Below are 72,089 nucleotides of genomic sequence, written 5' to 3'. Positions count from 1 at the left end.
CTCTTCCTCTATTATTTTTTCCTGATCTAAAGTGAGGGGAATTACTTTGGGAAGTGACTTTTGAATTGGAGTTTGGGTGAAATCTATAGAAAATCCGACCACGGTATTTAAAACCCAAGGGTCTTGAGTGGTAAGTTTCCAGTTGTGGTAAAATAATTTTAGTCTGCCTCCCATCTTTGGTTTTGATGAAAGGGGGGAAGGATAAGGGAGAGAAGTACTCACTTTGAGTGTTGGTGTCAGTAGAAGGTCCTCTCGCTCTGAATCCTCTCAAATGGAAGCCTTTTCGTCTTGGGGGGTAGAACTCAGATTGATTTGAGGGTTGGTATCCTCTTCCACCATAACCTCTAGATCTGGACTAGGGCCTTCGGTTGAAGCGGCCAGAAGATTGGCCCCTTCTTCCGGCCCTTCCAAAAAGGTTGTTAGAATTGAAGACCTTTTCCATGTTCTAATGGGCTTTGTCCAAAGCAGTAAATGTAGAAACATATTTACTGAGACTTTTAATCAAATCTTCCCCGAAAAGTAAGCCCTTTGGATTAAGAGAGGTTCTTTTGTCAGCCAAGTCACTTAGTTTTGGGCTAATCTTGGTCAAGACTACTCTTCTCCTCTCTGAGTTAAGGCCTGCATTAGCATCGCCTAATAAGACAAGAGCCCTTTGACCTAATTGAACGGGTGTCGAGAGGGGAGTCATTAAGGTAGCTCTCTTCGGCGGCATCAATAATTTTAGTTAAAGGGCCTAGAATATCTAAGACCTTGTCTTGGCAGATTTTAAGGGATCTTTCTAACCATTTTCAAGGGTCTCTGCCAAGTTTAAAAAGGTAAGTAATAAGTTCGGGGTCGAGATTTGGGGTTTGGCAAACTCTACCTTCGATTGAAGGTCTGGAGCATTCGGCTCTTAAGAGGTTGCGAGTCTCCCTCTCCAAAGGGTTCCATTTAGTAATACATTTTCATACATGATCGTGGGAGGTCCACTCCGAACTCCTTGGGTGTTTAATATTAAAAGGAGAGAACATCTCCTCCCCCAGGGGGTCCATGATACTATCTTTAGATGAAGATGGAAGATTGTTATTAAAGAGAAGGGAGTCAATATCTTGATCATCCTCCTCGAGGTCAAGGATATATTCATCCGGGAATTCTGAGACATTATCAACATGAAGGTTGTCATCATGTATAAATTCTAGATCATTTACATCATCATGAGCACTTTGATAGTTTGTGCCGCGAGGGACACCTATGTATTTTGTGCCACTAAGGACACCATTCAATCTTGTGCCGCTAGGGACACCTGAAGTATTCGAGGTGCGAGGACCTCCTGTAAATCTCGAGGTGCTAGGACCTCCTGTGCTCTCTGGGGTAAATTCAATATTTTTACATTTCTTAGATTTTTGACCCCTTGTTTGAGTGAGACCGTTCTCGTCTGTTAGGTCAGGCTCGGGGATGTCATCTTCTTCAGAAGGGAATGATCTTTTTGAAGACATGCCCTGGGAGAGTGTTGAGAACATACATGATCTCATTTCCTTATGAATAAGGTTTTTAATAGCCTCGTTATTAAAGTCAGATTCAGCTGCGCTAGCCTGATCTGAATCTGAGTCAGACATAGTGAATAAATATATATATATATATATATTTTTATCCTCTTTTTATGTATCATTAATTATTTCTTTTATTCTTTTTTTTATAGATCAGATATAACTCCCTTTTAAAAAAATGTTTTAAATGCTAAATATTATGCGGACCTGGGGTCGGTAAAGTAGTGCTCCTGCGAAGGAGGAAGAGTCATGTACCTGGATGCAGAACCTAATGCCCGCTGCGGGAAACATCCTTTACAACGCAACTTTTACCACACAGTGCCTTTACGACGCAACTTTTACAACGCAAACCATTACAACGCATTGCGCTGGGGGCGCTCTAGGATAGGGAATAGGTTTAATTTACTGTCCAACACCTTCCCTACTATCCACGGGGACTGGAGTTGGAATAGTAAATTAAACTATTCACTATCCGCGCCCCAAAGCACTATGCGTTGTAAAGGCATGCGTTGTAAAAACCGCGTTGTAAAAGCATGCGATGTAAAAGTATGCGTTGTGATGTCATACATCCGCCCGCTGTGCCTATGAGGTCAAAGTAGTTGATCTATGGTGCACCTGTGAGTATCACGGTAAGTAATTCCGAGGCCACCCCCACGTTGTACCGCTCTGTCTACCCTCTGAATGAGATATCCAGGGGGGTGGGCGTTCACAATATCCGGGTTGCACCAGTCCTTTGGCCATGTTTCGGTCACGAAAAGACAATCCAGATTATCATTAACTAGTAGGTCATGGATATGCAGAGCGTTCTTACACATCGACCTTGCATTTATAAGGCCACCGCGTATGGCGCTACTTCTAGCCTCCTCTTTAACTACAGGTCTCTGTGTAGGTTTAAAGGTTTTTTTGCATTTCTTACAACTGATATGTCCCTCTCATTTGGCCACATCTAAATACTGGTGACATGTAGGTAACTCATTGTTCATGGATGGTAGAAATTCCCTAGTAAGAGGCAATTTTGGCAGTGGAGAGACAGCGTTTCTGGCCCTAGGCCCGTAATGAGATGGGAGTGTGAGTGAGAGAGCAATACACATACTTTCTATGCATAAATATGTGCTATATAACAATCTCTGCAAAAACATGTTTAAAGTTTGTTGTCTATTTTGGGGTTTTAGCAATTGAATAAAAGTTGATTTCAAATGAGGCCAGTCGACCCCAGCTGAGTAACTTCCCCCTTCCCTCTCTGAAGGAGTTTGGCGATTTAGCCCTTACGATTTCATCTGGTTCGCCTCTGGATCCTCTTCCTCCAAAACTTTGGAAGGTGTTTCATGAGGATCTCTTCCAGCCTTTGCACGCTATCTGCTGCCAGTCGTTTGAGACGGGTGTTGTACCGAGTTGCTGGAAGAAGGCTGTGGTATCTCCGCTGCTAAAAAAACCTACGCTCGACCCTGCGTGCCTCTCTAACTACCGGCCAATTTCCCTGCTTCCTTTCCCGGTTAAAATAATGGAAAAATTGGTCACCCGCACTCTGTCCGGCTTTTTAGAAGGGAACATCTGGTTGGATGAGATGCAATTCGGCTTTCGCCCAGCGCACGGGACGGAATCCACGTTGGTCACCGTGTTAGACAATCTGCGGGCGCGAGTCGACAGTGGTCGGGCAGCATTCTTGGTGCTGCTCGACATGTCGGCCGCGTTCGACACGGTCAGTCATCCCACCTTGATCTCTAGGCTGGAAGAATGCGGGGTCAAAGACAGGGCCAGGGACTGGTTAATCTCCTACTTGGACTGCCGTCAGCAACGGGTCTCGTTACCCCCCTTCAGTTCAGAGGAGCGGAGAGTGGGACAAGGAGTACCTCAGGGCTCAGCCATCAGCCCTATACTCTTTAATGTCTACCTCCGCCCTCTAGTCCTGCTCATTAAATCATTCGGTATCTCCGTATTTAATTATGCGGATGATACCCAGCTGGTTTTTTCCCTGGAGGGACAGGATGCAGTCACACTGGAGACCTTCCATCGGTGCATGCAGGCTACTGCGGATTGGCTCCGTCTGAACTCATTACAGTTCAACGGAGCCAAGACAGAGGTCCTGTACTGCTCCACTGATCGAGCCCCCCGAGATCTCCCAGCTGACTTTTGGCCTCCATCCTTTTTAGAGACAGTGTCAGCCGCACAATCGGCACGCAATCTGGGCGTTATTTTTGGGCCTAACCTGCAGCTCGATCTACATGTAAATAAGACCACCTCCACATGTATGATGCTGATCCGTATGCTGCGTAAGGTTCTACCCCTTCTCCCCGAGCAAGCCAGACCAGAAGTAGTGCGTTGTACCATCCTAAGTCGACTTGACTATTGTAACGCACTGCTTCTGGAGGCCCCGGTAACACTTCTGGGCAAGCTGCAAAGGGTGCAAAACATTGCTGCCAAACTCGCCCTCTCTCGCCCCTACCATAGCTCTTCTACGGCAGCGCTGCGAGAACTTCACTGGCTGCCGGTTCATCTGCGGGTGCGCTACAAAGCAGCGTGTATAGTGTTCAGGGCTATCCATGGCCTGGGCCCAATTCCTTTGCGGCAAATGTTTGCCTGGTATTGTCCATCTCGAGCTTTGCGCTCCTCGTCCTCCAGGCTATTGGTAGTTCCGCGCTTCCAGAGAGTGAGGATGGGCGGCCGTTCGTTCAGAGTGGCGGCGGCCAAACTCTGGAACTCTCTGCCAATATCCTTGAGAAGCCTTGAAGATCTCTTAGCTTTCAGAAAGGCTTTGAAAACTTACCTTTTTCCCAGGATAGGTTGAGCTACTGTTTTCACTGGATTATGGGTCAAAAGCGCCAGGATGCCCTTGGTGGTGACAGGCTGCGCTATATAAGTATACCACAATACAATACCAAAAGGTTTTGAAATCACTGAAAAACCACCACTGAAATCCAGAAACATAATCACTGAAAACAGGACACCCTATTTATCACTCTTGAGCTAACCAGAACAAACCAACTGTCTATGAGGACCACATTGACATAACTAAAATGCAACTTTAGATACCCCTCCTGCATCTGAAAATTCTAAATTAAAGAGGGCACCCCCAGTTCAGAATACCATTTTCAATTTTTCAGTCTCTCTAAGCCTCCTTGTTTGCCCACGCCTCCTGCACTGCCCCCTACAGGCCTCTGGTGGTAGCTCAATCATAGAAGAATCTGAAAATTTAAAGGAGATCCAGAATGTAATGAATATATTCTGCCGCTTCTAAAGATTTGTGCTTGAGCATCTCTGGCTGTCTCTCTTTTGACAATCCCTTGCAACAGTAGAGCGATGGAGGTCGTTTAGAGATAACAACGCTCAGGACTGCCTTTGCTACTCCTAGTCTCAGGGCACATGCAGGGAGCTGCAAGAAGAAAACAGATCAGGCCACCAGAGCCTTGTTTATTTTTAGCTCTATTTCAAACAGCACCACAGCTACAGAGAAACTGGCAAAAGCTAAGGGCTGGATAGGTGTGCAACATTGTGATGTCATCAGGGGATCAGTGGGTGACTAATGTCAGTTCTGCAACTCCTGGCATTTTGGTGAATTGAAGTCCATGCCTCTAGTAGGATGAGACTGGTGCTGCTCTGTGCACTATTGCTGCTGTAGCAGACACTATGGGGCTCCCATGTACTTTCAGGTTCCATGGCGCAGTGCAGTGAGGCCAAACCTTGCAAGGCACGGTACCTGCTACATAGAAGGTGGCGGCTACACAGCCACCTTCTAGCCAGGTTGGATTAACATTTTATCCCACCCACTCAAAGGCAAAGGTTTGTCAACTAACTTCACCCTAGGTGGGAAGGATTCAGAAGACCCCCGTCTTTCACCGGGAAGGATCATTAGATAGTCTAACATTGGTGCTGACCAACCACTTGCTCGGATGTCCTTACGCGTCTTAGTATCCACTGTCTTCTCCCATACTTAACACCAATATCTCACTTCTCTTACTTTTTACTTGCGTGATACCAGGCACACTTGATGCTCCGCGCTTCAGGAGCCTGAATACAGCATTTTGATGGAAATGTATGTATATAGTCATCAATTGACAACTCTTAATATGAAACACGTTCACTTTACAAAGTAGATAAAAACTTCATCTGACACCAATAACACCCCATGAACACACCTATCACAGTACCTTCTTTTTTTGTTTCCAGAGGTCGGCGCAGGGCAGCCGCTGACCGCGTTTTTTTTGCGCCAAACCAATTTCAACATTTCATTTCATTTGTCTGATATTCGCAGCACATTCACTGCTTAATTATAATCCCATTCTTCTAGAGAACATTTTAGGTTAAAATAATGACACAAAGGCCCTTTCATTTCCATGGCAGCTTACAGGATAATTGTCTGGGTAATGACAATGTGAAAGGATGTTGTTGAGCAATAATCAACAGAATGGCGGGCGAGGCTGGGAAGGAGGCGGCCATTTTGTGAGCGCGCGCCTTTGAACCGCACAATAGGCATGAAGTCAGAACACAAACACAATTAGGCACGACGCTGAGCTTGGAACTGATTGTGGGCGAGTGATGTCTGAGGGAAGATTATGCCTGGAGCACTGGGAAACAATGGTGGTAATGTTAATACGGCGAAATACAGCGGCTTTGATCGGAGCTAGGCCCTGGAGAACGCTGGAGCGTACACAGGCCGCGATAAGAGCCAGGCACTTTCTGTCCAACAAAGACCCCTCACCAGAGAGTGCTTTGTGCTCTTTGTTAGACATCTTGGCAGTGGAAGATCCTTTGGGCAGCTTAAGCAGATCCCTGCCTGGAGGACACTCCTCTTGTCCCAACGTCAGCTGTTTGTCGGCTCTCGGGGTAGCGGTATTCTGTCGCAATGGCGATCTGGTCACCAATGTCCAGGCTTCCTGGCCCAGGAGGTCAGGCTCCAGAGTGCGGGAAAATACATACCCCAATGACATTGCTTTCTAATAGTAGGCTTTTGAATAGTGTCACATCTGCCCTGAAGCTTATTGGCGCTAGAGACAACTTCTTGGGTGCTGCTACCATAGTCTGGGACTCACTACCCTCTCCCTCCGTTCACAACTGTCTTTTGAACGTTTCAGACGCTCTTTGAAAACCTTTTTGTTTGCATTCTTACTTGGCACTCCAACACAAATCGCAGTATATGTATCAGGTAATTAGCGCCAAGAAACATTGATACATTGCTATACATTGTAATTTGAGTTATGCCTGCTATAGGTCTCTGTACTTTATTTTATTTTATGTTTATTTTTCTTTGCTCTTTAGGTTTGACTTCCTTTTCTGTATTCATGAAAATTTCATAAATAAATAAATACATTTGCACCAAGAAACTCAAGGTGTAAGATCGCTATGCAAATTCCGTTAGCACAACTTAACACAAACGCAGGAGGACTGTTAGTAGTTGCAAAAGGGGATATTACCTGGTCATCAGAAACTTCATAAATTTCTTCTGAGAGGATTCAAACCATAAGGGTATTGAAAGTATTCGAAAGCCGAGCAGCTGTAGTGGAGGAAGCTCTGGCATTTCATGCCTACAGCCATGAGTTTTCAGGTATCTGCAAGTGCATTCTGGGAATTGTAGGGCTCTTCTCTCGGATCTGGGATACTCACTGGGTATTGGGCAATACTCATGTCAATAATGTCGATGTCGGGTGTTCCTTTCACTCCAGAATCCCAAGGTACAATGGCTCCGCTCAAAGACTTCAAAAGTGAAAAGTTCATCTTTTGGAAATTGACTCTCAAGGGCTGATAAGGTTGAGCAAGCAAAGAGACCTAAAGAAGAAACAGTGGGCTATGAACTCATATAAGGTGTAGTCACATTATATAAAGTGAGGTAGATGAAGATGTCTAACTACTTCTAGTCTTCATAGGAGAAAAAATAGCTTTATTTGCAAAGGGGAGTAGTAGAAATGTAAAACGAAAGCATGGGCCCAGCAAGTCTAGTATCCTAAGCCTATGGTCAATGCGGCAAACACAAATTATCCTAGAAGTCCAGGGTATCTCTGGTGGCATAGTCTAAGCTGATGTCAAACACAGCAACCATTCACTTACCCGGCTTCACTGATCCCAAATGCACCTTCTGCCTTGTCCCCAAGCAGCCGGGTGACTGCAGCCACGGTGCAACTCCTGACTTCTGTTTCCCAGTGGCAGCTGTGGGCTCCCTTTGTCTTCCCTGCCCTGCTGAAGCTTGTGCTCCTCTTCACTCACTGATCATGTTTAGGTCTCCCCTCCAGACACCTTCATGTGTCTGTTGTCGAAGAACTACTGTCTACAATACATAAAGTGGGCTTTCAGTCAGTCCAATGCTCTTGACTGGATGGCTTTCTTCTCTAATTAGCTGGTGTTTTCCTCAATATTCTTGTATTTTTCATGGCCCTCGAGCACTGACTAGTATCCTTTAACTGATGAGATAAGGGAACTAGTTCCAGGTCTCGACCAAGTCTGTTGTGAGCCATATTTTTATCTTATAGAGCAGTGTTTCCCAAACTGTGGTCCGTGGACCCCCAGGGGTCCATGACACATTCCCAGGGTAACACAGGCAGCAGTTTTAAAAGCACTGCAAAGTTCCTTCTATAATTAGCAGTTTTCAAGCACCAATAAACGTGTCAAATTAATACCAGTGATTAGTGTACCTACTGGAGAGAGATGAGAGTTCTGTCCAGTCACAGCTTTGAGTTATCTAATGTAGCACAGAGGGTTAATATACCTACTGCAAAAAAAGTGTACCATGCATTATAAAAAACTGTATTTTATGTGCACAGGTGAGTGGGTTACTGCTTTTGTCGCAGAGATTATTTTGTTACTCTTAAGCTCATAAGAGACAATGATAATATAGCACAGTGACCTATAAACTGTCATCAAAAAGCTGCTTGCAAACTGCAAGGTACAAGTTAGTATTTTATGTTTTTTTCCAGTCTTTCATTATCCTGATGCTGATAAAAGGGTTTATTTGGGTGGAAATACAATTTTATTGTTAAAATCAATGCTAACCAATGTGTTATGTTCTGAATCCCAAGTGTGTACTTCTCCATACCAAGCACTCATTAAAAATGCCTACCTGTATGAATGGCATGTGAATCCTATACCTTGTAGTCCCCCTTTGCCTTATGTAACATTTTGTTTATACTGATTTACACGTATGATTCATTGGGCCGGATGTAGGTAAATCTGATTTACCTACTCTTAAATACCGAATTTTACCGATTCGGTATTTAAGAGTAGGTAAATTAGAAGGGGTCAGATTTAGGTCATTCAAATTTCTGAATTACCGAATCTGTAAAAATCGGTATTTACCGATTCGGTGATTACCGAATCGGTAATGCCCATTGATTCCTATGGGCATTGAAGCCCATAGGAATCAATGGGCATTACCGATTTGGTATTTACCGAATCGGTAAATACCGAATCCTGCAAGGGTGCAGGGGGTGTCACTTTGACACCCTCTAGCACCCCAAAAAAAGGCATGTGCGCCATGTGGCACACAGACATGCCCTAAGGGCATGTCTGTGTGCCACATGGCGCAGGTGTGCATGCACACATATGCATGCACACCTGGATTCGGTATTTTACCCCCCAATTGGATTGGGTGGTAAAATACCGATTCTTAAAGCCCTGTGGCACTCTGACATGTGCCAGCTACATCTGCATTTACAGAATCGGTATTTTACCGAGTCTGTATTTACCGAATCGGTAATTTTACTGAATCGGTAAATACAGAATCAGTAAAATACCGATTCTGTAAATGCATGCCCTACATCTGAAAACCCTAATACCGGTCGGAAACGGCCAAAATCGGCCGTTTCCGACCGGTATTAGGGCTCCTACATCTGGCCCATTGTCTCTATATGTGTGTGATGTAAAGTGTTCTGAAATCCTTCAATGGTAAGAGAGATGCTATAAAACAAATGAAATACCTGTGACAACCGGAGCTATGGAGGGATCAGAGGCACTGTTGGAGGGTGATAGTAAGGGAACCATTGAAGAACCCCAACCAAGATTGTCGTATCCTGGTGCATAGTAAGGACTTCATTTACTAATTGTTAAAAGCGAATACAATTCAATCTATAATTATAAATGTGTTTTAGACTGCACCATTGTTTCCTAAATTTCTTAGGGGGAGAGCCTCCCAAAGCCCCCTTTGTAGTATTCAGGCTCACTCACTGCACTTGTTGTGCACTGTATGGGGACTGGTCTGAAAACATTTGCCGGGGCTGCTTTGGGTTTCCAGTCGGGCCCTGGCAGGATCCTCATACTGCGAAATAAAACCAACCATTTAAAGGTTAGTCACAGAAATGCAGTACCAACCTTCTCATTAAAATGTTTTGTTTTTTGCAAATTCCTTCAATTTAAAATACTACCGGGGATATTTACAACAGAAGTGTTGGAGTATGTCGTTAGCCTCCTTGGCTAAACGACATGCTCCGCCACTTCAGAAACACAGGACTGCACCATATTTGCAAGTATATGGTACAGCCCTGCGTTTCCTCCTCTGCTGGTGCTACACTTAGCAGTGTAGCGGCAACGCAGGCACCCTTGCACCATCGTGCAAGGGTGTCTGCGTGCAAGGGAAGATTACTTATGTACAGGAAGTTCCCCCTTGGCATAGACAATGGGAATCAACTACTCTTTAACAAGTAGACAGTCCAGTGCAAGCTAACGTGTTTCCAACTGCTCTCGAAGGAGGAGGTTAATAAGCTCCTCCTAGCCACAAAATCTGGTTCTCCCAATGACCCCTGCCGCCCTGCCATTATGCACTTGGCCTCAGGGAAGATCAGTGACCATCTAACCCCCCTTATTAATCAAGTTCTGGAATCAGGGCTATACCCTTCTGCTTGGAAAAAGGCATGTATCAGGCGAATCCTTAATAAGCCGGCTCTGGACCCCACTGAACCCAAGAACTATCACCCAATCTCAGGTCTGCTGGTAGCAACTAAAATCCTGGAGAAGTCGGTCAACAAGGCGTTGACCAACTATCTGGATGTTAATTGCTTGTTGAACGCTACGCAGCATGGTTTCAGGGTTTCAGGTTGTGTCACTCCACCGAGTCGGCTCTGATTATCACCACGGAGGAGATTTTGAGGGTAATGGATGGGGGGCAGAGATGTTCTCATTCTCCTAGACCTATCGGCAGCATTTGACACCGTGAACCACGCGGTGTTAGTGCAGCGGCTGAGGGATGTGGGAATTGAGGACTCAGCCCAGCCCTCCTCTTCTCCTTCCTAGAGGCAAGAGAGCAGAGTCTTCACTGGGAGGGTTTGCAATCCGGCAGTTTTCATCTTCCCTGCAGAGTTCCGCAGGGTTCTGCCCTGTCTCAGACGTTATTGAATATATATGTCACTCTGCCGGCCAGACCCGTTAGGAAACATGGATTCACATTGGTCTCCTACGCTGACGATTCTCAGCACTGTGATATCTATGTCAGACCAGCCTGAGACCACAGCTGTTTGTTTTCATGCTTGCCTGACTGATATTATGGGTTGGATGAGCCATAGCTTCCTGAAAATAAACACAGAAAGGGCAGAGGCGGTACAATTTGGCAAGGGTCAACCCCTGTGGAACCACTCCTGGTGGCCAGCAGAGGCGGGGGAATCTCCCTGCCCCAGCACTAAGGTCAGGAACCTCGGAGTGGTCTTTGACGACCAACTTAATTTCACAGTCTAGGTTAACAGTTTAAACTTCCTCCTGTTTCTTCCTACTAAAGACTCTCCGGAAGATTTTCCCTTTCATCCCTCAAGTACTACAGAGAACAGCGGTTGTGGCTCTTTTTCTATCTAAACGGGACTATTGCAATTCCCTTTTTAAGGGCATTGACAAAGCACAGATATGGAAACTACAGCCTCTACAGAACGCTGTGGCACGACTTTTGCTAAATATACCCAGAGGCCACTCCACATCGGCCGGGATAAGTTTACTTTAATGGCTTCCTATCCAGCAGCGTGTGGAATTTAAGGCCCTCTGTCTGGTGTACAAGGCACTCTACGGAGGTGGCTCGGTTGACATCCAGAAAATGTTCCTACGCTACACCCCCACCAGAACTCTAAGATCCGCATATCTGGGCCTCATCTGTACTCCTAAAATGCGGAGAGCTAGATGGGGAGGCAGGACCCTATTATACTGTGCAGCTAGGTGGTGGAACAAAAAGCCGGCCACGTTGAGACTTCAACCCAATCGGCAGATTTTCAGAAAAGTACTGAAAACCAGGTTGTTCACCTCCACTTAGACAACTGGTAGCATCGGCCCAGCCCCCTCTCATATGCACCAGTGCCAAGACGCCACGGCAATCGAGCGCTTTATAAGCATTTATCCTATCCTATCCTATCCTATCCTTCCTACACATAAACAATCTTGAAATGCAGTTTTGTCACTTTTATGCTTGCTGTAGCACACATGGAAGTTACAACATGCCATTTTTTAAAAAGATTGTTTATGTGCAGGTAGGAACACCTTCCTGAACATAAACAATCCATGGCGTTTTGCTTTTACCATGTGTGATGCACAAGGCAGCACACATGGAGAAAGCAAAAACGAAGACAAATAAAGCATTTGTCCTTGTTTAGCCAAGTTAAGACCTGGTTGTCTTAATTTTGGCACTGCCTCCTATTTACGCTGCCCTTGTACATAGGGGGCAGCATCAAAATCAATGGGTGTTGCGGTGGAACGCCCACCGCAAACACCCACTGCCCACCCCTTTCACGTTAAGCATAGCAAGAAAGACGCCCTATTTACAAAGCAGTGTTAAGCCACATTAAGTGGCTTAACACTGCCTTGTAAATAACTCAAAGCCCGTATCGAAATGGGATCATGAAAAAAAGTGATGTTCCCATGGCGATAGGGGCTTGTAAATATGCCCCTCAAATCCTTAGTAATTTGAGTATTTGTTTTGTGTGCACATGTGTGTTTAATTTTTTTTTAATTACTATTTAAATGTTTGAAATTTAAATCATACAAATTGCTTGGGTGTCCTGGCTTCCAATGGTGACTCAACGGGGGTCCTCAGGAGTCAAAAGTTTGGGAACTACTGTGATAGTGGGTTTCGAGCCCACCCATATTACTTACCATTGGTTGTTTTCATTGTCACTCCCAAATGGTTCTTATTCGTTACTTGTTTCTTTTTCTTTACTTGTGTGAGCTTTCCTTCCTCTTCTTGTGTTTGTCCCTCCCTTGGAGCACGGACACTTTACTATGTCTTTCCACTGCTCCCTTTATCAGACAATAACTTTTTCTTTAAGCACTCTACGACAGTGCATGTGTATCCCTTGTGTGCTTCTTCCCCATGCCGTGCTCTTTGTTCTTCCTGCTCACCAGTATGCTTCTCCCCAACTTCAGCCTCATTCCCTTCTTGCTTTTGTGCTTTCTCCTTGCCAGAACCACATTGCTCTCTTTTGCCTCTTTGCTGTACCCCGTGTCCCTAAATTGCTTTCCCCACTCATGCCCCCTGTGTTGCTTCCATCTTCTTTGTCCAATTATTTTCCCTTTTAGTTTCTGATCCAACTTGGATTGGTAAGTAAAACGAAAAAAAGGCAGTTATGTAATTTTGTATGAGTAGGCAAAATATTGGGCTAAGATTTATTTTGAGATTTATATAGCGCTCGAATGCCCAGGGGCGTCTAGGCGCTGCAACGAAGGAATCTGCCAGTAATGAAAGAAGGAGAGGGATTTAGTTTGAAAAGAGGCAAGTTTTCAGCGCTTTTCTGAAGGAAAGCAGAGTTGGACAGTTTTTAATGGCTAGAGGGAGCATTTTCCACAATTTTGCGGTGTTCAGGATAAAACTGCTTCCTGCCCAGCGAACTCTCCTAAATATGGGTATCCGGAGAAGTTTATTGTGAGCTGAGCGTAGTGTTCTACAAGGATGGTACCATGAAAAATGCTGTTTCAGGTATACAGGTTCTGTTCCATGTATTGCTTTATACGCCAAGCATAAAGATTTAAACTCTGTTCTTCTCTTTACCGAAAGTCAGTGAAGAGTTTTTAGGCCTTGAGAAACGACTAGTACTTAGGAATGTTCAGTAGCAGCCTGACGGCAGCCTTTTGCACCAGCTGAAGTTTCAACAAGTGCTGTTTCTGAATGCCCTAATAAAGGGCATTTCCATAGTCAGTCTGGACAATGCTATGCTTGTCACTAGTGTTTTTTTACTGCATCTGGGGAAATAAATCGTCTCACTTTTGGGATTAGCTTCAGTGTTAGATGAACCTGAGAGGCGACTTTCTTAATTTGATGATGAAAGTTGAGTCTGTCGTCAAAGATGATGCCCAGGTTCTTAACCTTGTGCAGTGAAGTAGGAAGGGTTCCCATGCCCACAGGCCACCAATTTTGTGACCAAAGGATGTATTGGATCCCATCAACAGAACCTCTGTTTTACTTCCATTGAGCTATAGGCAGTTTGAGCTCATCCAGTGGTCTACGTGAGACATGCATTGATTAAAGCGAGCAGGGGTATCCTCCAGATTGTTTGAGATGGACATCACAATATGGGTATCACCTGCTTAGGAGACCAATGAGAAGCCAAAGTGCCTGGTGACATCGGCTATTACATATAGATTGAACAAAGTAGGACTCAATGATGAGCCCTGGGGTAACCCACATGGAAGTGTAAACTGTTCTGAGCAAGAGTCCCCAATCTGAACATATTTTAGCCTGTTATTTAGGTAGGATTTAATCAGGTTGAAAGGCTGAATTCTTGACTCCCACTTATTGGAGCCTTTTGATAAGAATGTCGTGGTTCACGGTGTAAAAGATCGCCGATAGATCCAATAGGATCAAGGTGGCCCTTGCACCTGAATTCAGCTTGGTACAAAGCTTCTCAGCTGCCACTACCAGGGCAGTCTCCGTACCATTTCCTTGACAGACATGGGTAAACTTGAAGGAGGGGTAAAATGTACTAGTCACACGCCACACAGTGCAACAGTAGGGAAACTGATTACACAGGAATAAAATGCACTACTCCCACTCCCGTCAGTGCAAAAGCAGGGTAATTGTTGGTTGGATTGGGGAGGGGTAAAATGTACTATTCCCACTCCAGTTAGTGCAACAGGAGAGAAAGTGTTGGACAGCGGAGGGGTAAAATGTACTATTCCCACTCTAGTCAGTGCAACAATAGGGAAAATATTGGATTGCCAAGGGGTAAAATGTACTATTCACACTCCAGTAAGTGCAACAGTAAGGAAAGTGTTGGATTGCGGATGGGTAAAATGTACTATTCCGCTCCAGTCATTAGAAACAGACTACCTAACTTGGACAAAATAAAATAATTTCAAAAACATACTAAATAACAAAAATGATAAATATGTAAATATAAAAAAATATATAATACAATTAAGTAAACAAAATATGTATTACAATATTTATTACATATCAAAAATAACTACAATTATTACTATAATTAAAATAATAAAATATACTCTCAAAACAACATTAATAAATGCAATGGGGCTGATTATGATGTTGGTTGAATTGCAACCGATGGCCTGCCCGACTGCCACATTACAATGCAGCAGTCAGAGGCAGGGGTTAGAGGGACCGACCACTGCCTATCCGATGGGCTCAATGAGCTTGTCATGGCAGTGGGTGGAAAGTAATACCCTAAAATGGGGCAGAGCCTGCTCAGGCCCTGCAGTAGGATTTACAATGCACGTTTCAGGCAGCCTTTTAATGGTTTCCGGCCGCCATTGAAAGGCTGTCAGAAATGGACTTTGGGGGCCCCTTTTCCCTCCGTGGCCGCTAAGACACTTTGGGGGAGCACCTGTGGTGCCCAAGCAAACATCAATACCCTACATGCCAGGCACCAGATGGTGCCTGGCTCACGGAGCATAGATGTTTGTGAACACCCATATTCCTCATGCGGGTTGTGCGCCAGCCCTTTTCCGCCCAAATATTACTTGCATCATTTTCATAATTAATTGCCAATTAAGCAATTATTCATAATTACCTATAAAACATGAATTATATTTAATTAACTTACCACCCGTTACTCCTACAAATGGCATACCTCACACATAATATATAACGTGAAGAATATCTTATTTATATATTTTACATAACTATTTATCATTTCAACAATTATAAATTAACACTATTCATTAATTATTAAATTTACTTTCCTGCACACCTTTTACCAATACAAAAACAACAGGCACCCAAACAAAACCATCCAAAAATGATTGTATTACACAAATTACATAATTAATTATCAATTAAATCATTAATAGTGATTAATAATTAATTATTAATTAATTATTATTCAATTACATCCCACCCTATAATACAACAAAACACAAAACCCGCACCTGAAACGTAATTACAAAAATTATTATACAATTAAGATACTTAAGTATCAATTAAATAGTTAATAGTAAAATAAAAATATTAATTCATTATAATTAATTTATTTCCCACCCTATACCCCTACAAAACACACAACCTGCACCTCAAAGTTAATAATAAAAATAATTATACAATTAACATAAATAATTATTAATGTAATCAAATATATCAATTAAAACTGAATTATTCATCATTTATAATTCATTTTCTTCCCAACCGGTACCCCTGTAATCACCACAACCTGTTATGCAACAAAAAAAAATTATATAGAAATATATAAAGTTACATTTCAAAACCATCAATTTTTTTAACTATATTAAAAAACAGTAACAACAATTAGACAAACATTCTCTAACATACACAATTAAAATACAAATCAAAATGTATAAAAATAATGAAAAAACCACCTGCCACTAGCATCAAACTAAGCAATTGCGATTCCATAATAGCGATTATTAAGGAATATCTATTAAGGAATCTCATTTGCCTATGCATGTAGGTTTCACTAAAAAAATAGCGATTCCTACACATTTCCTAATAGCGAATCGCAAATTGCTATTCACTATTAGGGAATGCTTTCCCATTCATTCCTTTAGTACTAGAGGCCCATAGGAATGAATGGGAAACCATTTGCGATTACCAAATGGGAAATCGCAAATTGAGAATGCGATTTCAGGGTGCCAGAAGGCCAAAAAGCCATCCTGATGCACCCCCAAAATTGGCATGTCTGCACATGTGGCGCACACACATCCCCTCGGGGCACTTAGAAAAATGCTATTTTGTGTATTTTTTAAAGAGAATTGCAAATTACCACTAACTCGAAATTGCGATTCCTTAAAGCAAAGTCGCATTCTGAGAATGCTTCTTGCACTGCATGTAGGGAATCGCACATTGCTATTCCCTAACTGCATTCGCAAAATAGGTAATCGTAAATTTTGCGATTACCTATTTTGCTCCTCTACATCTCGGTCCTAATTCCTCTCCTCTTCCCATCACATTCCATCTCCTTAGATGATGTAATCTCCTCACTTTGTTTCTTCTCGCACCTTTATACACAAACATCTGTTTCTCATTTTCATGCTTTGTTCCTCTCCAATGGTCTCACATTTTGAACTGCCTCACTGCATTCTGTCAATGGTTGGCCCTCTACTCCCTTATGCAGAAATGTTACACTAAATACTATATATTCTGTGCTTAATTTGAGCCAGTGGTTGTCGGCGGGGACCACCAGCAGTCATTTTAGGGGACCAGCTTTTATTTTTTGCATCAAGCATTAACAAGAGCAGGAGAAGGAAAACCACACAAAATGGAAAGAGAAAGACTAAAAAAGTCACAAAGTGAGGAAGCATAAAACCTGCAGGAGTGAAATAAAGGGCCAGGGTGTGTCTAGTAGTGGATCATTAAAGAGGCATGAGGTGGATTTAGTAGCAGCCTTGTTATTCACGTGCGACCTTTAATTGCACTGGCCACAGACTTCTGAGCTGAGCCCTGGACACCCGCACTCATTCTTTTACAAGTTAAGCAATTTATATATTTCAAGCATTTGCAAGCGAGGGAAAAGCAGGAAATCAAACAATTGACTCCTCCCCGTTTTCTGCAGAGACCCTTCCACTAAGGTGGCCAGATTTTAAGAAACAAAAACCGGGACAGGCCAGGCATAAAATTAGGACTAAAACCTTTAACCTTACATATATGTCTGGCGTACCCCAACTTTTGTGTAAGCCTGTTAAAAAAGATATATATATATATAAATGGAGGCCCAGTAGAAGGCGGAAGCTGAAACGCGTCGGCCTGGGATCTAAATATTGATATGCAGAATCTTGCAGAATTTGACCACAAATGAAATGAAGCAAATCAAATAAAGGGTGATAATAATAGCTACAAAGACCAGTGTCTGAGGTGCCTGTGTTCCGTAGTATGGTGAGTCACGGAAGGTGACGGCATCTGTTGTGAATATATATATATATATATATATATATATCCTCTACCCTGAGACCCATGGCCTCCTCTGTCCTCTGTCTCCCATCTGCTGCTGTGCTGCAGCATGCATGTAACCATCAACCTGCCCTGCCTGAAACAGATAAATTATTGAACAATAGCATACCTTTAATTCATCTTTGCATGATAACTTGACCTTGTTACCAAAAGCCAGGACATGAATTTTAAATTATAGAAAGCGTCAGTGGGACCGTTCTCTGAAAACCGGGGCTGTCCGTGGAAATCCGGGACGTCTGGTCACCCTATCTCCCATGCTTTTGAGGGGACTGCAGGTCCCCTCAAACTCTTTCAATGCCAGGGTGTAGACTATGCCTGCAGAGACAGCGAAAATGCCCTTCCTGCTATGCTGTCATGTCGTTGCCCTGCCTTTGAAGGAGCGGCGGGGGATCCTTCACAAAGACAGGAATGCAGGCTGTCACACCCCCTTCCAGTGTAAAGGATGCGGGGGCGGGGGGGAGTGGGGTTGATGTACTGTGTGAAACCTCCTTGGTGGTGCAGGGTTAGTGTTTCATGAACGCCTATTTGCCAGCGTCGGATTGGTAACGTGGGCACTCGGGCAATGCCCGAGGGGCTGGTATCCGAATTCCTGCTGCGGGCTGCTTTTTTGAGCAGCATTGGGGGCCTATTTGGCCAGTTCCTGCTTTGTTTGATGCCGCCAGCGGCCCAGTGGGTGCCTGAGTGGCTTTTCTGGAGATGGATGATGGTCCATTACCTCCCTTTTATCAATAGCAGAGGTGTCACTCCCTTTCTCTCTCTCGGCCGGCCCATTAATATATGCATGCTGAGCGGGGGCAGAGCGCCTGAGCAAAAGTGACCTCACTTGTTTTCAGGTGTGTTTCACCAGTGTAAACTAATCCGTGCATTTTTCTTTAAACCCCCGCCTTCTTTATAAAATTTCACTGAAGCAGTGGCTTGCGGAAAGGCAATATGCAAATATGGGCCACTTTCCTTTTGCGTGCCTGGGCTGATTTTTAATCCCAATCCAACCCTGCTTTTAGCCTGTGTGCCTTCATCGTTATGAGGGCACAGGGGCAGTATCCCTGCTTGTATGTTGCCACACATGGCAGAAAATGTACACCCACACAATGGGCCTCATTCATAAAAAGTGTTGCATCGCTGCGTGATAACAGCGAGGCAACACTATTCAGTGCACCCTCCTTGCGACACCATGGATATGCTGTATTTATTAAATACTATATAACACAAAAGGGTATGGGTCATAAGCAGTAAGGCTGAGCACTCAATAACCAACAACCAAAAAGGGTAAACAACCTTTACAACACAACTTTTACATCGCAGAGCCTTTACAACGCAACCATTACAACGCAAACTATTACAACGCATTGCTCTGGGGGGGGGCGCTCTAGGATAGGGAATAGGTTAATTTACTATCCAATAACCTTCCCTAGTGTCCACGGGGACTGGAGTTGGAATAGTAAATTAAACTATTCACTATCCAGCACCCCAAAGCACTATGCGTTGTAATGGACTGCGTTTTAATACTTGCGTTGTAAAGGCATGCGTGTAAAAGCATGCGTTGTAATGTCATACATCCACCAAAAAGAATGCCAATACTGCTGCTTATTTGCAATTATTTATATCATAAGACGCGTGGACATACCAATCAGACCATCTTTGAGCTCATTAGTAGCTTTTATTTGAATATCCCAAATTTTTAAGATTTGTCATTTGCAAAAACATTTTCCTACATATAATAAACACTTCACAAACCGCTATATGTATGAAGGGACCGATTAGCGAATCAGAAATAGCGAAAATTACCGAAACGCTAAATCTGTATCGCTAATCGGGATGTATCAACGCATTAGCAAATATTTAGCGATTCGGCCACAATCGCTAAATATTTGCACAATATGAATCAGCGATTCCCTAAACGGCCAAACTCGCAAAATAGCGCGACCCCGCCCCGAAAAGCGCTAATTAGTGCGACCGCGTCGCTAATTTGCGCGACCGCGCCCCTAAATACGCAAAAATAGCGCGACCGCGTCGCTAAATTGCGCGACCGCGTCGCTAAATTGCGCGACCGCGCCCCTAAATACGCTAATTAGCGCGACCGCGCCGTGAAATAGCGCGACCGCACCCCTAAATACGCTAATTAGCGCGACCGCGCCGCTAAATAGCGCGACCGCGCCCAGCATAGCGCTAAATTGAGAGGTACCCCCGGGAAAAATCGCAATTTAGCACAAATCTGGAAACATCCAATTGCAATCCTGATGCTATATGATGACATCACAACCAGGAAGAGAGTGATTTCCCATGGGGCATCTGGAGTGAGACAGAGAGAGTGAGAGTGTTGTGTGGAACTCTTGAGCCATGGCAGAAAGTGGAAGCCAGGATGTCCCAGCAAGCCAGCAGGAGCAGCAAGCAGGGGAAGCAGCCAGGAAGAGGAAGCTCAAGTTCTCAGAGGCTGAACTAGAGACCCTAATCACCGAAATGGTGCCACACCATGACTCATTATTTGGGGCCACTTCCCACAAGGTGCCAGAAGCCAGCAAGAGAAGGATTTGGGAGGGCATCCAAGCCAAAGTGAATGCCCTAGGAGTCACCCACAGGACAGTTGATGTGTTGCGCAAGCGCTGGTACGACCTGCGCCAGCGCTCCAAGGAGAGGTTGGCTGCCAGGCTGGAGCAGTCCCAGCTCACCGGTGGGGGAACCTCCAACGTCCAAGACTCTACACCACTGGAGGAGCTGGTAGAGGGCACACTGCCTCATCAGAGTGTTGCGGGCGTGTCCGTGCTCGACAGCTCAGCACAACCAGCAGCAAGACCAGGTAAGAAGCATGCCTCCCCACCCTAAACCACCCCCAGAACCCCCTGAGGCGACCTAGGGATTAGGGCAACCACATGTCAGGCTAGACCAAGTACACAGCAATGCATTATGGGAGATGTAGTCACAACAGTCAGCAATGTAGAAAGTAGCATGAGATTGTCAAATTGTACACATGTGCAGGTCAGGAGAGGTGAATGACACAAGTAAAGTCAGGGAACACTGTGAAAAATTTATTAGTACATCACTTGTGATGATCAAATTAGTAATGTGTGCTGTTCTATCCACAGCACCTGCAAGTGGGAAGGCTACAGCCAGTGCAACAGAGACAGGAGCCAGAGGCTCAGGAGAAGGCAGGCATGGCCATGATCCAGATGGGGAGGACAGTCCTTTAATCCAAACACAGGGACACAGTAGGAGGAACGTGAGGCCATTCAGAATAATGGATGATGAGGAAGAGGAAAATGTCAATGTCCAGTCTGAAGCACCAGTACCCCAGCAGCAGGAGTCCAGAACAGAGTCCAGAGGCAGGCGTAGACCCCGCACGGCCATCAGCACCAATGTGCAAGAAGAAGAATCAGTGTTCGCCGGTCTTGAAATGCACATGCTCCAGGTTCACCGCCTGCAAGCGAAACACATGAAGGCCATTCAGAGAGAGATCAGGGCAGGGAACAGAGGACTACGCGAGGAAATCAGGGGGGCTGTGCAGGAGCTGACTGCAGAGATGAGAGCTGAACGCGCAGCCAGGCGCAAAGAAATTGCCCGCATGGACCACTACACGCGTGCTATTAATCGCCTCGCCTCCTCCACCAATATGCTGGCAAGGCGTGCCATAGAGACCCAGCGAGAGTTCTCGCATGGTATCCAGGACATAGCCACTGTGGTAGTGCAGTCAACTGCCACCCTGGATGAGCTGCGTGCGTTGCGTACTGCTGGACCCGGGGTGCTTACCCCCAGTGAGGAGGACTCACAGTCGGTGCGGAGCTCTAATACACCACCACCCACTGTTGAGAGGCGCCGTAGTGGCCGGAGCAGCAGGCCTGCCACACAACAATAGGGACTGCATCAAAATGACTACTCCACACAGGGGGGATATGGGGCCAGCAACTGGGTAGCACTTGCTATACCAATGACTGATTTAGTTGCACTGTGATTTGAACATGTGCTTTGGTTTAGGAGAGTTCATCCTGCTTTTTTTTGGAAGTCACATTGTTGGTTTTGGAAATTAAACACGTTTGCAGAGCAATAAGTTGTCATTGTATCATTTTTACTCACCTAGAAGTAGTTCCGCATGATCTCATCACGCCTCTGGCGCCCAGCTGCAGCAGCAGCTACGCCAGCTTCCATGTGTATGGGTCCGGGTCCCTCCACGTCCGAGGTATCTGAGTCACTCGACTCCATAGGTGTCCCTTTCCTGGTTGCAATGTTGTGGAGCATGGCACAAGCTACAACAATTTTGCAGCATGTCTCAGGGCTGTATTGAAGGGCACCTCCACTTTTGTGGATGCATCTGAATCTGCTCTTCAGAATCCCGAATGTTCGCTCGATGGTGTTTCTTGTGGTAATGTGTGCCCGGTTGTAGCGGTGCTCCCCAGCAGTGGCAGGATTCAAGTAGGGTGTCAGGATGAAGTCCCTGACTGCATAGGCACTGTCCCCTGTGGGTGGAAGAGTTGAAAGGTCAGTCAATGTGATGCACATGCAGGTCATGAGTAATATGGGCTGACAATGTGTGCTGTTACCTAGTAGGTATCCCTCTCCAAATTCCCCTCTTGAGAGTCTACGGTATAGGCCACAGTGACGGAATATAAATGCGTCATGTGTGCTTCCTGGGTACTTTGCCACTATATCGGTGATAATGTTTTTGGCATCACACACCATCTGTATGTTCAGGGAATGGTAGCATTTCCTGTTCCGGAATACATACTCTATGTTTGTGGGGGGTGAAATGGCAATATGTGTTCCGTCTATACATCCTATGACGTGGGGGAATTGGGCTATGTTATAAAAATCCTGCTTAGTCTGTGCTAGTTCCTGTGGGGTGCTGGGGAAGTGTATGTGATGTTGCATCCTATGTGTCATGGCATCGAGGAATGCATGGAAAAAGCGCGACAGGGCACTTTGAGACACCCCTCCTGCAGTGGCTATGACCCCCTGGAAACTACCTGAGGACAGCAGGTGTAGTGAACACAGGACCTGGATGTGTGTGGGTATGGCTTGGGTCCTGCGGGTGGGGTGTTCTAGGTAGGGCCTGAGTTCATCAATCAATTCAATTATGCTCTCTTCCTCCAGTCTGTAATGGGTGTGGATATCCTCATCAGTGCGTTGGAAGATGGTAATGCGCAACCGGAATATCCTCTCCTGCCGTCTCCTCCTCTGCGCCAGAGCTCTCACTCTTCGCCTCCTCACTATCATGTACAACCCGGACATTGTGGTAGGGAGTGTGTTGCATTCTGGGTTTCAATTTATAGTTTGCACCTGGTTACCACCTGCTCCCACTTGATGGTAATTGCGAGGCGCTATTTAGCGAATTTGCTTGATTCGCTAATGCAAATTGGTTGATACATTCCATAGCGATTTCTGAATTGCGATTTCCGCTTTAGCGAATCTCGCTAACGGATTTCTACGCTAAATAAGGATTCGCTTTTGTATTCGCTATGTTGCACTTTCGCAACGTTTGGGAATCGCTATTTACTGAATCCTTATTTCGCAAGCGTATTTTGCTTCATACATAGCGAATAGCGATTTTTTAGTCGCTAACGCTATTTATTGCGATTCGCAGCGTTTGCGATCGATTTTTGGCTTCATACATATAGCGGATAATCACTACACGCAAAAAGAGATAAATAAATTATTTACACTAACATTCAACATTTTTCATCACTCTGGCCACACCACTTATTCAGCATCCACATCAACCACACTCTCAAAAGAAAAATATTAAACATTCATACTTATGAATCATATACCAAACAATACTGCTGAAAATCACAATTTCTTTTGTATCCTATACAATACTTACACATTTCTAAATTAGATTGTACGATCTCATTTACTAAGATACAACAAATAACACATTTTCAAACAATTATTCACAGCAAATGCTCTGAATAATTGTTTGAAAATGTGTTAGAGCATTTGCTCTGAATAATTGTTTGAAAATGTGTTATTTGTTGTATCTTAGTAAATGAGACTGTACAATCTGATTTAGAAATTTGTAAGTATTGTATAGGATACAAAAGAAATTGTGATTTTCAGCAGTATTGTTTGGTATATGATTCATAAGTATGAATGTTTAATATTTTTCTTTTGAGAGTGTGGTTGATGTGGATGCTGAATAAGTGGTGTGGCCAGAGTGATGAAAAATGTTGAATGTTAGTGTAAATAATTTATTTATCTCTTTTTGCGTGTAGTGATTATGTGAAGTGTTTATTATATGTAGGAAAATGTTTTTGCAAATGACAAATCTTAAAAATTTGGGATATTCAAATAAAAGCTACTAATGAGCTCAAAGATGGTCTGATTGGTATGTCCACGCGTCTTATGATATAAATAATTGCAAATAAGCAGCAGTATTGGCATTCTTTTTAATTGTTGGGTATTTACTATATGGCGCTACATGTTCCAAGGATTTACAGATAAGTCAGTATTCCTGACGTATATGTAGGCACAAAATTGGCACATTGCTGGGGTGTGTCTGAAAACAGACGCAACTCCAGCAATGTGTCCTTTCACAAGGAGTAAACTAATTAAATACATAAATACAACTATTTACCTTGCGCGAGCTGCATCGCCGAGTTGGCGATGCAGCATGCGCAAGGTAAATAGTTTTATTTCATTATGTACTCACTTTACTCCGCTCCGTCATATGTCTGAGTCCACTACTCCCTACCCTACCCCTCCCCTGCTCTGCCCCGCCCCACTGCCCCGCAGCACTCCCTCTGTTAGCCGCCACTGCATATATGTAACTTGACAATATATACATCTATGTGTCTTCAAGGTACATAAATGTGGAGTTATGAACAGTAAATCTGCACTTAACTATATACACTTATGTGCACAATATTTTGGCCCCACAATACTTTTTTCAGCAATATTTCCTGCTCATTCTTTTTGCGCCAGCTATGCCCAGACTTGGGTCCTGGGCTCACTTTGCCACTGGAATCAAGCTATCCTGGCTGTAGAGGGGTGAAACCCTGAAAGCAGTCCTAGGATGCTTGTTTCCGGTCCAGGGAGGACCTGGCCTGGTAGTGCGAGCTGGACTGTTCAAATGAGGCACAGGGTCAAGACTGATTTGCATATGGCTGGGTTCAAACTGGGGTGGCATGGTGAGCAAAAAAATGATGGATTTAACCGAGGTCTTTTGAACGGGGAGGGGATGGGGATTTTTAATTTGTTCTGCATTCCGTCCATCATTTTTTGTGTCTTTTGCATTCTTTTTTTGTGTTCATTTCTGAAAAATAGTCAATGTCATTATTGTAGATACAAAAGTGATAAATATATTGAATTAAGAATGATGAGTCTGTGATTCCCACTCAAAAATAACGTAGCTACCTCAGTGGGTTTAGCACTAAGCTACCCAACATTATCACTTTGCTGGGGTTTCAAGAGACAGTGACCCCATAGAATCTGTGCCAGGGGTGCAATACAAGCCCCTGCGCTCGCTGCAGGGCAGGCGTGGCCCCCTCTCCAGGGTCCCCCAATTCAGACTAACGAAGAGCAAATTTGTGAGATGTGGGAGTCTCAGGGGCCCTCCCTGCATTCAACTGGGGGGGGCATCTTTTTTGCATTACACCTCTGCTCTGTGTGAAAGAGGCGTGCAGGCTCTTACAATAAATAAAACTATGACTTGGCAGTTTCATTTCCCCCCACTTTTTTCTCAGCAGTAAGTGTGAGTTTTTTCAGCTTGATGACAGCATCTTGCAGATCAGAACTAACATTTTTGGAGACGATGAGGGACAGCCTTTTCTCTCAATTATTTATTTAGTTCGTGTTACTTTAGGTTTATGTCTCAGCCACAAAGTCTCTGGGAATCTCAGTGGGCCAGGGCCTGTCCTGTGTTCCTTGTTTGATGTCTGCTGGGATGGGCGGGCTTTCATCAAATGCTGCCGGAAGCCCCCTCAGCGCTGGCAGCTGCCGTCCGCCACCTCCTGCCTCCATCTTGAAAGGATTTAAAGTGTCTGACAACAGTTTTTCTCTCCGCTCGACTTGAGGGAGGAGAGCTTACGTGAAGTACCTCTCATGGGGTAACCACAGCCCCAGACATGGAGGCATAGGGCAAGAGGGTAGGTTCCAGACCTCGCCTCGTCCGCCAGCACCCCGGCGCATCTGGGGCTACACAATCTCATCTTGGCGCAGGGAGATGCGCACACACCGCCGCATCACTTCCTGGTTGGCTCGAACTAGACAGAGCGGTGTAGTAACCTCATCATCCCTAGGAAGCAATTATATGAGTGAGTGACGGGTGAGGCGGACTGTCTAGGTTCAACACGTCGTGAATTATTGGAATTTTCGTTTAGGGTCGTCCCAGTATTGCTAACTTTTTAAAAACTTCTCACAGTCCTTGTGAGAGGAGGCCATGTTGCTTTGGAGGAGGTTAGGTCTGCAGAGGGGACTGGGTTTTGAGCCCTTCAGTGCCTGACTAGAAATCAAAGCATTGGCAAAGCCAATAGGTCGCATCTATGCTAGAGCCATTGACTTTGCCAATGTTTTTTTAGTCATGTTATACACCAGCGTAGACACAGTTCAGCATATCTAAAGTTAGTGGCGTAAAAGAGAAAGGCGTGGAGTAAAGTGGAGTGGTGTGGTGTGTTTTGTAGTGGCATAGAGAGGCATAGAATAGACTGGGTTGTTGTGTTGTGGAGTGGAGTGGCGTAGAGTGAGGTGGAGTGGCATGGTGGAGTGGTGTAGGGTGAAGTGGAGTGGCATGGAGTGGTGTAGAGTGTTGTGGTGTAGTGTGGTGTGGTGTGTCGTGGAGTGTTATAGAGGGAGTAGATTGTTGTAGAGTGGGAGGGCATAGAGTTGAGTATCGTGTTGTAGAGTTGATTGGCGTACAGTGCCATAAACTGGACTAGAGTGTTGTAGAGAGGATTGTCATAGAGTGTAGTGGCGTAGAATGAAATAGAGAAGAGTGGAGTGGCTTAGTGTAGAGTGGCATAGAGTGGAGTAGATTGCAGTAGAGTGGAGTGTCATAGAGTGATGCAGTGTAGTAGAGTAGAATGGAATAGCATATAGTGGAGTAGAGTGGTGTAGAGTGTCACAGAGTGGAGTGGCATAGAGTGGAGTAGAGTGGCGTAGCATAGAGTGGAGTAGTGGAATGGAGTAGAATGGCATGGAGAGACATAGAGGGAGTTGTGTAGAGCATTGTCAAGAGGAGTATTGTGTCATAGAGTGGCATATAGTTGAGTAGAGTGTTGCACAGAGGAGGGGCATAAAATGGCATAAAGTGTTCTAGATTGGCATGGAGTGGAGTAAAGTTTCAGAGTGGAGTAGAGTTGACTGTAGTGGAGTAGATTGGAGTAAAGTCTCATAGAGTGGAGTGGTGTAGAGTGGAGTACAGTATTGTAGAGTGGCATATAGTTGAATAGAGTGCTGTGCAGTGAAGGTTGGTAGAATGGCATAAAGTGTCATAGAGTTGCATATAGTGGAGTAAAATTTCAAAGTGGAGTAGAGTTGAGTGGTATGAAGTAGCGTTGAGGGGCACAGCATAGAGTGGAATAAAGTGTCATAGAGTGGAGTGGTGTAGAGAGGAGTGAAGTGAAGGGAATGAAGTGGAAGTCATTGAGTAGAAGGGCATAGTGTAGAGGGACATAGAGTGGAGGGGAGTGGTGTGATGAAGAGTAAAGTGGAGCGGCATACAGTGGTGTGGCTTAGAGTGGAGTCACATGTCATAGAGTAGAGTGGCGTGGTATGTCGTAGAGAGGAGTGGTTGCCAAGGAGTAGAGTGGCGTGTCAATGCTTAGAGTGGAGTGGCATGTCATAGAGGAGGGTGGAGTTGTGTGTCATAGAGTGATGTGTTGTAGAATGGAGGGTCATGATTGGAGTGGCATAGTGTAGCATGGAGTAAAGTGGCATAAAGTGGAGTGGCATGTCATAGAGTGACGTAGAGTGGAGTGACGTAGAGTGGAGTGGTTAGAGTGGTGTGATGTTTCGTATAGTGGAGGGAAGTAGAGTAGAGTGAAGTGGTGTGTCATAAAGTGGAGGGCAGTGAAGTGGAGTTGCGTGTCATAAAGGGCAGTATCTTGTAGGTTTGTGCAGAGTGGAGGGATGTAGAGTGGCATAGAGTGTTGTTGAGTGCAGTGGTGTAGAGTGGAGGGGTGTAATGTGGAGTATGCATGGTGTGGTAGCACACTGCCATTAAATACAACATATTTGCAATTGAAATGACCATTACTTTTGCACAGACATACAGTTTAACTGATAAAACTATCCAGTGCACAAACAATATTGGGCCTGATTCACTAAGGACCTACGCATTTGTGGCAGAGGCTCCGCAGTCGCGGGAAAGTCTCTGCACTCGGGCAGAATCTTTTCAATGATAATTCTCATACTCTACTCTCTGCCTCTCTACTGCACTCTACACCACTTAAATCTATGCCACTCCGCCCTGCATCACTTCATTCTATGCCACTGCACTCTATGCCACTCCACTTAGCATGGCATTGTATAGTTTAGTAAATACAAAGTAACACAACACAACACATAGCGCTGCCTTGCGTTACTTTGCGTCAGTTAGGCGTTACATGGTTGGAGCATGGGCGCTGCCATGTATCCACCTATGTATTTTGATGCAAACCCAGATTTACAAAAACTTGTAAACCTGGGTTTGTAACGCAGGCACCCTTGTACTATGGTGCAGAGGTGCCTGCAATTGCGCTAAGCAGCTAAAGTTAGCGCCAGGGCAAGTAAGGAGGAGACATGCTCTATATCTTTGTAAATATGGAGCATTTGTGCCCTCTACACATAGCGCACCAAGTTGCCTTACTGCATTGCATGCCACCGTTGTGCGTAATCAATGCGCCACACTGCGCCCTATTTACAAAATGAAGCGTCTAGGCAGATGCGTCACTTTGTTGAGACCTGCGCCACATTATACGTGTGTCAGGTATAATGTATGCAGGGTGGGCGTTCCCCTGTAATAAAAGCCTCGTAGAAGTGGCGCAGTGAAATTTATGAGATTTGACTGTGCCACTTCTATGACTTGACTGCATCAAAATCCTTACGCCTGCTTCAAACAGATGTAAGGATTTATGCAGGTCTTTTCACATGGGAGTTGAACATTGGTTAAGACACATTGCTGGAATTGTGTCACCAAATACATCAGAATTCCTGACGCATCTCTAAATCCTTGCACCATGGAGCGCCGTATTATAAATACGGCACATCCGTGGTGTGGAAAAAGATGGCGCTATGAAATCGCTTGAATCACTTTTCATAAATGAAGCCCTATTAACTTCACGACTACCAGATGGATTGGAAACCAAATTATGTGGATCAGATCCTCTTAGCCTCACCTGACTGGCCTCACTAATAACTTACATGAGGACGAAGCTCACTTAAGATCACCTGGGGGATCTCCAGGTCACGCATTGGGGAGAGAGGAGGTCACCAAAGACCAGTTCAAAACTGGAGCAGATTCACCCTGCAGTACTGTTCCTCTGGGTGTACCTTGCTACACCCCCAGTGCATAATATTGTGTGTTCTAAGTATAAAAAACTGCAATTAACAGTTGGAGGTCCAGGGTGGGGAACAAAACATCTGGGGGCATATTTTCAAGAAAAGGGTTCAAAATTATCGCCGGCAAAAAACTGCTGCTAAAACGGGGATAATGGGCTTGATAATATGCCCTTGTGAATTCCAATAGAAGCCTATGTTCTGGTGTGAACATGGGCTTCTATTGGAATTCTCCGGGACATAGTATCAAGCCCATTATCCCAGTTTTCTGCAGGTAAACCGGCGATAATTTTAACGACGTTCTTGATAATATGCCCCCTGTATTGCTTTGTGGTGACCCTAAACGAAAGATGCAAGGGGCAAAAATAATTCATATCTGATTTATTGCCTCACTGTTAATCAGTCAAATCGTGTTTCATACTAAACATCAGTTCATCAGGGTATATTTTTCAGATCCAATATATCACTCCACCAGCATTTTCCATAGGTTTCCCTCTTGTGCATGATTTTTAATTGTGATGATTTTTACAAACAAACACAGACAGAAAACAATGTGATTACTGTCTGTATTTAAGATTAAAAGCAGAAAAATACAGAACGTTTTCTGTGTAAGAGACTCTCTGTGCTGTCCTGTTTGAATTTCACTACGTAGACAGCATGGCAAGTTAAAAAGCAGGATGAGATTTCATTAAATATAGGTGTGTGTGAAGATATTTTTGTATATAATGCAATATTTATCTGTGGGTGTAGTGTTTTGTTATATTTTGCTGGTTAATTTTCTAAAATGTGACAGGCCAAGATGAGTGCATGTTTATTAGTTAAATCAATATGAACATATACTATTTTACGACTCCCTTAACCCTCAACCCACTAAAGAAATATGGATAAATACTAATAAGATGGTCAAAAAATATATATGGATAAATACCAATAAGATGGTCAAAAAATAAATATGGATAAATACAGGCAGAAGTGTCAAAAAATTAAATACCATAAAACCGGGAGCCCTATTTATAATAGTTCGAACTAAAGAGCCATTTTAGAAACCTTGCCAGGACTCTAGCTTTCATCTATTTATCGACGCCCGACCCCCGGGTTGTGGGCCTACAGGCTGTGTACAGAGTGGACTGAAGAATGGAGAACGGAAGAACAGAGTTGTAATGTGTAAGTGGCAATAATTTTGTGCTATATGTCTGCAATAAAAATTATTTTTCAAAAATAAAGAGCCATTTTAAGAGTGGATGGAAGTATTGCAAAATTGTATTTATAATAACCTATAGTAAGAAAGGAATGGGGACATTTGTTTGTTACATAATTTTAGATTTCTGTTTTGCAGTGACATAGTGAATCTATAAAATAGGTCCTGATGAAGCGATGTTTATTGCGAAACGCGTGGTATACACTCATCGTGGAATGGCACTACACAGGTCACTGTTCTGAAACATTGGTGTTTTCTATACTTTACTAAAACGGCACTTTAGTTGGAAACATTAAACATCACGGACATGCGGGAAACCTATAGAAAATATGAGTGGAATGACAGACTGGCTCTGTATAAAAGGCCCTGATAAAGCGAGGTTTATTGTGAAACGTGTTGTCCGTTTGGTAGTGAGACAATAAATCAGATATTACATTTTTTTGCCCCTTGTATCTTTTGTGTTGATTCACCACAGAGCAATACTGATGGTTTTATCCCCACCATGGACCTCCCACTATTGCTAACAGTTTTTAGGTCTCGGCTAGCCGCGCAAAGCGCGTCTCCGCCGAGAACCTTTTGTCGGCATGTGTGCTTCCCAGGAGACAATCCTGGCCGCGCGCATCGCCTTTGAGGCGATTTGAAACTGGCACGCGTCGACTGGCACGTGCCGCGCTCGGCCTGGCTGTCTCCTGGGAAGCGCAAACATACCCAGGCACACCTCCCCCTGCACGCATGCGGCCACACACACACGAGCGCACATACACGCACGCAGACAGAGACACTCCCCCTCCACCTGCCGTCGCACACAGAGACACACACACAGGAGCGCACATACACGCACACATACAGAGACACATGTACACACATCCACACCGTGATGCCTTTGAAATGTGACGCGCATGCCCCTTGCAGTGCAGTTTACCCTATTTCCAGACGCGGCTCGCACCTATCCATGCCCGGTCGCCCGGCGCCCTCTCCCGGTCCCTCCTCCGGGTCTTTCTCTGCTTCCCGCGGGTCTCCGGCTGCAGCGCGCCCAGGTCTCCCCTCTGCGGGTCCCCGTCCTCCGTAGCTCTCCAGAGCGACCCCTGGCGGAGAGTGTGTGTCCGTGGCCGCTACCTCCGACTTCGCTGGGCAGCCCCGCACTCCTCGCTGCTGCTTGATCTGGGAGTCCTTGGGGCCGCCCCGCCCCCCTGTTGGTCCTGAGTTCTCATTTGCTGTGACGTCGCCGCATTAGTCCCTTTTCTGTTTCCACTGTGTGTACCGCCCAGCTCTGTCCCTGCTTGTTGCAGTGCACAGACGCTTCCATACTTTGTAGTGTTTGTGTGTTCTCTGGGAACCAGCTAAGGCAACATGGAGGAGGCGGGAAACCCTCGGAGCCCCGAGATGGAGTTCAGCGACTTTGTGGTGCTGCATGCCCCGGCGCTGCACGCGGCGGGGATCCCCTCGCTCTACTGGGAGAGCCTGCACCACAAGCTGGCAAACGAGGTGGGTCGGAGACACTTCTTTATAAGAATTATCCAGATTCGAGCAACTTTCCGTCAAATGCAAAGGCCATTATTCAAACCCAGGACTCCAGGTTGCAACGTGTCCAGCCCAGCTGCGACATCCCATCTCCTAACCAGATACAGCATTCTTCGCCTTCTTGTTACACCCTCCCTACTACCTCCGAAAGTGACCCGCCCCTTCCCACTGTTCCAATTTTCATTTGGGTCAGCCTCCTCGGTGCTTCAAAGAGCACACCGGAAATGGCAAACATTCAGACACGCTTCATCATCGGTGCAGGCAGTAGGTTACAAGCTGAAATCCTCGGCGTCAAACTAATACATTTAGTCACGAGGGTAACCTCCCCTGCCCCATGAAGTCCTTGGACACTCCACTGAGAGTGTTTTGATTTTTAGAGCTCACCCATTGTGGAGCGAGCTAACACCACGGGCACATTTTCGCCATCCAGTGGTCCCATGTGGTAGGATTGGGTGCGTCTTTTAGGGGACGCAGACCATCCACCAACTTGGTTTTGAGGTCCTGACGAAAACCTGGTTCACCATAACCGCCAAGGTTGAAACATGTAGACCCAACACATAAAGAGATACACGGGCTCATCACTGCCCTTATTTTATCTCGCCACGATTTTAACATTGTCCAGTTGCTTGCCAATAAACAATCTTTATTTTTCCAAGTTCAAACCAGGACAATTTTTAACACACTTACTTTTTATTTTTTTCACGCACCACCACTCACAACCTGCTCCACTGCAATCAGGTGTTGAAGCACACCCTGATGACGCTAGGTCATTAGGGTGGACCCCGATGATGAAGCATGTCATCACTAGGTGATGAGTGAGGGGTTTCTAATAAAAAGAGTTTTCCTCCACCTTGCGAAAACCGTCCACCCCTACAGCGACTTGTGAATTCTCACTGGTGGTACTCCTCCATTTGTTTTTTCTACTATTGTATCCAGGGGTACAGGAGTACTCCCAGTTCACTCCGGTGAACATAACCCTTGCTCTCTCCATTGTTTTTGTATGTAAACATTCAGACACCACCACAGTCCAACCGTGTAGATCTAACACACCGTTCCCCCTGCCTGCACCCGGTGTGATACCGCTGGAAACACTCGCACCCATCACTATGGCAGTACCGCCACGTGCTCGGACAGATCTCTGCTACACAACACCACAGTAGTGACCCAGAGTGGCCACAATCATGTGGGCTAGTGACTAGCGTTTGCCCACGTTCCACTCACATCTCTCAGCTTCGTAGCAACAACCATAAAGTCTGCCCTCGATAAAGCCCAGTGGGGTCCAAGTAAAGCACACATTGCACCATACAGAACACATGTATTGCTCGTGGCAGGCTGTAGCAACAACTTGCACTGGAATGCAAATGGCCTGCGTAAGAGATTTGCAATAGGCACCTCTAGAACATAGCAGGCAGTGGGAGGAGTGCATATCTACAACAGGGTTAGACGGTGAACTAAAACTGTAGGCCTACACGATGGTTTAAGTGTGAAAGTAGAACAGCGCAGACAGATGGCTGGAGCATGAATGTTGAAGAGAGAGGGTACTCGATAGGCGGGGTGCCAGTACAGCACCCTCCAATGGACCAATCTAAAACCAGGCAGGCTCAAACGATGGGTGGGACATTAACCAATGCCAGTTCTCGAACTGGATATGTAGAAGTGCAGGTATACTTTGTCCCAGGGTGTATTTGCTACAGAGAAAAAATGGTACTCCCCCATTACAAGCATTGGAGCAGAGCCGGTACTATCCTTTCCAAATTAAAGAAGTGCTCGCAGTGGCACTGAGTACCGGACAGTACCGGTCCATTTATAACACCAATCAGTACCAAAGCAGGTTCAAATCCCGGCGGGTCCACTCAGCCTTTCATCCATCTGAGGTTGATAAAATGAGTACCCTTGAGTTGGGTAACAAGCATCTGTTATCCAGCGCCTTGAGACCCAAGGGTGATGGAAGGGCGAGATTTTGATCGATACCTTATCACTATTGATCCAAACCTCGGTCTGGTCGACTGAACCTTTGTTGCCTGTCTTTGAGGAAGAAAGTGCATCTATTAGCAAGTTAGTCCACCCAATAAAGGACCCGCTCCAAAAGATCACAAACAACTTCTAGCTTTCAAAAGTTTATTGTAAAGATATGATAAGCTGCAAATACAGGCATCTCAGAATGAGATTCACGAGATACACAGGTCCAACTACATACATGTGCTCTCTGAAAGCCCTCAGACGAGCAACAGAAATTACCAATACAAGTTCTAAGAATAATAAAGCTATCAGCATTGACGCATATCTCTCCTTCATTTAAGTTGGAGGAAACACACAGGTTAGGCTGTCCCTACCCTGCTCTAGATGGTATCCCTACTTAACCAAATCCCAACCTAACAAAGGTGTCAGCAGTGAATGACCCCCAAGGGAAGTCACTCACTCTAAGTCTCTTGGTGAAAACCTATAGTTCTCCAGTCATGACCCCTCTCTGCCTACCCATCCGCTCTCTAAAGGGTCCTCAGGTATCTGCTCTAACTCCACCCAGGGGTGCTGTCCCTAATACAAAACAGTCAACAACATTTGAGACGCCCCTCATGAGACGCCCCTCACGTGGTGTAGCTTCTGGCTTTTTCCATGCTGCTTTGTATTGGGCCTCATACGTTGGAGTTGACCTTTCTTCTCAGACTCTTCTCCGGCCCGCTGATACCCCTTAAAACATTCCGGAACCCTCCTCCATGTCTGGGCCGTCTACTGAACAGACCTCTATTCATATTATTTATAATCGGATCCTCCCTTTCTCTTGCAGACAGACATCTGCAGCCAAGAACCCAACTCTCATAGACTTCCAAAAAGGTTTGCAACATTTCTCGGCCCAGACATGTACGTGTAAATCAATGTTAAAGCATTTCAGGCCTACAGCATTTCTCATAATGATTATAGCATTCAACTTCTTCATTAATTAAAGCCTGTTAATACTCTTATTCTATTATTCAGTAAACACATCTATAAATCATGGCCCATTAATGCAATGGCCAAAACATTATTTCAATCTATGTCGTGAAAAGAAACACCTTCCCCTTCCCTTCTAGCTCTGGCCCTGAGGCCTACCACATTCTGCGTTTAACCACATGCCATCTTACATTTTTAACAGCTACACGACATGGATTCAGGAATAATCACATCTAATAAAATCATATAGTGTCACACATTTCTGTATTAGTTCCACTTCTACTTAAATCTCTACATTAGCTATACATTCAGAATATAATTGCAGATACTACTAGCACTCATGGCATTTCTCCTCATGATTTGTGCTTACTACAGGTAAGTGTGATGCACTCATACATTTAGGTCAGTTTGCGCTCTCTCAGTTCCCCCCTTTGATGACCTCTCGGGGTCATCACTAACATTTAAACTGCAGTTATGGGCAGCATAACTTGTCTCTGCGCTTCCAGAGCCCTCAGACTCCTGTACTGATTATCTTGTATGGCAGCCAATCTCTGCAGCTGCTCTCTTTGGGCCCTTTCTGACCTTCTTGCTCTGTACCATTTGAATACCCTCACCAATCCCCACAATATGATCCCACAGATCAATATTATGATGATAGGTTTTAGTATATACCACACAAAGCTTTTGCCTAAGGTGGAAATCCACCCTCCAACTTCACTCATTCCGTGGCCCACCTTTTCCCAGACATTTTCTCTACTCAAGTCTTCGATCTCCTTGTGAATATCAGTTATGTTCCTAATAACTTTCTCAAGGGGCTTCGAATTGTCTGGAATGTAAGTACAACATTCCTGGACCTTCAAAGCCTTACAGACTCCGCCCTCTTTTGCTAGTAGGACGTCTAACGCAAGACGGTTCTGAAGAACCATAGCCCTTATCGATTGCATCTCTCCTTCTACCAGCATTAAGGACTGAGCAGTGCTGGCAGACAACCTGTCGACAACTGTTGCCAGTCGTCTAATTTTAACATCATTAAGGATTACTCCCAAAAGAGGGAACATAGCTCCAAAGACATCTCCAACCATTTCTGCATCTCCTATATCTCTCTTTCCCCTTGATGATGTCTTACCCTCGATGATCACTAAGTCTTGTGCATGATATATTTTGGGGAAGACAATTGCTAGGTAACATGATCCATACCAGTTGTCAGGTAGTCTCACGTAAGCATTTCTTCCACATACAAAATACACATTTGGAATCACTTGCATTCCCTTCAGGAAATCTTTAGTATAGTACTCTATATTGAAAGCATGTTCACAGTCGACTTCTCCCACGTATACATTTTCATAATACGTTTTGGCTCGGTGAAGACATAGCTTTCCTCTCTGCGTCTTATCTAAAGCTATTGGACCACTACTACCCTTTCTCTTGTGTGCCTTCTCTTCCTCGGTCCAATCTGTTTTCCATTGTCCTGATTTTTTCAAAATCTTTTGTCTCCTGTAACGATCATCCACCTGCCCTATGAACTTCTTCTCGACTTCTGACACCTTGCATGTCAGGTTATTTCTACGGGCATGTGAAGTATCTAAGGTAATCCAAGGAATGAAGAACTTAGCCAATCTGTCTTCACTCTTCCAGTAGTCCCATTTGTTCATCTGCTTATAATTTGGGACTTCTGGCAACACTGAATCATAGTTGGAAAAATAGTATTCAAAACTATCTCTCTCATAAAATATACTAAGCAATAAGCTACATGTAATGCCATATGTCAGCGGGAGGTGATGATATCTAATGCCTTCATCTACAGACGCCGGCAACTGCATGCAGACGTAACAGTCCTTAACCTCCATGGCATCCACGTATTCATATAAGAGTTTAGCATAAGCATTTGACCTAAAGTCTCCTTGGGACTCATCTACGTGTAACCTGCGGGCTTCTGCAGCTAATAACGCTTTCTCTTGAGTGTTTTCCCTTTTCTCACCAGCAACAGTGGGTGTAAGCGTTTCTACAGATTTCACATCAGTTACCTTCGCCTCTTCCTCATGTCCCTTTACATAAGAAATTGTTACCACTAAAGCTATTAATATTATCACTCCTACTATTAGTGTACCTATTATACATTTAGCTCTGCGGTTCTGGGTGCCGGCTTCCATTTCGTCAGACAATATGGCTCTCTCTTATCTTAGAAAAAAGTTCTTTTCTTCTCGTTCCTTTACAGTCTCTTTTTTAATCCTTTTGTCTTTAGAATCCACACAACTGGAAGCTGACAACCTTCATCGCAAAAGTCCTTTAACAGTTCAATAAAGACAACCCTAGCCCTTCTCCATCAACTCAAGGGAAGTTCCCTAATATTCTCTGCTTCCTGGGCGCTAGGTAATCTTCTTTTTCTGCTCGCTTTATTTACAAAGTCCTTTAAGCATCTACTATCAGGTTTGTACCTGCAGCTTCGATAGCAAAGTTCAGTATTTCCAAACGAAGATTGTGCTCTTCATGGGCTGTTATCGTTGTACCAAAGTCAGGGAATTGCAATTCTGAGAGAAACATATGTTTTAACTTGCTGAGGCGGGGAGGTCTGGGGAGCATGAATGTTAGTGACCCTTCTTGTTCGACTCCGGGTACCAACAGTCGTATTTCCACGGTGACGATGGGCTCAGAACTGGACACCACCACCGCTCGAATCCTCCCTGTCTCCTGCTTCAAAGACATTTGTCGCCAGATATGTCCACTCAGGTGTGGAGTATCTTCTGTTAGGCACACGCACTCTTCTTGACCTTCTTCGGTCCGGTGCTTCAGCGCCCTGAGCACCTTCTTCCGGGTCTGAATCTTCTGATATCGGAGGAAGGGTTATCTCTGGAGTTGACCTCAGGCTAGAGCTCCTTCTTTGCGGCCAATTAGCTTCTCCACGTGCCCTTCTACTCCTTCTCCTTCTTGTCTGTTCTCGCTCTCTGTCAGACCTGTCAGTGTCTGACTCGTACTCCCAGCTACTTTCTCCTTCTGTAGCGTCGTCTGTTTCGCTGTTGTACTGACCGTCCTCAGCTTGGTCAGACTCGTTCCCTGCTTCCGCTGGCACCTCTACAGCTTGGCTAGCCCCCTCTATGGCTTCTCGGTCCTCTGCTGGACGTCTATCCGAGAGAGGAGCTGTTTCTTCCCGAGGTGCTGGAACCCTTCGCGTATGTGACGCGTGGATCCAATTGGGCAGGCCTCCCACCTTCACAGCCGTATTCGCAATCAAGATGATCTGGAAGGGCCCACGCCAACGAACATCCAAGCAGCTTCTTCTCACATGTTTTTTCACCAGGACCCAGTCCCCAGGGTACAGGTCATGGCACGGGCCCTGGCACGATGGAACCTCGGCAGCCTGCACCTGAAGGGACACAGAATGAATGGCGTCAGACAGCCCCTTACAATAGTCCAGGATCATATCATCTGTGATATTTAACAGTGCAGTAGTTGGGACAGATGGCAGCCTCATTGCTCTCCCCATTAACACCTCATGTGGTGACAACCCCGTTCTTCTGTCTGGGGTACTACGAAGGCTCATGAGGACCAATGGCAGGGCGTCAGGCCAACTCAGGGTCGTTGAGGAGCACACCTTTGCAATTCGGGCTTTGATCGTGCCATTGATCTGCTCCACAATTCCTGAGGCTTCTGGTCGGTAACTACAATGCAACTTCTGATCGATATTCAGAGCTGCACAAATCATCTTCACAAGCTCGCTGTTGAAATGCGTTCCCCTATCTGATTCCAAAGAGGCCGGCACCCCGAAGCGCGGAATGAGTTCCCTAAGCAGTAACTTGGCCACTGTGAGGGTGTCGCACCTACGTGTAGGGTATGCCTCAACCCATCTGGAGAACACACAAACAACCACCAGGACATAGCGGAGGCGGTTGCATCTCGGCATTTCAATGAAATCTATCTGCATTCGATTGAATGGACCTCCAGACCTTCCTATGTGACTCAGTGCAACTGGTGTTCTTTTCCCTACGTTCAGCTGCTGACAGGTCACACAACGCTGGCACACTGCTTCTGCTGCTATTCTAAACTTAGGATTGTACCAAGTCTGTCTAAACACTCTCAGCATAGCGTCTCTCCCTAGATGTACGGGACCATGTATATGTCTGGCCATTGGGCTCACCATCTCATTGGGCAACACTGCTCTGCCGTCTGCTGAGACCCAAAAATGGGACTCACCCACTACACATCCTGCCTTTTCCCATGTTTCTTTTTCAAAATCAGGAGCATTTTCTTGCATGTTTGCCAGTTCATCCCAAGTATCAACAGTTTCCAATATCATGGCTAATTCAGTCCTTACATTTATTCCACCCACTTCCACCTCTGTGAAAGAGTACCCTTGCTCCGCGCAATACCGCGCAACTTCATCAGCATATCTATTGCCTTTCGAAACGAAGTCCTCATTTCTGGTATGTGCGGTGCACTTTACAACTGCGATACCTGCTGGGCATTGCAACGCCTCTAACAACAGGCGCACAAACTCTCCATTGCGAATGGGAGAGCCTGAAGAGGTCATGAACCCTCTTTGAGACCATAACTGCCCGTAATCATGAACCACCCCATAACCATATTGGCTGTCGGTGTATATGGTGACTCGAATTTGATTGCTTGCCAAGCAAGCACGTGTCAAGGCAATAATCTCGGCTACCTGAGCGGAGTGTACTCCTTCCAGGCACCCAGCTTCTACAACTCCAGTAATTGTACAAACAGCGTAAGCTGCTCTCAACTGCCCAACTTCGTCTCTTACACATGAGCCATCGACAAAGAAAATTTCATCTGGGTCGGTCAGTGGCTCATCTACGATGTCGGGTCTGGGTTTGGTGCATAGTTCAGTCACATCGAGGCAGTCATGGTCTGTACATTCATCATCATCCTCGATATCATTTGGGAGTGGCATCAAGGTGGCAGGGTTCAAAACAGAGCATCTCTTGAGGGTCACATTCTCTGCAGCAAGAATAACTTGCTCATAGCGCGTGAGCCTGCTGTTGGTCAGATGCTGTGTTTTGGTCCTGGTCATCAACAGTTCAACAGAATGGGGCACGCACACCTCTAACGGGTGCCCCATGACGATATTTTCACATCTCTCAATGCTGACACCCGTTGCAGCAACGGATTTGAGACATCCGGGCAACGCTGCGGCTACTGGGTCTAAAGTAGCCGAGAAATAAGCAACTGGTCTACGGGCATTCCCATGGATTTGGACTAACACAGACAACGCGCAACCTTCTCTCTCACAACAGTAAAGAAAAAATGGTTTATTGTAATCAGGCATTCCCAATGCCGGAGCACGACACAGGTCCTCTCGCAGCTGTAGGAATGCCATCAAACAGTCTTTGTCCCATGGTACCGGATCGCTCACCTCCTTGTGCGTCAGTTTTTGCAAGGGCTTTGCTTTCAGTGAAAAGTTCGCGATCCACTGTCGGCAATAACCCACCATCCCTAGGAACATCCTGACCTCTCTCTGTGTCTTAGGCGCATTCATTTTCATGATCGCCTCTATCCTGTCTGGTGACACCTTTCGTTTGCCTTTCTCTATTCTGTGTCCCAAGTACTGCACTTCTGTCAGGCAGTACTGCAACTTTCCCGGGGACACCTTGTGCCCATTGGCAGCTAGGTGATTTAACAAAGCAATGGAGTCCTCCCTGCAAGCTTCTTCTGTTTCTGACGCCACGAGGAGGTCGTCTATGTACTGGACCAGAACTGACTTCTGGGGCAGCACTAGACTTTCAAGATTCTTCTTCAAAAGCTGGTTAAAGATCGATGGGCTCTCTGTATACCCCTGAGGAATACGACACCATGTTAGGACGCGATTTTCCAGCTTAAATGCGAAAAGAAAATGGCTTTCTTCGTCCAGAGGGATCGAAAAGAAAGCCTGACAAAGATCAATCACAGTGAACCACTCAGCTTGGAATGGAATCTGAAACAGTATCACTGATGGATTCGGTACCACTGGACAACACGAAACGACTATGTTATTAATCTTTCGAAGGTCCTGTACTATCCGAAATTTCCCATTTGGTTTCTGCAGACCCATAATCGGGGAGTTGCATGGACTACCCACGATTTCTTTCAGTATTCCCTGTTTAATCATGGACTCGATCACGGGTTTTATGCCTGCAATCGTTTCTGGAGTCAATTTATATTGGGGTGTTCTTGGGAACTCAGCATGCGGTTTCACTACAATTTTCACTGGGTCCACCCCTTTGACCAATCCTATCTCTTCCCCAGTGAAATCCCATACTTCTGGTGCCACTGTCTCTCTCAAGTCCCAGGGGAGCTCATCTACTGTCAAAGTAGGGTACAGCTCCACGCATATTCTTGAGTTTGCAACTTTGAAGTCTGCGTCATCATCATTGGTCAATACCTCCACTCCCTGAGGTGTACAGTATATTGTACAATTCAATTTACACAACAGGTCTCTACCTAGCAGACACACAGGACTTGAATCGCAAACCACAAACTGGTGCTCATCGCTGTACTTCCCTATTTTCACCTGTACTGGTTCTGTCAATTGGCTGGTTATTCTCCTGTTTGCGACCCCCACCACTTGTATGGTCTCTCCAGACATGGGCAGGTCTGGAACTGCAGCTGATCTGATCGTGGACCTAGTGGCTCCTGTGTCCACCAGAAATGTTGTGGGGCACCCTGCTACTTCTGCTTCGACATAGGGTCCCCTCTGGTCCACCTCCAAGGCTGCCCCGAGGGTGCAGTCTTCTCTTTCCACTCTCTGTCCGGTTAATGGGTCCACATAATAGCACTCTTCTCCTTCTACAAACAGGGGCATCTGTCTATAGGTCTTACCCATAGTCCCTACTCGAGGAGGTTGCGGGAACTGGGCTCGGGGAGGAGCCCCCCCCCCTTTGAGCACCTTTCCCTGGTATGGTGTCACCCCTCTTGTAGGCGCGCTCTGGACCTCTTCCTCCTCTATCTCTTGCTCTCCTATCTCTACATTGTAGGGACACTCGCGTTTCCAATGCCCCACCTCGTTACACTGGTGGCACCTAGTCGTTTTCTTCAAGGCAGCTATGTCTAATCTGGGTCTAAAGGTGGAACTCTCCTCATTGCCCTTGTTCTGACTGTACTGCTTCTTTCCTCCTGTACCTATTCCTTGCTGCTGTTGCTGCTGTCCCCCCTTTCCTGCTGCCTGCATCTGTACCACCATCAACTTTTCTTTTAGTTTCTTAGCCTTGGAGTCTATCTCATCACAGCAGTACCTGGCATACCTCAGTATTTCGTCTAGGGGTTTACTTTGCCAACAAATCGAGTGTTGCTGAATCATTAAACTAATATCCGGTCTCAGTCCCAGGACGAACTTGGACACGAATTGCCCTATGTCTTTTGGATCCATTACATCTAGGCCGCTATACTGTTTAAACGCCTTCAGCAATCTCTCGTAATATTCGTGGACGGTCTCTTTGGGTTCCTGTCTGGTTCGGTCTATTCTGACCCAATCTATGTCTTGCATTGGCACTTTCTCTTTCAGCCAAGTCATCACTCTCTCGAATTTTGCCATCACAATCTCGGACGGCCCATTAGTCTTAGCATCTCTCTCCGGCTCCGTTGTGGGCCACTCAGCGCTAACCTTGCATGCTGTCCACAGATCTCCTGGTACTACAATGTCGAACAGCGTGTTCAGATCTATCCATAGGACCTTTGAGATTTTTACAAATCTCTCGACTTGCTTGTACCACTCCACTGGGTTTTCCCGCAATTTGGGGAAGGAGGTGGTAAAAGCAGCTAAATCTCCCCTACTCCAAGGGACATGTACATAATTCCCATTTGCGACTTCACGCAAAGGGTATGCTTCTATTCCCTGCAGCCCTCCTGGTGTCATACCAAGCGTGCTTCTCCTGACGGTCCCTTTCTTGGACCACCTCTCTTCCCACTTATCTAGTGCCCTCCATGTCCTTATTCCAGTGATCAGTTCCCTTATGTGCGTTTTCAGCCCAATCGTTCTCCTCTCATCTAGGTCTCGATCTGTGTAATGTAGCCTGTGGTTACCCTGTAATGCTTTGGTTCTTGACAGGTCCACCATATATTTGCCTGCTAGTTCGACTAACTTCTCATGGATTGCTCTCGCCTTTCGAGTGATGTCCTTTGCCATATACAGTATTTCATCCTGCTCATACATTTCCATTCTTTCTAAAGGCAGGGTACCATCTATCATGTCATCCAGGTCTGACCTTAAGCTGGCGACATCGAGTCTCTTAGCTTTTATCTCAGCTCGCAATATGTCTTTCGAAGGGGGCTCACTGGTCTCCCTACCATCCCAACTTCGAGCTCTACGTTTGGGCTCGGGAGAGTTAATGAGTGCTCTCCCTTGCTCCCATCTCTCCAGGTCCCATGCTCGGCCATCCGATCTTGGAAGGTGATGGAACACGGGCCTGTTACCCCCACTCTTGCTCTGCCCACTCTCTTCTTCTTCTCTCCTTTCACCGTACGCCTCTCTGTTATTTTCCCTCTGTTCGCTACTCTCCCTTTGCCTAGTATCGCTCAGTATCCGATACGATCCTTCCTGGTTCCCCATATTCCCTGGGCTGCGCTCATTTCCGTCATCACAGGGACTATGGTGCGACCTCTCACAACTCCCATTCTGTTCTCTGGTGCCGGGCACACAGTGTGGACACTTAAAGCTGTTTCTGTACTCTTGCGCTCTCCTCTCCCCTTCACTGAGTATTGGGCACGCCACCCCTCCACTCCCGGGGCCCCCGTTTTCCAGGTCTGTTCTATTCCCACTCCGGGCCCAATGGGTGACTCCCCTACTATCTCTCTCTCTACAGTCCCACTCCGGGCTGCTCTCCCCAGCCCCGCAGTGAGTCCGAGCTCTGCTGTCCTGACTTTCCCTTTCAGCTTCTGCAGCTATGATGCTCTTGTGAGCCTCCACTGCCTCATCCCACTTCTTCATGTACTCATTTAGCTCTTGAAAGGATTTTCGTCCAGATCCCCTCAGATCCGCTGGCCATCTAGGGCCCCCAGGATCCCCTCCTGGATCCCCTGCTGTGTGCATCGGGGTGCTCCACTCTCTGGGTATCGGCATCTGACTTGGGGAATTAATCGTATCGTTCCTCCTTGCCGTCCCTGCTCTTTCTCTGTCCTTCCGTACCCGTTCTTCCCCTCTTGCTCTCTCTGGGTCATATATCGATACTATAGGACCTATGGTAACAGGTACCTGTAGTGCAGCTGGTAATCCGTAGGATGTGGCGCACTCCGTTTCCGGCGCTCTTTGTACCACAAACCTCCCGACTACCTGTTGCACCTGACTAGGCTGGGACAGCTCTTTCTTTGCCTCAGGATCCCACTCTGAACTGGGAAGCGGTCCATGCTCTCCTGCATTGCCCCCCTTTTCTCTTTCACTATGCTCGACCTCCCCCCCTGCTCTATTATACGGGGGTGGCCTGTCTGTCAATAATCTGTTTATCAGGCTGTCCTCTGTTTCGCTCTCATCATCTTCTTCTAGGGGGCTTTTATTACCGGGCACCTCTAACACTGGGTACAGTTTATTTACTTCCATGTTATGCACTCTCCATCTTTTAGCATCCGCATCCCACCTGGCATCCTGCACTGCCCTTACCGATCGTTTCACCCTTTCTTGTCGTCTGTTCATATTCTTTTCATGCGCTGCCCTAATCCATGCATCAAGAGCTTCAAACTGGGTCGGTCTAGGCAAGGGTCTCATTGAGGTCATGACTGATTTTAATCGATGTAACACCTCTAATCTGAACGTCCCGTACTTCGGGAACGTCAGTTCCTCATTTCCTTCAGTAATCTTACTCCACTCTGATATCCAAAGGATCGTATGCAACCCAACATTCACTGCCATGTAACGAGCCGGCGTACCCTCCGGCGGGGCTTCTTCCCCTTCATACGATCCCCGCTTCTCTTTTTTAAACACCGCTCTCAGCCATTTAAAACACTTCATAATTATGCGCACAATATCCAGCCTTGCTACTCTGTTTACTTCCTGATGACAATCCACCAATCCTGTCGCGGCTTTGCTAACTTGGCCTATCGCAGCGCGGTCTTTCTCCGGTCGGCCAATCACAGCTCGACACTTTCTGACGTCTTTGCTAGCTGGCCTATCACGGCGCGGTCTTTCTCCGGTCAGCCAATCACTGCGCGACACTTCCTGACGTCACTTTTCTCCGCTTCGCAGCAGCACCCCTCCTTTCTCAACTCGTCTCCCGGTCATGCATGCGTCCCATTCATACACCGAAAAATGACTACTTCCGACCAAGCGGTCACTTCCCTCGACTGTACGTCCACAGTCTATATGTAATTGTCAACACAACTGACGAAATGTCTATCGTCTCTCTGATAGGTTGCTTACACACACAGTAACCTCCGACCAGCGTCCGTTACTCACGCACTCACTCTTACGTTCCCCCTATCTCGGTCTTTCGGGTGATCAATGGTACCTCATGACCCCCTTCACACTATTTGACAATTACTCTGGGTGTCCGATACACCCGAACCACTTAAGCTCTCCTTGAACTTAAGATTTCCACCGGTTGCGCGCGCTCACAACCTGTTCCACAGTCACTCTACAGACATTCAACTCCGCCAGACATTACAACATAGATACAATACAAAAACACCGCAATCTAACACGCATGACCCTTTATACTCACTCTCGACCGATACTGCTGCTTTTTCTGTCTCACGTCATCCGGATCTTCTTCGGCGGGCGGTTCTTCCGATCATCGATTTCTAGGGGCCTTGGGGTAAGCTAACCTGGCCTAGGTCACCGTCCTCAAGAAGGCAACCATCCTCTATAGCTACCAACTGGAAGGGCGAGATTTTGATCGATACCTTATCACTATTGATCCAAACCTCGGTCTGGTCGACTGAACCTTTGTTGCCTGTCTTTGAGGAAGAAAGTGCATCTATTAGCAAGTTAGTCCACCCAATAAAGGACCCCGCTCCAAAAGATCACAAACAACTTCTAGCTTTCAAAAGTTTATTGTAAAGATATGATAAGCTGCAAATACAGGCATCTCAGAATGAGATTCACGAGATACACAGGTCCAACTACATACATGTGCTCTCTGAAAGCCCTCAGACGAGCAACAGAAATTACCAATACAAGTTCTAAGAATAATAAAGCTATCAGCATTGACGCATATCTCTCCTTCATTTAAGTTGGAGGAAACACACAGGTTAGGCTGTCCCTACCCTGCTCTAGATGGTATCCCTACTTAACCAAATCCCAACCTAACAAAGGTGTCAGCAGTGAATGACCCCCAAGGGAAGTCACTCACTCTAAGTCTCTTGGTGAAAACCTATAGTTCTCCAGTCATGACCCCTCTCTGCCTACCCATCCGCTCTCTAAAGGGTCCTCAGGTATCTGCTCTAACTCCACCCAGGGGTGCTGTCCCTAATACAAAACAGTCAACAACATTTGAGACGCCCCTCATGAGACGCCCCTCACGTGGTGTAGCTTCTGGCTTTTTCCATGCTGCTTTGTATTGGGCCTCATACGTTGGAGTTGACCTTGCTTCTCAGACTCTTCTCCGGCCCGCTGATACCCCTTAAAACATTCCGGAACCCTCCTCCATGTCTGGGCCGTCTACTGAACAGACCTCTATTCATATTATTTATAATCGGATCCTCCCTTTCTCTTGCAGACAGACATCTGCAGCCAAGAACCCAACTCTCATAGACTTCCAAAAAGGTTTGCAACATTTCTCGGCCCAGACATGTACGTGTAAATCAATGTTAAAGCATTTCAGGCCTACAGCATTTCTCATAATGATTATAGCATTCAACTTCTTCATTAATTAAAGCCTGTTAATACTCTTATTCTATTATTCAGTAAACACATCTATAAATCATGGCCCATTAATGCAATGGCCAAAACATTATTTCAATCTATGTCGTGAAAAGAAACACCTTCCCCTTCCCTTCTAGCTCTGGCCCTGAGGCCTACCACATTCTGCGTTTAACCACATGCCATCTTACATTTTTAACAGCTACACGACATGGATTCAGGAATAATCACATCTAATAAAATCATATAGTGTCACACATTTCTGTATTAGTTCCACTTCTACTTAAATCTCTACATTAGCTATACATTCAGAATATAATTGCAGATACTACTAGCACTCATGGCATTTCTCCTCATGATTTGTGCTTACTACAGGTAAGTGTGATGCACTCATACATTTAGGTCAGTTTGCGCTCTCTCAGTGATAAGGGCGCTTTACCAATTCACATGTTATGTTATGCTTCAAATACAATGGATAAGAAGTCATGAATTCCAAAGACATTTAAAGACTTGGGCACAGAGCCTAAATTGTAAAGTTCCTCTACAGCAACAAACACAATTAAGTTACAATCAGGAAACTATATGTCCATTAGAAACACTCTGCAGTACTACACGTGTACACAGTTGTGCACATGTCCCAGCCACTACAGGCATCAGTGTACTCTGTAGTGCTGCAAATGTATGCACATACATCATCCACTCTAGTCATTTGTACTCTCCACCACTGCACATGTATGCACATGTCCTGGTTTGTGTATTGTGCACTCTTGCACATGTATGCTCATAACCCATCCACTCCAGGCCACACAATAGGTCTTGCATTATTAAAGTTTGAGCTATTGGCATTGTAACTGACAAAGCATTTTATTAATTTGCTTTTAAAACCTGCAATCGGTGCATAAACACGCACTTTGAACGTATAGTCCTTGCTTACGATGAGCAAGGTTGGCAGTAAAAGAGACTGCCAGCCTTGCTTCTCATAAGCATGGACTATAAGTACAAAGTGCTTGTTTACGCACCAATGCAAAAGAATAAAAGACATTGTCATTTACAATGCCAATAGCTCAAACTTTAATAATCCGAGACCTATTGCATTGTAAATGCTTGTTTACACTTAGAGCACAAGTGTGGTTTCCTTGTTTAGGTTGAGTAGCGACCCTTGTAGGGGACACTCCCGGCACCACTGTACTCAGTGAGATGGCCTCTCCCTTAAAGCCAGATGCAGCACTTTAAACACGATGAGGACCCAGGTCCTGTGCACTTCTCCACAGTCATCAGGCGTACTATCACAGCGTAAGCCAGGCTGCTCCCTAAGGGATGCAGTTCAGCAGTTCCCTCTGTCCAGCAGGCAGTACGTCCTTCTCCCTGCAGTCCGAGCTCTGATTGCGGGGTCTTGCCTCATGTTTCCTTCCTAACCTGGAAGGGAGGACAGTGATGCATAAGTCTGACCTCATAATTACTTGTCTTCTCATCCCCACTGCAGTGTGTGCCCTGGCACTGGCTAATGAAACTCCAGGGTTCCCTCGCCTGGGTCTCATTTTCTACTTAATATGTATCCTTGGCCTGCAGATACAAGTGTGAATTCCTAAAGACATTCTCTCTGGTTTCAGATATATCTAGTGTTTGAGATCCTGGTATGTTACATGCAGTGCTTAATTTGAGCCGGTGGTTTCCAGTGCTCAGCACCAGCACTGTATTGTTAGCACCGGTACCTATGACAGTCTGCCACATGGCGGTGCTTTTTGTTTAATTTAGAGATGAGCACAACTCAGTTGTTTAAGAATTCAATATGCATCAAAAATGACTAATGCCTGCTGCCAAAGCCATTCTTTGACTTTGGGGCCTGGAATTGTCAGAATTGTCAGATTTGTAGGAGTGTGACGGTTATTAGTTTTGCTGTTACTGACAGCGGCAATGGGCAGTGCAAGCAGAAGTGGCCTGCTGACTAGGGCCCTGGCACGTATGTTGTTTTACAAATGAAGCTCTCGCTACACGCAGACTATCCCAGCCACAGCCCTTGAACCTCAGACTCAGCAGGAGGAACTGATGGAGCTGGAGGTGCCCTGAGAGCGGATGTGAGGCATCCTCCCCCAGCAACTGCACAAAGTGCAGCAGCATCTCTGGCGGCGAGGGAGCAGGGAGGAGTGGGGACTGAGTTTACACTTCAAAGGAACGTGTCGCTGATGCCTCCAGCTACTGATGCCCGGCTCACTTCAAAGAGAAGGTGTGCGAAAGCCACTGGGTCTTATCCCAAAGGAGGAAAGGACCTGGGCCGGCTGGCTCTGGAGCTGAGGCTCTGGTGTGCAAGACTTAAAGACACAGGAGTCCCAAGTCTCAGAGACTAGAGCACAGCACACACCCCATGCGCTCTCCACCTTATTCTGTATGTTTTCTGTAGGCAAGCTGTATGTATGACTCAAGTAATCATGCCTATTTTCTTACGTAGGGCTGCATGACTACTAGCATATGTGTATGTGTGTATACATGCAAGTACATGTGCATGCATGTGTGTATGTTTGATTATGTACATTTATTCAGTGCTTAATTTCCACAAGAATGAGTGCTGAGCTCAAAGTTTTGCTCAAATCCTACAGCGTGCAGTAGTGAATGTATGTCGCGATGACGTGTTCAAAGACTGTCTGGTCTTCATTACATGTCGTGCCTCTTTCATCCGCCACCACACACTCCCTGCACCACTTATCTCAATCTTGCAGGTTCTTTTTCACACCTGGTTTCTCCCTTTGACACTATTTTCTATCTCTCTCTTCCTCTTTCTTTCTCCCTTTTCTGCCGTTTCCTCTCTTGGTCTGAGGAAAAAATAAGTCTCAGCATCCAAAAATTGAGCACGGGTGCTACATACATGCAACCGCTGCCTCAAGTTAAGGACTGCTTCTGTATATGCCTGCTTCCATTTTTGTATATATGTATGTGTGCATTCACAAATGCTTGCATACACAGATGCATGAACGTGTGTATACATGTATGTTTGCATGTTTCATGTGTGTAGCCCTCCAAGACTGCCTTCAAGTGTATATATATTTGTGTATGCAGTAAGAATGTGTGTGTGCATTAATGTTTGGAAATCTGTATCAACGTAGGTATATATCTGCATACATGCATATATGAATATAAAGTATGAGACAGAAGGCTAAGTAGTTCGTAAATGCCCGCAGAACCTGAGATGAAATTATTGGCTAATGATACACGTTGCTCATTATCCATTTTTAGGTCTCCCCTAAGCCAGCGCATGCGCTGTTCTCCGAGACATTTAGTCAGTGGGGTTTTCAAAGTGCTACCACAGATTTTGCTGGCCTCAAGCTTGCAGACACGCATGCGTGCACGCTCGCTGCCGCCAGCTTTCAGCGCCTGAGGCGCCATCTTTGCTCTCCACACCCTTACCGCAGATCACTTTCACTTTTGTCTCCGCCACGCCCGCAACACTCACGTTTTTTTTCTACTCGTGTTTTTTTTGCAGCTATCGTGTCAGTTTCTCCCCTTACTCTGTTGGCTACAGTGACTTCACATTCTGCTGGAAGTTGATAGGGCAAAAGCAATGCGAGGCTCCTTCCCACTAGCTAATAGTGGCAGAAAAGCTCCAGCTTGGTCACGTGATGTGAGGTGCAAGTTCCTTAAAGAATAGTAAACATGAGCACTCCAAAAACTCACAGACCTTGAAACCCAGCAGCAGCACGCCCTGCTGTAAACCAGCAGGCACGCGCTGCTGTCACATGGACAGCATGCGGAAGAGAGACCTGTGGGCCGGCATCCACGAAACCTTCTTGTGTGTCTTTGAGTAAACACAGCCAGGGCAGCAGCAAATGAGAGCCAAGCACGACCCTCCAGCTGACGCCGCACAGCTCGACCTCATTTACAGGTGCACCACGAACAGGCAGGGGTCTCCTTGCACACGAGACAGAGCAGGTGACAGGAGGGCGCTACACGGAAAATGTAGTTCATACCAGGCGTTTCAGAAATAATATCTCAACACGTAGGAGCGGGGAGCTGGACGTGTTCTCCGGAGAATATTTTTTACAGCGCACAGTGTTCTGCTTTAAAACAAAATGAATGAACATGACCCTCACTGGTCTTTCATCCAATTCCCAAGCCATCGCTATCAATACCTGGCTGGCTGGAGGTTGCGACTCGGTTGCCCCACTCCGTCGTATCTCCACCCGACGACCCAAGGACTCCAACAGGTGGTTCAACGACAACTTAAAAGAACAAAAACTGACCTTACGGCAAGCAGAGAGACAGTGGAGAAGAAACTACTGCCCCTTATTAAAAACTCACTACTCAATACTACTAACTGAGTATAAGAAAGCCATTTTAGTTGCCAAAACCTCCTATTTCTCCACAAAAATAATGACAGCGGAAAATAAATCTAGGGAGATTTTCGGTATAGTTAATGACCTAGCCTATTCCGATAGAGCCTCACCTCAAATCCCCCCAACCCAGCCCCTGTGTGACCAATTAAACTCCTACTTTCTGGACAAGATTGCAACCATTAAGGCTAACATTCCCCTCCCTTCCTCTACTTTTGTTGACCCTTCCCCTTCCCCTGTTCAGTGCCACCTTACTTCAATTCCCCTCCTTACTGAGGAAGTATTCTTAAAGATACTTCCTAAAGTCAAATCTGGTTCTCCGGCAGACATCTGTCCGGCACGAATCCTACCACAGATCTACTCTACTTGTCCCCAGCCTCCCATTACTTTTCTTAATAGTTCCCTTACTCAGGGAGTGGTGATCCCCGCTCTTAAATCAGCTACAATAGTGCCCATTTTAAAGAAGCCCGGCGCTGACCCATCCTTCTCAGCTAATTACCGCCCCATTTCCCTGCTGCCATATTTGGGCAAGGTGCTTGAGCGCCATGTCACCTCGGTACTCAGCACCCACGTAGAAGCAAATGGGGTCTGGCATCTCGTCAGGCCGGCTTCCGCCCCAGGCATTCTACCGAATCTGTCGTGGTGTCAGTCTTGGACAACCTCAGGAAGGGTATGGATCACAACAAACATCAGGCTCTGGTGCTCCTCGACCTCTCCGCTGCCTTTGACACGGTGGACCATACCATCTTACTTTCACGTGTCAGGGCGGCGGGAATTGAGGGCTCAGCCCTGGTCTGGCTATCCTCCTTCCTGAGGGACCGCACCCAGGCGGTTCGGTTGGGGGACTTCACGACCACCCCACTTCAAGTCACCTGCGGTGTCCCCCAGGGCTCTTCTCTTTCTCCCTTACTATTCAATCTCTACATCTTTCCTCTTATCCTGGCACTTCAGCAGCTGGAGGTCACCGTTTATAATTACGCGGATGACCTTCAGCTCATCTTTGATCTTTCCTCTTCTCCTCTCTCTATCTCAAACTTCCAGTCCATTATGATTTTCATCAGGGACTGGATGAACCACAACCATCTCAAGCTGAACCCGGACAAAACCGAGTTGGTTCTCACAGGTGGTTCTTCCAGTCCCTGGAACTCTCTCTTCTGGCCCTCTTGTTTTGGTCCCTCCCCCACTCCTTCCTCCACAGTTAAAACCCTGGGTGTCAAAATAAATAACCAACTCACCTTACACTCACAAATCAGCTCTGTGGTTTCTTCCTGTTTCCTCACTCTCCGAACTATTCGCGCTGTCTCCCGTTTCTTTTCCCCCCAGGCACTTAAGCTGATGATGTCCGCGCTGGTGATCTCGCGGCTGGACTATGCCAATGCCCTGTACAACGGCATCCCTGCATACAGCCTGCGCAAGCTCCAGATGGTCCAGAACCAAGCGGCTCGGTTGGTGTATGGTTTCTCACGTTTTCACCACTCTACACCCCTCCTTAAGGAGCTCCATTGGCTTCCTGTCAAGGAACGCTCCCTCTTTAAAACCGGCTGTATGGCCTTTCAGGCCCGCCAGGGCACTGCCCCAGCCTTCATTTCCTCTGTGATCAATGAATATGTCCCGGTCAGAGAGCTTCGTTCTTCCGCTAAATCCCTCCTGCAAATCCCGCGTTTTAAACGTAAAAAGTGGGGGGGAGCCAACTTTTCAACTTTGGCCCCCACCTTTTGGAACTCCCTCCCCGACCATTTACGATCTGCCACACAATACTCCTCCTTCCGCAAAGACCTAAAAATGTTTCTGTTCAAACAGGCCTTTTCCTTGTAACTTGTCCTTCCTTTCCCTGCACCAGGTTCACTCCGCCCCCAGTAGCTGGACCTACTACTATAGCGCCAAGAAACCGTAGGGGGAACGCCGCGCTTTACAAATGTTTTTTAAATTAAATTAAATTAAATTAAATTTTAAATTAAATGATTGTAGTTTCTTATAGGCAGGACCTCTGGAATTATGCGGCAGGAGAGGGCAACCTCTTCTTTAACCCTTGCCTGACCAGGTGTCCTGACGGGCCCAATGCAGGTTCTCCATTCCTGTCTTTAAGGCTGCGAGGTCCCTCGCGATGTCACCTTGCACACCTCTCACATGCATTGTCTAAACTCCACTTCTTATTCTTACGACATGATTCGCACAATTTCGTCATCCTCTTGAACCACTTAAAATGCAGCTCTCCACCTGTAAACTGCACACGTGCAAATCACAATTAAAATGTTTGAGCAGCCTGCTTGGGTGATTTCACAGATTTTCTATTCTTTTTAGTACTTCGCAGACCACAGCTGTTCCGCATCTGTTTGTGTGCACGCGCACTACTCTGGCCAGTCAAACTTTCAAAGTTCTCGTGCAGCAGCACATCACCAGAAGTGTCCCCTGCTTGCGTACACACTTTCATACATAAACAGCAGCCCTATGTTCACTGTACTCTGGCAAGGCTTTATCGTACTCTTACAGAAGGGCCAACATGGAGGTGACCCTCCCCCACGTGACCTCCTCTCTCCTGCTACTGTTCTTGGGTATGTAAGCATTGTAATTCTTTCATGCCTCTACACATACTACCTCAGGCACTACATTTGCACATGGATCTTTCATATATGTACTATTTTTTTTCCCTCCACTTTACTGTGTGGAAATGTGCTTGTTGGTCTGTGCAACAGACAGCCGGAGGAGACCCTCACCAAAGTGACTTACATTTTGGCCGCACACCGCCAACGCTTAAAGTGGTCACTTAATCTCCCCACCCCGTTCAAAGACAAAGATAAAATATCAAATTACTCACACAATGTTTTACAGCTTCTTTGTTTTCCATAAATGGTTGTTCTGTTGTTACTAAATAGTTGCTACAAATAACTTACAATGTCCCAACCCTATCAATCAATCAATCAATCAATCAAAGACATTTATAGAGCGCACTACTTACCCGGAGGGTCTCAAGGCAATAAGGGGGGGGCGGGGTGCTGCTACTGCTCGAACAGCCAGGTCTTGAGTTTCTTCCTGAAGGAGAGGTGGTCCAGGGTCAGGCGGAGGTGGGTCGGAAGGGAGTTCCAGGTCTTGGCGGCCAGGTAGGAGAAGGACCTTCCTCCTGTTGTCGCTCTTCGGATGCGGGGGGCGGCGGCGAGGGCGTGGTTGGTCGATCGGAGGTGGCGTTTGGGAGCGTAGAAGTTGAGGCGGCTGTTGAGGTATCCTGGGCCTTGGTTGTGTAGGGCTTTGTGTTCGTGGGTGAGGAGCCGGAAGGTGATTCTTTTGTTGATCGGGAGCCAGTGCAGGTCTCTCAGGTGTCTGGAGATGTGGCTTCTTCTGGGGACGTCGAGGATGAGTCTCGCCGAGGCGTTCTGGATACGCTGGAGTCTCTTCTGGAGCTTGGCGGTGGTTCCGGCGTAGAGGGCGTTGCCGTAGTCCAGACGGCTGGTGACGAGGGCCTGGGTGACCGTCTTCCTGGTCTCGGTGGGGATCCACCGGAAGATCTTACGTAGCATGCGCAGGATGTTGAAACAGGACGAGGAGACGGCGTTGACTTGTCTGGTCATGGAGAGGGAGGAGTCCAGGATAAAGCCCAGGTTGCGTGCGTGGTCTGTCGGTTTGGGTGCGGTGCCCAGGGCGGGGGGCCACCAGGAGTCGTCCCAGGCGGAGGGCGAGGAGCCCAGGATGAGGACTTCCGTCTTGTCTGAGTTCAGTTTCAGGCGGCTGGTTGTCATCCACTCGGCTACTTCTTTCATCCCTTCGTGAAGGTTGGCTCTGGCGGTGGCGGGGTCGTTGGTGAGGGAGAGAATCAGCTGGGTGTCGTCGGCGTAGGAGATGATGTTGAGGTTGTGTTGGCGTGCGATGGCCGCGAGGGGGCTCATGTAGACGTTGAAGAGGGTGGGTCTCAGCGAGGATCCTTGAGGGACGCCGCAGATGACTTCGGTGGCCTCTGACTTGTACGGTGGTAGACGGACTCTCTGTGTTCTTCCGTCGAGGAAGGAGATGATCCATTCCAGTGCCTTCTCATGGATTCCGACGTTGCTGAGGCGCTGCACTAGGGTGCGGTGGCAGACAGTGTCGAAAGCCGCGGAGAGGTCTAGGAGGATGAGGGCCGCTGTTTCTCCGTTGTCCATCAGGGCTCGGATGTCATCAGTGGCAGCGATGAGGGCGGTCTCGGTGCTGTGGTTGGCTCGGAAGCCAGACTGTGAGGGGTCGAGGGATCCATTCGTCTCGAGGAAGGTGGCCAGCTGTTTGTTGACGATCTTCTCGATGACTTTGGCTGGAAACGGGAGGAGCGAGATGGGGCGGTAATTCTTGAGTTCGGTGGGGTCCGCTGTAGGTTTCTTGAGTAGGGCGCTGAGTTCGGCGTGCTTCCAGCTCTCCGGGAAGGTGGCGGTGTCGAAGGAGGTGTTGATGATGTCCCGCAGGTGGGGTGCGATGACAGCGTCGGCCTTGTTGAAGACGTGGTGAGGGCAGGGGTCGGTTGGAGATCCGGAGTGGATGGAGTTCATCATGCGGATGGTGTCTTCGGTGCTGATCGGAGTCCAGGCGCGGAGGGTGGTGGTGGGGGGCGGTGGTTCGGTCGTGGCGTGCGTCGGTTGAGTGCTGAAGCTATTGTGTATGTCCGCGATCTTGTTGTGGAAGTAGGAGGCGAGGGAATTGCAGAGGTCTTGCGAAGGGGTGATGTCGTTGTTTCCGGCGTTGGGGTTGGAGAGCTCTTTCACGATGTTGAAGAGTTCCTTGCAGTTGTGTGCGTTGTTGTCCAGCCGGTCCTTGAATGCAGTTTTCTTGGTGGCGCGGATGAGTTGGTGGTGCTTCCGGGTGGCAAGCTTGAGGGTGGTCATGAACCCTACCAGCCCTTCCCCAAAAACATTGTTTGTCGCCTCCCGGACTCTCTCCCAATATTATTTGCTTTCCAACAAATATTTATTTGCTTTAGACTTTACATGTGCTTAACTATTTAATAAGTAACTGACTCTGATCAAACTGTACCAGCCTTTTAAAATAACAACACATGTTTGGTACTGTGTTAAAGACTAGGCACACTACCAAGATGGCTCAGTTACAGATTTTGAATTAATTAGGATGAAAACATCCATTGCAGTAATTTTGTCATGCATACTTTCATACCAGCATATTTATCAAAACATTTTGCACTGTTCAAGTGTATATGTGAAATGGGTTTTTATTCTTCAATTATGTCTTTTAATGTCCTATAATAGATCTCGCCTTTGGGACCTTATACGTGTTTAGCATGCAACAGTTGGTGGTGTTGCACCTAGGATCTTATGCTGCATAACTAAATACTTATAAGATCCCAAAAGCGAGCCCTATTGGCTATGCCAATGTTTGTTTCTCTTACAATAGAAAAGAAGTTCTAGACTTCCAATTGCTCGATATCTGTGTTTAGCTGCTACAAAGCTATATTTGCAACATCTGTATTTTACTTGCATTTCCCCTCCCCCCCCCCCCCCCCCCCCCCCCAAAAAGGAATCATTTTCCATCCACAAAAACTGTTTTTGGGACAGATTTTCCCTCAGTATCTCTTGTATTAAGTTACTTAAATTTCCCCAAAAAACCTCGGATTTCGTTTTCTAGTGCTCATTCAGGTTACGGCATTCCTGCGCCTAGCACCTAGTTGACACTAGGAGCATTGTGGTGCTATGGAATAACCCCAGTGTAGAACTCATGGATGTCATTTAGGGGTCGCCAGAGGTCGCAGCTGTGACCCCTGGCTTGCCCCTTGCGACCCATGGCACTGCCTTTGTGACCCCTGGTCTCAGAGGGGGCAGAACTGGTGATATGTACACAAGGGCAGCTCGTTATTATGGAAGTCTGCTGGGACTCCACTTTTCTTGTTTTCTGTCAATTTGTTTATTACACTAATAGTGAATAATATAACATGATTCACTATTAGTGTGATCAATGGCGTACAGCTGGCTGGACTATGACTCTCCTTGTCCGCTGAGGTAAGCAAAAAATGCTTTTACTTGTATGTTGTGAGTGCTTGTGAGTGGGAGTGTGTTAATGCGAGAGGTAGTGCCTGTATGTGTGAATGTGTGGGTGAAAGTAAAGGTCGAATGGTGTGTGATGTCACTAGCGCTACCACTGGCATTTTGGTGAATTGACGCCCATGGTTGATATACCCCATCTGAGCCATCAATCTGTAGGAAAGGCTCAGGGTTTCTTGGCGCGTTCCGCCTTCTCTTGTGTGTTCGCTGCCCCCATGTTTGGGATTCAGACTCCTTGGTGACATGGTGAGGTCAGTTTATCTGGTGATATGACCACTTGAGAGAGAGCTTTTTTCACTAATCTGAGCTCTAGAGTGTGCCGTCGCCTTGAAGCCACCCTATATAACTGTGTGGTCAGTAAAAAGTCATGTTTCAAACAGGTTGTAGTTGTTACCAGAATTTGTAGGGTGCCCAGACTGTTGCAGGTAGATAGTGGACTCAACCTCCTGTGAGTTAGAAAACTCTACACAATATTCCTTCTTTGCTTGGGTCATGTGACCTTCATCAAAGGCCCTTGGGCTGCTCCATCTTCAGGACCCATCTGATGTGAATGTGGCTTGGTTCTGCTCTCAGACTGGATGGGGGAGGGGGTTCAACGGACGAGCCAGGGAGCAACATCTACGCCTCTCTACCAATTACAGATTCTGTCCATCGTTTTAACCCCTTGCATGCTGATGACGGCCCCCAGCCGTCATGCAATACGGCGCTCGTGTGCTGAGGACGGCTGGGGGCCGTCATAAACCCGCCCACTTGCGATTTTGCCGCACAGGCGCAGAATCGCGGCAGCATGGAAGGGGTTAAAATGCACAAAAAGATACTATTCTGGTAAAAAATATTAACGCACCTGCTTTCACTTCCAGGGCATAATTCAATTTGAGAGACCACTGCATGCATGACGAATATTTATTTATAAACACTACCTCTTTCATAAACCACATTCAGCCAGCAGGAGGCCCTCTTCTGCCCCAGAAGTAAGACCAGTGGTACACTAGGGGGTCGATTCACAAAGCTAAACTGAGACGAAAGTCAAACTTCACTACTCGTAAATGCCCTTTGTGAATACCGAAGGTCGTAAAGTTAGACTATTGTCTCAGTTCAGCTTTGTTTATAGGGCCCTAATCTTAATGCTGAGGCTGGACATGGCTCCTTAATGCAGGCAGAAGGTAACCATGGGAGCACACATCAGCAAGGTGAAAACACTACTCTGGTGATCAGAGCTCCCAATCTGACACCTGAGCGCACTACCACGATCCCACTCACCTGAAGTCCAGGTACTGCAGAAACAGAGATGGATGCGGCTGAGTTGAATTCCACAGTGCTCATAGCATGGAGACGACTCTGATCAAGGGCATGAGGCGATCAGGCAGGCGCTCAATCAGGGCAGGGGAGCTGCCCTGATCCTGCTTGATCTCTCAGCGGCCTTTCACAGAGTCATTCAACAGCTGTTGCTCGATTGACGAGCTAACATTGGGATCACTGGATCAGCCTGGGATCTACTGAAATCTTTTCTCTCTGACCGTGAACAGTTGGAGCGGATTATCGGGGTTGTCTCTCATCCTTTCTCACTCCCATGCAAGGTCCCCAGGTGGTCCTCGTTTAGTCTAACACTTTTTTACATCTAGATCACTCCATGGGTGATCTAATACATTCTCTTGGCTTCTCCTTAGCCTCTTATGCAGACAACACCCAGATTGTCGTCTCCTTAGCCAACGATGATGTAGATGCAGTACTAAGATTTCACAACTGCATGCAGGCAGCCAATAGCTGGATGGACAGGAACAGTTTCAAATTAAATTCTGATAAAACAGAAGTGATTCTATTTTGTGCCCAACCCTCGTTTTGCACCCCAAATTTCTGGCCTCAGGATATGAGCTCACAACCTTCTCCTGCCAGGAAGGTCCGCAATCTTGGATTTCTTATTGACGATAAACTATGTTTGGTGCTCAGAATGCTAAAAAAGATTCTTCCCTTTATTCCTGTCCATCATCAAAAAACTATTTTCCTGTCATTGGTGCTGGCAGAAGTAGACTACTGCAATAGCCTTTTTAGGTCTCGCTGAGCCAGCGCATGCGTTGCTCTGTAAGACATTTTGTAGTGCGGTTTTAAAAGTGCTACCCCAGCTTTTGCTGGCCTAGCGCTTCGCTTGCAGTCACGTGCGCAGCGGCCAGCTTACAGTGCCCGATCAGGCGCCATCTGGAGCGCGATCACTTTCACGTGGGCACACAACTCGCTCACCACTCACGGGTTTTCCTTTGCGCGCGCACACAACTACTGTGCTCCGATTGACGTGGTGTAGTTAGACTCTGCGAGGGAGATGAAAGCTTTCCTGTGTCAGTCTTTTATAGCTGGGGGTTCAAATGGCAGCTGCTGACCACCGAGTAGAGAGGTAACGCGTAGTAGCTATCCGACTCCTCTAAATCCCTTGAATAAATTGTTATGTTGTGAAACCCGGGCATGAGGTGCCTTATATTACACGCGTTCCTGATGTTTTTACATGATACTCTCATCGCGATTCAGTTGGGCCGCATATCTCCCGCTTTGTGTAATTTACATATTTGGGCATCCTCCCGTAGTGTAAAAGCAGAAACTATTAGAATGGTTTTAGTTTGCCTCATTTGCACCTGCTTGTTTTGAGGCTGCTTTGAGTCACTTGTTGGCATTTGTCGGAGTTCTGGGGGTTCTTTCTCAACTATCACATAAGAGAAGTCTTTAAATGGTGGACTGTTTTGAACAGGCTTCAAGATTAAGGTTGCATTGCATTTTCCATTATGAATTGAAAATCCAGGTTTGGCCTCGGGGGTTCTTAAATCTTGGCTTTCATTTCGCGTATGCAGGTATGCACCAGATGTTTGTCTAATTCTTCCCGGTGCAGTTTACCTCTGCTCCCTCCATAAAAAACTGAAATTTCATGTTGTGGGTTCTTATAAGTTCTGTAGGCTACAAGGAAACAGCGGATGCTAATTGCGTATGGTTGCATAGTCCAGATTTCACGATGGACTTTATATTTGCTTCAGTCTAGCGGCAATAAAGCTAGTTCAAGAGCCTTCAGAAATCATTGTGTGGCTTCTAGGTGGTTGCCCTCAGAGTAGCTTTATTCATGAACAGTTAACACCTGGGTTGTGGAATTTTATGAAATATCTGCTTGTTCAGAAATCTACTTTTTTTGTAAACAAGTTAATTTATCCCTTTCGTTATGTAGTTGAAACATATGGCAGTGTTCTCATCTATAAGCACTGATAGCCTTTCTGATTATGCGTGAGGTTTATTTTTTGTACATTTTATGAATGGATAGCAATTCAGTTATTTTGCCACCATTCAGACAGTTTACATATATGGCATGGAAGCAGGTTTTGGACGTCCTGTGGGTCTGTGCACATCCACAAAATAGCATATTCAATAGTATTCACCATCTTCTCTCCAGTCTGTTTTGCACCCTAAAAGGGGTTTGAAAATTACTCCTGACAAAGGCTTCAGGAATCAACGTTTTTCCATGGTTGGGTTGGGGGAGGGGGACGAGCATCTGCAAACTCAGCTGATTTCATATAAGGAGCCATACGCCTATACTGATGTGCTCATGCAAGATTGGAATTCACTGAAAGTTTGCTTGGAGTAGTTACTTGACTCAGGGCCAGATGTAGGTCACCCAATACCGGTCGGTAACGGCCGAAATTACCGAATTTCGGCCGTTACCGACCGGTATTGGGCTTTTAGATGTAGGTGGCATTTTTGTAGGATTCTGTGTTTTACCGAATCGGTAATTTAAGGATTCGGTAAAATACCGAATTCTTAACAAATACCGATTCGGTAAATTACCGAATCCAGGATGCAGGGAGCACTCAAGTTAGTGCATTACTCAGTTAAGGATTCGTTATTTACCACCAACTACAAGTTGGTGGTAAATAATGAAAACCTTTGAAAAAGCATTTTTTTTGCTTTTCCAACAGTGCCATGTTGCAGACATACATGCCCTTAGGGCATGTATGTCTGCAACATGTGCATCCATACACAATTGAGGGGTGCAACAGGGTGTCAAAGTGACACCCTGCCACCCTTCAATGTTTTTCCCCTTTTACCGAATCGGTATTTACTGATTCGGTAATTGACATTCATTCCTATGGGCCTCCAGGCATTTTTGTAGGATTCTGTGTTTTACCGAATCGGTAATTTAAGGATTCGGTAAAATACCGAATTCTTAACATACCGATTCTGTAAATTACCGAATCCAGGATGCAGGGAGCACTCAAGTTAGTGCATTTCTCAGTTAAGGATTCGTTATTTACCACCAACTACAAGTTGGTGGTAAATAATGAAAACCTTTGAAAAAGCATTCTTTTTGCTTTTCCAACAGTGCCATGTTGAAGACATACATGCCCTTAGGGCATGTATGTCTGCAACATGTGCACCCATACACAATTGAGGGGTGCAACAGGGTGTCAAAGTGACACCCTGCCACCCTTCAATGTTGTCCCCCTTTTACCGAATCGGTATTTACTGATTCGGTAATTGACATTCATTCCTATGGGCCTCCTATACCGAATTGTACAGATTCTGTAAAATTTACCAAAAAATTACCTACATACTATTTACCTATTGTTAAATACCGAATCTGTAGGATTGGGTATTTAAGAATAGGTAAATAGTATTTACCTACATCTGGCCGTCAGTTTTCTAAATTGTTGTGAATTCCCTGCAGCTGTGAACTTGCTCCAATGAACAGATATATGCAGGTGCACTTTTTTGACTTCTTTAAACACTAGACCCCTAATTCATTTTCATGTTGGTATAATTCTCAAACACGATTCTCTGCATCAAACTATGTTAAACTGTCTTAAAAAAACAACTCACACGTCGAGCAAGTCCCACTTTCAAAAGAGCTCTTATGCAGAACTATAGCGCCAATTTTTTAAATACATGCATACACCCACCCACGCAGGTCGGATACACCTGAGCACAAATTGGGACTCAGGTAGTTTGGTCCAGAGCTGTCTGCAGGACATACCGTTTTTCAACTGTACTGTTTCATTTTAGTCTTTTGCCAAACTTTCATTTTGATACAATAGAGGCATTTTTTTATAGGTCCCATGTTTGGAACTGTTTGAAAGGGAGATTTCGTTTTTGCAGAATGTAAGGTAAATTATATAAAAACATTCAAGTACATATTTATTTTGCAAGGCAATGTATCTACCTGTTATAAATACTGCGGTGCAAATTTACAATAACTGGTGCATCCCTGCATATCAGCAGGGATGCGCCAGTTATTGTGCACCACAGCTCCGCCATCATGGATGTGCCGCATTTACAATGCGGCGCACCATGGGGAAAAAACGTGACAGATGCGTGACGCATCTGTGCCGTAAAAGCGGTGCATTGCTGGAGTTGCATCGCAAACGTGACGCAGCTCTAGTAATGCTCTGGGGTCCCTATCTAGTTAATGCTGCGTCAATCCTTACGCCTGCTTCAGGCAGGTGCAGGGTTTTGACGCAGCATGGGCCTAAAAGTGACTGAGTGAAATCTTGTAGATTTCACTCAGCCACTTTTAGGAGGCGTTCCTGCGCCGGAACGCCCCCCCCCCCCTGCGCAGGAACACCTACATGTGGCGCAGGGCTTTACAACGTGACGCATCTCCCAGATGCGTCACGTTGTAAGTACCCCGCACCATGGCGCAGGATTTGCGCCGCCGCTGCGTCAAAAATTGACTGAACTGCGGAGTAAATGAGGCGCTAGGGGCCTGTCAATCTGCCCCTGCATTAATAGTTAAAATGGACATTCAGGCTTATTTGGGTCAGCTACAACGTAGACATAAAATTGAGATAGTGAAATCACGTTTTGGCACTCTGCATCAGTTCCACCAGTTCAGTTCAAAATCTTTATGCGCTCTTTAGAAAATGATCATAAAAGTACATGATAAAACAGCAGTACATTATAGCTTTAAAAACTGGTGTCATAAATAACAGATAATCCAGCAAATAACATCTACATTATGTACATATTGGAAACCATTAAAAACCAGTTAAAGTCCATCTATTTATACATGGTGGACTCCAAATAAAATACATTAACTTAGCAAACATCAAGCCTGCCCCCCTAACTCTCCTCCAAAGACTTTCTGCACCGGATGGCCAGGTCCATCACCACCCCCTTTTTGAATCGTTTTGGCCACCACAAGTGTGGAAGGGTATGCTCAGATGTGAGTCCCTTGCTCGCTGCACCATCAGGATTCAAGCAAGCCGGGCCGAAGACGGCTGTAATGCCAGAAACCGGTCCCCGGAAGCTTGTTTCCTTTCCAGTAAGGAATTGGCTTGGTAGTTTGGTCTGCCCTGTTCCCATGATGCACTGGGCCAGGGTCAGACTAATTTGCATGTAGCAAGGTTCTGAACTGGGATGGTGCAGTGAGCTAAAAAACGGTGATGGATCAAGCCCTGATCTTTTGACTGGGTAGGAGTGTTCTGCTTAATTCAGATACTCTGTCCATCACCACCCCCTTTTTTAATCGTTTTGGCCACCACAAGTGTGGAAGGATATGCTCAGATGTGAGTCCCTTGCTCGCTGCACCATCAGGATTCAAGCAAGCCGGGCCGAAGACGGCTGTAATGCCAGAAACCGGTCCCCGGAAGCTTGTTTCCTTTCCAGTAAGGAATTGGCTTGGTAGTTTGGTCTGCCCTGTTCCCATGATGCACTGGGCCAGGGTCAGACTAATTTGCATGTAGCCAGGTTCTGAACTGGGATGGTGCAGTGAGCTAAAAAACGGTGATGGATCAAGCCCTGATCTTTTGACTGGGTCGGAGTGTTCTGCTTAATTCAGATACTCTGTCCATCACCACCCCCTTTTTGAATCGTTATGTTCAGAAAACAACACACATTATAACCAATGTCTGAGCTATTTAGCATTTAAAGATAGATTAAATCCTCTCTGCATTTCTGAAAGGCTAGCTTTTTCAATGTGAATTTAAGACTGAGCTGGAAATATTTGCGATAAAAGCTGCAAAAAGAAGATAAAATTAAACTGATTGCTATGCAATAACATTTTAAGGGCAAGGGGGCAATGAGCTATCCTATACCTTTCCCTTGTCAGAAAAGCAGGTAAAGTGCTAGATCGTTCCAGACTTACATCTAAAGCATTGGCCTAGCCAATAGGTCTCGCCTTTGGGACCTTATAAGTGTTTAGTTATCCAGCACAATATCCATAGCTTTTCTCTAGACAGAGGCAGGAGTAGCTATTAGGTAGTTGTAGAGGGTGGGAATTGTGATCAAACATCTCATACTTAATGGGGTGTAGAAAACGTCTTTTCTTCTTGGTAAAATATGATTTGCACATGCAGAAAAAAATATGTAAAATCACATTTGCATCACATATACACATATAAGATTTTCCTCCAGCTGGAAATCCCACAGACATAATTTGCACAAGATGAAGTTCTCCGGTGACATCTACACCTGCTGGACCGCTCCTCGAATACTTCTGGGTTTCTTGTTGGTGCTCTGAAAAGTTTTGAACAAAAGAATAACCCTGTAGGAGCAACTTTTGCTCCCAACCTATTACGATATGGGTGCAAAGGGCTTTCAGTTCAGGACAGAGGCTACAATTTGACAGAAGTAGAAGGAGACCTTCACTTAGATACCTGTGAAACTTGCAACCTAGGTTTGATTTTCACCGAGCCACCTCATCCACTCATCCTCCAGAGGTCCTTACAATTAGTAGTAATATCACAATGTTTTCATTGTTTCACAGTACATGGCAGTAAGAGCACAGTGATCATTATAAAAAACATTTACAAGACTTGTTTTCCAGATGTATCATTACTAACTACTGTAAAACATTCTTCGGTTTGTGCACAGTTTAATTTTTAGAGAGATTTTTCTTAGTGCTGTCACCTGTCAATCAATGTTCACGTTTAGGTCTCACATAGGCATCGCTTGCGCTGTCTCTTCGAGACATGCTGTTTGCAGGTATGGATTTGAAGCTCCGCCCATTTTCCGCCCATCTTTTCAATTGGCTCCTGTTACTGTCCTTTCTGAATGGTTGCTTTTGATTCGTGAATAGGCTTAGTAGTCCCTCCTTAGTACTGCCTTTTTTCCTTTTGTAACCTCCCATGAGGACTGGCCCTCTTACATGTGTTGTTACTTGGTATGTGTCATTTACAGCCTGTGAGCACTATTTTACTAATGATTTTCTCATAGCTGCTGTTGCAGGCATGACAAGCTCTCCCCTTCACCCAGCACAGTAGCGAGGCATGCCTTCATCTTTAACAATGGCAGCTGCACCTTTCTTTTCTGTGGCACTGCTCAGCAAAGTCTATTTTCCCAATATTATATACTTTTAGTAAGTGGATTGGCACAGGTGGCGTGCTGCGCTGCCTACAAAAACGTACAACATTGAAAAAATAGATTTTGGCAAGCTGCGCCTTTCTTTTCTCTGGCTCGGCTCGCCAAACTCTATTTTTTTCAACATTTCTTTTTTTGGTGCTGGGCTTTGTTTATTATTTGCGGCTCTCGGATCAAAAAGACCAATCTCAACCAGCCCGTGGTTGCTGCCAAACCCCATGCTTTTCAGGACTAACACTCGCTGCAGTTTCTCCAACCAGAGTCCTCATTAGGTGTCGGCCATGGCACGTGCCACCATTTCCAGTACAATACACAGCCACGTTGAAGTGCTGCTGCTACCCGTTTCATATAACCTCAAACATTGTTTTATTATAGATTTCTAACTTGAACATCACATTTTCTTTTAAAACTCCCACTTTTAAACATTACTTGACATGTGAGGCCTGTTGTAATATTTTATTATAACTATAATACTTTTATATATGAAAGTCAATGTGCATAATATTTGTTTTATTATGAAGGCACGCATTAATATTTATATTTGAAAGCAGGACAGGAGAGGGGCAAAGTAAGTAGGGCATCAGCCCGAAATGGCCGCTCTGTGACCTGCTAACAAGGGGCCTCATTTATAAAAAGTGACGCATCGCTGCGTGAAAACAGCGATGCGTCACTTTTCACTGCGCCCTCCTTGCGACACCAATGATGCGTCATATTTACAGATGACGCATCATGGTGCAAGGAGTTACAGATACGTCAGTATTTCTGACCTATCTGTATGGCGCAAAAGTCACACATTGCTGGAGTGTGCCACAATAGTGACGCAACTCCAGCAATGTGTCCTTTCACATGGGGCAAGCCCCATGTGAAAGGGCCTGCGTCAGTCTTACACCTGCTGTGAGGCAGTCGTAAGAAATTGACGCATTTGTCTCCTAGAAGTGGCGCAGTGAAATCTTATAGATTTCAGTGCGTCACTTCTATTACCTTTTCTTGCATCAGAACTCCCCCCCCTGCATACATTAAACCTGGCGTAGGTATAATGTAGCGCAGGGGTTTACAAGGTGACGCATCTACCTAGATGCGTCACTTTGTAAATATTGTGCAATAACGCACATTTTTTACGCTGCTGGCGCGTCACAAAAAGTGACGCACCGGCGGCGTAAAAGTGACGCATGGCCTCATAAATGAGGTCCAAGATGCCGGCTGCAGGGCAGCGTGAGCCTGACAGAAGTACCTGGCTTGCTTCCCTGGTCCGTGTCGCGGTCTGCAGTGGCAGTGGACCCGCCCTTCTGTCCGCGGTAATAAGTTCTCCGGGACCTTCACTAAAGCTGTCATGGCGACCAGGAGGGCACTGCTCATCATGGCCAAGGGGGCCGAAGGGGATCTCAGGCGCTGTGAACATTAGTTTACCAAGTGTGTGCATTATATTCTAAGTGCTACCTCTACGTGAAAGTCCAACATTATAGTAAGAACATATTTTATCTTTTTAGTTATGCATCTTACTTTGCCCCCTCCCCCATGTGTGCTCAAGATCACAAGTCACATACTTTTGTAAGCACTTGGGCCTCTGGAATAGATAGGTATGAGGGAGTGCTGAAAGTGGGTGGATGCTTGTTGACTCTGAAGGAAGGATTGGCTGGAGAAACGGTGACAAAGAAGTGGAGAAGGGTGAAGATAGAAATGGAGGGAAGCGGGGTGACAGCATGAGCGAGAAGAATCAAGTGGGCAAAGGGGTAACTGTAGAAAAGGACTAATGTTCTCATTGAGACGTTTTTTTAAACTTTAGGATGGCGATTTAGCCGCACGGGACACTCGGGCGAAGAGTTTTGGATTGCTGTTCTGTTTTTTTATTTTTTTCATGTTATCACACATTAATACTGCTTATCAAACGTTTCACCTCATTATTACCCTTTCAACATAGCAACTAGTATCTAAAATCTCAGACGTTACACTTTGGAAAGTGTCTTCAGCTGCGTGGCACCACACCTGAAACCTTTTCAAGTAAATTTTAAACAGTTAGAGACATTTTTTTTTGTTTTTGTTTGTATTGTTGTAACCTTCATGCTGTATAACGTGCAGATTTCGTGTGTAAGTGCGATACTAACATTTTGAACTATTGGCCTTGCATTATTATAAGCAAGGCCAATAGCTCAATACTTCAGTACTGCGAGACCTATTGCATTGCACATGCTTGTTTGTTGTTAGGGACATCTTAGGATGTGTGTGAGGGCTCCCAGGACTCAGTCCAAGAGCCTTTGAAGTTCACTACATCAAGAGGATGCGACGTGTGGGACTGTGCAGGCCACTAGTTAAGGTGACACGGTAATTGTGGGTCTGTTCCAGAAGTGTAGCAAATTCTGACCTTCGGCCCCATCACGTTTTCTTCTTATACCCCTGCCAATTAATTATCCTATTTGTTCACCCCACTCCCTTCATCTCCCATAGATATAGACCACAACACCGCCCGGATTGATTCCTGGCGCATGTAATTATTAACCTCTCAGGGTTCCTCATTTTATCATCAGCAGAAAGATAAAAGGTTGAACCAGCCTTGTGGGAATTTACACTTTTATTAGAGAGTTGAATACAGAGCCCCGCAGCATGCCCTCCACCCACTGAGCTATTTTACCATTCAGAGAAGTTCCCTGCCAGGGAAATAACGAACTGGTCCTGCAATGCTGTGGATCACTGCAAAACGTTAACTTTTCTAGCAGTTCGATGAATAAAATATGACACTTTGGGACATATTTACAAGCCCCTATCGCCACCACAACATCACTTTCAGTGATGTTGTGACAGCAACAGGGGCCTTGCTTTATTTACAATGCAGCGTTAAGCCACTAAACATAGCTTAACGCTGCCTTGTAAATAATAATAAATAAATAACACTGTATTCAGCGTGAAAGGGGAGGGCAATGGGTTTTGCATGGGCGTTCCACCACAACACCTGATTTTGACACTGCCTCCTATTTACAATGGAGGTGTAAATATGGGGCAGCACCAAAATTAGGCGAAACGAGGAGAAATGCTTTATTTCTCCTCGTTTTTGCTGTTTTCATGGGTGCTGCCTTGTGCAGCACACATAGAAACAACAAATTGCCTATGATTGTTTCTGTGTAGGAAGGTCCCACTTCCTGCACATAAAGTATCAATTAAAATCAAATGCTGTTTTGCAACTTCTATGTGTGTTGCATTAAGAAGCACACATAGAAGTTACAAATCAGCATTTAAAGATTGTTCATGTGCAGGAAGAGGGGCCTTCCAGCACAGAAACAATCTTCCCCTCAACACAGGCGCCCTTGCACTATGGTGCAAGAGTGCCGGCATTGGCCCTAGGCAGCTAAAGTTAGCGCCAGCACAGAGGGAAACGCAAGGCTGTACAATATTCTAGTAAATATGGTGCAGCCCTGTCTTGGCTTAATGACACGCTTCACCACTTTATTGTGAATATGCCCATTTAAGTCAAATAGTTCTTGCAACCTCTGTCCCCTTTGTGAGATAGATCAAAATAAGTCAAGTCTCACTTCTTGCCTCATGCTCAGCAGGGGAAAATGCAGCCAGAGCTTTCTTTTCTACCCATATATATCTGGAGAAAGGAGGAGACTTCATCGTAAAAGAATGCCGGACACGCAGGGCGCTCTGAAGGCCGGCAGGGCTGAGTCAGGGTCAATGCTAGGAATGCCGATGGGGTGAATCTGGAACCCTGTACATGTGGTCCTCTAGGCAGCTGCTTTTAATCATCCATGACTTATGACTAAATGGCCTTGTCCCAGTGTTCTTTCCAGAGGCACTGGGCGGCCATCAACAACTTGAATTCCTGCAAAGCGCCGGACATCACTGCCTCTTGATTGCTTATTTTATTCTAGTTAGACCTGTTATGCATGCCTGACTCTGCCCGGGACCCACCAGTCCTTCAGGAGCGGGTGCCTCCTCGTTTCCACGTGGGCCTGATTTAAATCTTGACGGATGAGTTATGCCGTCACAGTGATGATGGATATCCCATCTGCCGAAATATAAATCCCATAGGATATAATTGGATTTTTATTTCAGAGTAACCCGTCACCCAAGATCTGAATCACGCCCTATATCTTTCTTCCTGGCAGGGCTATTGCTTTTGGGGTCCCACCCAAACATCCACTCCTAGTTGCTCCCCATTCAAGGATATAATACACCCCGACAGAAAGCATCAGTCCAAAATAATCCAGTGGCAAATCGGGCAGTATGTGGAAAGGGAACGCAGTTTCTTGAAAGGTAGCAGGACAGACGGATGTAAAGAGCTTGGGTTCCACACAGGGCCAGCCTTGTGCATATGTGAGACCGGCCCAGGCCTGGGGTGTCAATATTATAAGGGGCGTAGCAGGGCCCTGCCTGACTTAATGTTATGCAAACAGAACAGGGCCGGACTGGCTACCGGGCGTTATGGAATGCTGCTGAGCTGGCGGTTGATTTCGTTGATGGGGACCTGTGTGTACTGAACAAAATTTGTTTTGCTTTAAATATTTCGAAGTACACGCAGGTCTCCTTGAACTAAATCAGCCCCCACCGCAGTGATATCAGTCCCCAGCTCGGCAGAATTCCAAAGCGCCCGGTAGTCAGTCCGGCCCTGAAACAGAAGTTCGGGCACCCCACTTGGTCTCAATCGGACCTGTTAAAGACTTTGGGCCCGATTCACAGAAGTAATCTGAGACAACATCCTAAACTTACTATTTTTGGTACTCACAGAAGGCATTTAGTAGTAGTAAAGTTAGGATGTTGTAATAAGTCTGTCTTAAGTCTGTCTTAAGTCTACTTTAAGTCTGTCTTAAGTTTGTCTTAAGTTTGTCTTAAGTCTGTTTTAATTCTGTCTCAAGTCTGTCTTAAGTCAAACTTAAGACAAATTCCTAGCTTTACTACTACTAAGGGCTAGATGTAGGTAATTCTATTTTACCACTTCTTAAATACCGAATTTTACCGATTCGGTATTTAAGAAGTGGTAAAATAGAGGGGGGGATGTAGGTGTTTCAGAATCGGTAAATACCGAATCGTTAAGATTCGGTATTTACCGATTCTGTAAATACTGATTCGGTAATGCCCATTGATTCCTATGGGCCTTGAAGCCCATAGGAATCAATGGGCAATACCGAATCGGTATTTACCGATTCAGTAAATACCGATTTCAGCAAGGGTGCAGGGGGTGTCACTTTGACACCCTCTAGCACCCCAAAGACGGGCATGTGTGCCATGTGGCACACAGACATGCCCTAAGGGCATGTCTGTCTGTCACATGGCTAGGTGTGCATGCACACATGTGCATGCACACCTGGATTCGGTATTTTACCACCCAATTGGATTGGGTGGTAAAATACCGAATCTGTAAGGCTTTAGGGACTCTGAAGAGTCCCACCTACATCTGGCCGTTACCGAATCAGTAAAAATACCGATTCGGTATTTTACAGATTCGGTAAATTTACCGATTCGGTAAATTTACCGAATCTGTAAAAATGTCCCCCTACATACCAAATACCCATTTACCGGTCTGTAAATGGCCTCCTACATCTGGCCCTAGATGCCTTCTGTGAATACCAAAAGTAGTAAGTTTAGTATTTTGTCTCAGATTAGTTCTGTAAATCAGCCCCCCAGTAATCAGCCCTTAATGAACCTGAGAATAATTGTTAGCACCCCATCAACTCCCTGCCTTCCTTACACCTTCCTCACAACTTCTGCCGTCACACCGCAACACCCTCTGCCCCCACAACAAACACCACATATTCTTACCGCCCAGGGCGCTATCCTGGTCCTTCAGATTTGGGGACGGCCCTGGTTCTACACCATTACTCTCAGGCAATATCTTAGTTATTGTTTGTGCCAGAATATCTGCACACTGACACATGCGTGCATCGATTCTGCTGTACCAAGAAGCCCTTTTCGGTTTGCAGTAGGCTGCTGGCCATGGCCCTGTTCGACGTGTCTCTTTGGACTCCCCTATTGCACTGTCTCATGCCGGGCTCGATTCATGCCCACATGGGCCTGATTTAAATCTTGACGGATTAGTTATTCCGTCACAGCGGTGATGGATATCCCGTTTGCCGAAATATAATTCCCATAGGATATAATTGGATTTTTATTTTAGAGTAACCCGTCACCCAAGACAGACAATTGGCAGATGTCTCAACCAGCCATTCCCCCGCTTGGTTTGAGGCAGATTTACTTACATTTGAGGCAATGCAGCATAGAAGCCAAAGTTGTTGTGATGTGTTGTGTGAAAAGGCAACAGTAGAACATCATGATATCTATTAAAATTTGGTGCTGTTGCTCTCTCACACTGTGCTGGTGCACACTGCAGGATGCCTTGCACCACGCATGTGCACTTGCGCTGTCTACGAAGATATAGCCCAGTGCTCTCTCCCTCGGCGCTGGTGCAATTTAGGCTCCTTTACCTTGCTTCGAGGAGGCCTGCATTTTCGATGTAAAGCCTTTATTATCATTTTGGTAGGCAGTGCTTTGTTTAAAATATCATAGGTGGTTGCATGTGAATGCTGCTTTACATTACTTTAGGGCACTTTCCGGTACAATCATCCGTTTTTAGGTGCCGCATGTGACAGAAATCTCATATAAACTAAAAGCTTAAAAGAAGCATAGACCCGCCCATTACCTACCATTGGTTGGCTTCAAGGTCACTCTTGTTTTCTTGCATCTCATTTGTCAGCACCTCCTGCTTTGCTTGAGCTTCGAGTGTTCATCCGCACTGT

This window comes from Lissotriton helveticus, chromosome 4_2, assembly GCF_964261635.1.
Source record: "Lissotriton helveticus chromosome 4_2, aLisHel1.1, whole genome shotgun sequence".
NCBI classification, from domain to species: Eukaryota; Metazoa; Chordata; class Amphibia; order Caudata; family Salamandridae; genus Lissotriton; species Lissotriton helveticus.
The sequence above is the reverse complement of the archived record's forward strand: the minus strand, read 5'-3'. Positions refer to the sequence as shown.